This window comes from Notolepis coatsorum, assembly GCF_963971535.1.
Source record: "Notolepis coatsorum genome assembly, chromosome: 12".
In the NCBI taxonomy this organism is placed as follows: Eukaryota; Metazoa; Chordata; class Actinopteri; order Aulopiformes; family Paralepididae; genus Notolepis; species Notolepis coatsorum.
Window position 1 is genome coordinate 97,701,713 of NC_140176.1, and position 72,089 is coordinate 97,773,801.

Below are 72,089 nucleotides of genomic sequence, written 5' to 3' on the forward strand. Positions count from 1 at the left end.
TAAGATATCAATCGTGCATTGCAACGTTAGAATAGTTAGGATATCAATTGTGCATGAAAGGACTATATTTATATTGTTTGATTAGTATTGATGAGATTCCCTGGCAGATTCGTAGTCAAAATACGTTGATCAACTTGAGTTTCCATTCATTTACATTCACATCACTGCACTCACCAGTGTCTGTCGCGATGTAACGTTAGTCCAGCAGCCCCTCAAACATTTTCTTTATCTCATTTCCATGTTGTACTGTATATTCTCTCTCCAAGTAGTTGGAAAAAGTTTTCCGTCCCATTTGCTGTGTGTCGCCTGGTATCATTCTACGCGGGTGGCGAGTGGCTTTGGATGAGTCCTGGTAGTTAACGTTAGACTCCAGTATCTTTGAGCCAAAACACAAATGACATAACTAAAACGTTATTTTCTTTTCGCTCGACAAAAGAGAAATACGCGAGTAGCTGGGCGCTGCCATTATCAGTCAGGAATAGTAAACAAAACACGCCCCCAGCACAGCATTTCCCCGCAGGCAGACAGGATAATAATAATAATCACTACCGCTCGCTATCAATCTACGCAGTATATAACGCAAATAACGCAGTAACGAACCATTCAGTAACGCTAACGGCGTTACTGAATTTCAAAAGTAATGCGTTAGAGTACTAGTTATCGCCAAAAGTAACTTCGTTACTGTAACACGTTACTTTGTAACGCGTTAGTCCCAACACTGTTGATTACCAATAGCAGTGTTCGTCTAACTAGCCACATACGCCGATCGGCTGGTTGCGTATCATAGCAAGCTCTGATCCGGCTGTAATTTACGTGAAAAAGATCTTACCATGAGCCGGTGGGATACCCCCGAGCATTTCCCCGTTATCGATCGGCATCTGGTAGATCGATATGTCCATTGGCTGATGATAAATCCCCTTATTCCATGGTGAAATCTGCGATTCGAAAAATGTAATGCACGGTACAGGATGCTGAATCAGAATCCGGGTACTAAAAATCTCCATTGAAAGAGGGGAAAAAAAGTGATCCATTCGCCCACAGGGCATACTGCAGTGGAGCGATGGCGCCCCTAAGAGGATCTGGCCGGTATTGCACATCCTCGAATTCACAGACTAGGGAATATATGCAGTGCCGCTCCGCAACCTTGACCCGGTTATTAAAATGATATAAAAGCAATAACAACTTGCCGCGGCTTTATACGTGATTCTGTCCACAACGCATGGATTCGAAACCCGTATTAACCCGTGGTTGGGCGGCAAAGTGTTAAAGAGACACACACACATAGCTGGTCAGAGTGAACCAGGCAAGCTGTCTATAATGACATGATAATATATTCCACCACACTCCACCCCGTTCGATAATATAGATTACACAATCACCTATTATCTAAAATGACAACTAGAAAAAACATTATCACCCCTAAAAAAACAACACAAATTCATCTACAACTGGGCCATGGCTGGCCTCATTGTCACTCAGGAGACTAACAATTACAGAATCATCTGCAAATTTTGACGATGTGACTATTTGCCTGTTGACTTCTACAGTCATTAGTATACAGGATATACAAGAGTGGGGAAAGAACACAACCTTGGGGTGAGCCAGTTGATGATGTTAGTTCACCAGACAATTCCCCATTCACTCGTACTCTCTGGGTTCTATTTGTGAGGAAATCAAGAACCCAACCAATAATACCTGAGTCTAAGCCAAAGTTGTTTACTAGTTTTTCAACTAGTATGTGACAGACAGACAGACAGACAGACAGACAGACAGACAGACAGACAGACAGACAGACAGACAGACAGACAGACAGACAGACAGACAGACAGACAGACAGACAGAGACAGACAGACAGACAGACAGCTGTAGCCAATGAGAGCTGAGTTGGTAGGTGACCTGAGTGTTTGTGTGTGTGTGTGTGTGTGTGTGTGTGTGTGTGTGTGTGTGTGTGTGTGTGTGTGTGTGTGTGTGTGTGTGTGTGTGCGTGTTTTGTTTGTTTTTACAGTATGGTTTAATTAGTAAATGACATACATTATAATTAACCATGGATGTGTGGTGCTGTTTATATCTACTTAACAAATACCCATTTCATCAAATATTGTGGGTTTTTCTTATATGAAATATGTACAGTTTACTGTAATAATAAATATAACATTAGTTAATAAATGATAGATTATTAACTGCTTTGTTGTAATAATCTACAGCACAATGTAAATGTACAGTTGCTATTGCATGCACTCATCTGTGTTTCACCACACACATGAGAGTGCATGCTTACCAACTGTCCGTCTGCAACACTACTATCACCAACATCTAAGAAGGGAGATCCCCCCTTGAACGGCCCTTCTAAGGTTCTCTCTCCTCCACACTGCCTGTGGAGCTTTTTTCCCTATTGTTAGGTTTTAGTGAGTTTTTCCTTACCTTCGCGTGGGGTATGTCTGGGAGTGCTTGCATTCTTTCATTTATTTGCATTCATCTAAAAAATGTTTGGACCCTATGGTGTTCTTGTTCTGTTCTTGACTTATTGTTATGTTGTCTTCTTGACCTGTTTAAAGAAGACCTGTACGGCCCATGGGGACATTAACGTGTGTTGTCGGGCCCTATAAATAAATTTGATTTGATTTGATTTGATCACAAAGTCTCTCACGATACAATACGATACGATTAGATTCAGGTGCCTGCAATCGATATGAGATGATATCATATGCCCATTTAACACAATCAGTAACATTTAGATCAACCAAAAAAAGGTAATGAAAATATCATTTGACATTTGTATTTTTGAGCTCTTCCAGACATTTAAAGGAAAATCAATATTGTTTTTTAATACAAATAGACCTCTCGTTCACTGTAAAGTGCCACGTTTTGATATATTGAGCTTTAAACTTTAAGCAAAATTTTTGCTTACCTCCCTCTCCCAAACCGTTCCTACAACAATTTGTTGATGTTGCATGATCATGTATAGGCCTACATTTATTATGTATTATATTGTTTATGTTTAAATAACATTTAAACATCAAACTCCTCTGACCTCATCTGGTCTTTCCAAAGACGCGCGCACACACACACAGAAAGGGAGAATGCTATGCTGTAACATCTACACACACGGAGCTACTGCTGTTGTTCTTGGGCGGATATGAGACTCGCCACAGGATTTTCAAAATAAGAGTATCGATATGGATCGATCTTATTACATCGCATCGATCCGATTCGATCATTGATAATTACATCGATGTATCGATCTGGATCGATGTATCGTCCCACCCCACGTCACTCTGTAGCAGCTTTTCCAGTTGCCGTGAGGACGCGGTTATTTTTTTAAACCACCCGTGTATACGGAGGAATATATTTTTTAAAAACCTCTGTGTCAAAAATACCTGTGATCGTGTGGACTGGGCCACAGACACACATGTTAACACACCTGCATTAACACTTAGTGAGGCAGGGACACGCCCACACACACACATACATACACACATCAGGCGGAAAGGGGAGAAGGTGATCGGTGACCCTTCTCACCCTGCTTACTTTGATTTACTACCTCTTTAACCCCCTTCCCTCTGGTAGAAGTCTCAGGTGTAGGACATCTCGTTTTAAAAATAGCACATATCCTGAGGTTGTCCGTCACCTGAACTCAAGCCTTAATTAATGCACAGGCACTTTGTACCACAAGGGCTGGCACCAGCCGACGGGCACTTTGTACCACAAGGGCTGGCACCAGCCGACGGGCACTTTGTACCACAAGGGCTGGCACCAGCCAACAGGCACTTTGTACCACAAGGGCTGGCACCAGCCGACAGGCACTTTGTACCACAAGGGCTGGCACCAGCCAACAGGCACTTTGTACCACAAGGGCTGGCACCAGCCGACGGGCACTTTGTACCACAAGGGCTGGCACCAGCCGACGGGCACTTTGTACCACAAGGGCTGGCACCAGCCGACGGGCACTTTGTACCACAAGGGCTGGCACCAGCCAACAGGCACTTTGTACCACAAGGGCTGGCACCAGCCGACGGGCACTTTGTACCACAAGGGCTGGCACCAGCCGACAGGCACTTTGTACCACCAGGGCTGGCACCAGCCGACGGGCACTTTGTACCACAAGGGCTGGCACCAGCCGACAGGCACTTTGTACCACAAGGGCTGGCACCAGCCGACAGGCACTTTGTACCACCAGGGCTGGCACCAGCCAACGGGCACTTTGTACCACAAGGGCTGGCACCAGCCGACAGGCACTTTAAGGCAATATGCACTTTAAACTGGAACACTGAGCTCCTTTAGGCACTGTAGCATTTTTTTTTTATTGTTTGTGAAATACGTCTACTTTAGGGATTGCATTGCATGTATTCTTGTATGTTTTTATATTGTATGTTTTTATACTGTATGTACTGTGTGTTTGGCACCGAGACAAATCCCAATCAACCATGTGTTGAAATGGCAATAGAGTTTTCTATCTATCCATCTATCTACACACACACACGCTCCCACACACACACACACACACGCTCCCACACACACACACGCTCCCACACACACACGCTCCCACACACACACACGCTCCCACACACACACACGCTCCCACACACACACACACAATGTGACCCTCTGCGTGAGTGAGTGAGTGAGTGAGTGAGTGAGTGAGTGTCTGAGTGAGTGAGTGAGTGAGTGAGTGAGTGAGTGTCTGAGTGAGTGAGTGAGTGAGTGAGTGAGTGTCTGAGTGAGTGAGTGAGTGAGTGAGTGTCTGAGTGAGTGAGTGAGTGTCTGAGTGAGTGAGTGAGTGAGTGTCTGAGTGAGTGAGTGAGTGAGTGAGTGAGTGAGTGAGTGTCTGAGTGAGTGAGTGGGTGTCTGAGTGAGTGAGTGAGTGTCTGAGTGAGTGAGTGAGTGAGTGAGTGAGTGAGTGAGTGTCTGAGTGAATGAGTGAGTGTCTGAGTGAGTGAGTGAGTGAGTGAATGAGTGAGTGAGTGTCTGAGTGTCTGAGTGTCTGAGTGAGTGAGTGTCTGAGTGAGTGAGTGAGTGTCTGAGTGAGTGAGTAAGTGAGTGAGTGAGTGTCTGAGTGAGTGAGTGTCTGAGTGAGTGAGTGAAAGCCAAATTGGATTTATACCAAAACACCGCACAACCGATCATATTTACACCCTACATAGTACATACCCTAATTGATAAACATATAAACCAAAATAAAACCAAAATATATGCCTGTTTTATCGACTTCCAAAAGGCTTTTGATTCTATTTGGCATACAGGACTGTTCTATAAAGTTATAGAGAGTGGTGTAGGGGGTAAAACATATGATATTATTAAATCAATGTACTCTGGTAATATGTGCAGCGTAAAAATTGGCAAAAAAAGAACAGAATTCTTTACCCAAGGGCGAGGCGTTCGTCAGGGCTGCAACCTCAGCCCGGCACTCTTCAATATCTATATTAATTAATTGGCTAATATACTAGAAAAGTCCTCTGCCCCCGGTGTAAGTCTCCACAATCGGGAAGTGAAATGCCTGCTCTTTGCAGATGACCTGGTTGTGTTGTCCCCCACAGCAGACGGCCTACAGCAGAGCCTGGACCTGCTAGAGCATTACTGTCAGACCTGGGCCCTGGCAGTAAACCCCAAAAAGACCAAAATAATGATATTCCAAAAAAGATCCAGGTCTCAGGACGTCCTACCAAAGTTCTCAATTGGTACAAAACATGTAGAGTACTGCACACATTACACCTATTTAGGCCTAAAACTAAGTTCAACTGGACATTTTAAGGAAGCAGTCAATGAGCTGAGAGGGAAAGCATGCCGGGCTTTCTATGCCATAAAAAGAAATATACAAACAGAAATACCAATTCGAATCTGGTTAAAATGAATTGAATGGGTTATTGAACCAATTGCACTCTATGGCAGTGAGGTGTGGGGTCCACTTACAAAACAAGACTTTACCCAATGGGACAAACACCCCATTGAGACCCTGCATGCAGAGTTCTGTAAGATTATCCTACATGTCCAGAGGAAAACTACAAACAATGCATGCAGGGCAGAATTAGGCCGTTACCCACTAATACTAAAAATACAAAAAAGAGCAATTAACTTTTGGACACACCTAAAACGAAGTGACCCCCTCTCGTACCATTATCAAGCCCTGCAGTGCCAAGAGCTGAGGAGCATCAGGAACCCCCTTAGCCAGCTGGTCCTGAGGCTGAGTCCACAAACCTGCTCTCTTAACACACCTCAGGACAGAACACGTCACCAATCAGAATCAATCAAATTACTACACAGCTAAAACAAAACTACATCACCTATTGGAAAACACAAACAAAAGCACAGAGCAAAATGCAGTGCTATAATCTGGCTCTAAATCGACAGTACACCATAGCAGATTATTTGAGCATGGTGACTGATCAACAACTAAAAAGAACCTTGACAAAATACAGACTGAGTGAGCACAGCCTCGCTGTTGAAAAGGGGAGGCACAGGAAAACCTGGCTTCCTGCAGACCAAAGGATGTGCTGTCATTGCACCCTCAGTGAGCCTGAAACTGAGTGGCACTTCCTCACCAAATGTGAAAAATATAAATATATTAGAGAAACGCATTTTAAAAAATTTGAATTAATAAAAAAAGGCTTTCTCGCACTACCAGATACAGAAAAACTACCAGTCCTACTAGGGGAGGACTCAACAAGCTGTGAGCTAGCAGCAGCATATGTTGCTGCCTGCCACAAACTGAGGGACAGTGAGTGACAGTCACCTGACATGTTTACGCCGTAATACTTGATGTTTTATTTTACGATGATATTTTGTATCATCGTATCATCTGTTTGTAATCCATGTTTATGTTTAATATTGCTTTGGCAACATGTAGAAGTACGTCATGCCAATAAAGCCATTTGAATTGAATTGAATTGAATTGAATTGAGTGAGTGAGTGAGTGTCTGAGTGAGTGAGTGTCTGTGTGAGTGAGTGTCTGCGTGAGTGAGTGAGTGAGTGAGTGAGTGAGTGGGTGAGTGAGTGAGTGTCTGAGTGAGTGAGTGAGTGTCTGAGTGAGTGAGTGAGTGTCTGAGTGAGTGAGTGAGTGAGTGAGTGAGTGAGCGAGTGAGTGTCTGAGTGAGTGAGTGTCTGCGTGAGTGCGTGAGTGAGTGTCTGAGTGAGTGAGTGAGTGAGTGAGTGAGTGAGTGAGTGAGTGAGTGAGTGAGTGAGTGAGTGAGTGAGTGAGTGAGTGAGTGAGTGAGTGAGTGAGTGAGTGAGTGAGTGAGCGAGCGAGCGAGTGAGTGAGTGAGTGAGTGAGTGAGTGAGTGAGTGAGTGAGTGTCTGAGTGAGTGAGTGAGTGAGTGAGTGTGTGAGTGAGTGAGTGAGTGAGTGTCTGAGTGAGTGAGTGAGTGAGTGTCTGAGTGAGTGAGTGAGTGAGTGAGTGTCTGAGTGAGTGAGTGTCTGCGTGAGTGAGTGAGTGAGTGAGTGAGTGTCTGAGTGAGTGAGTGAGTGAGTGAGTGAGTGAGTGAGTGTCTGAGTGTCTGAGTGAGTGAGTGTCTGAGTGAGTGAGTGTCTGAGTGAGTGAGTGAGTGAGTGAGTGAGTGAGTGAGTGAGTGACTGAGTGAGTGAGTGAGTGTCTGAGTGAGTGAGTGAGTGTCTGAGTGAGTGAGTGAGTGAGTGTCTGAGTGAGTGAATGAGTGAGTGAGTGAGAGAGTGAATGAGTGAGTGAGTGTCTGAGTGAGTGAGTGAGTGAGTGAGTGAGTGAGTGAGTGAGTGAGTGAGTGAGTGAGTGAGTGAGTGAGTGAGTGAGTGAGTGAGTGAGTGCGTGAGTGAGTAGGTGAGTGAGTGAGTGAGTGAGTGAGTGAGTGAGTGAGTGAGTGAGTGTCTGAGTGAGTGAGTGAGTGAGTGAGTGAGTGAGTGAGTGAGTGAGTGAGTGAGTGAGTGAGTGAGTGAGTGAGTGAGTGAGTGAGTGAGTGAGTGAGTGAGTGAGTGAGTGAGCGAGTGAGTGAGTGAGTGAGTGAGTGAGTGAGTGAGTGAGTGTCTGAGTGAGTGTCTGAGTGAGTGAGTGAGTGAGTGTGAGTGAGTGAGTGAGTGAGTGAGTGAGTGAGTGAGTGAGTGAGTGAGTGTCTGAGTGAGTGAGTGAGTGAGTGAGTGAGTGAGTGAGTGAGTGAGTGAGTGAGTGAGTGAGTGAGTGAGGGGAAGCAGCTGGCAGACAGAACCCAAATGGACTTCAGCGTTCGTTCGTTCGTTCGTGTGTGTGTGTGTGTGTGTGTGTGTGTGTGTGTGTGTCTGTGTGTGTGTGTGTGTGTGTGTGTGTGTGTGTCCGTCCTGGTGATTGGGGAGCGATAAACAAATGCAGCGAGCGCTGACAGCTTTGACTGCGTGTGCGCACGCACACACACGCACACACACACACGCACACGCACACACACACACACACCCAGAGAGAGACCAACAGAAACATCGTTAAGGAGGTGAAAACAGGAGGGAGTCTGGTTCCCGGCTCGACTCCTGGCCCAGAAAGACAACAATGCCGCTCTGTGAGCTGAAGTGGAAGCTGCAACGAGTTCAACATGATTTCGAGGTCAATAACTCGAGCGAAATGTTTTCTTCTCCACTCCCGAGCTCGTGGCATTCCCGTCGCCGTGCGTGGCGGTGTGAGTGGCGCGCAGGCTGTTTTGAGTTTTTCCTTCGGTCATGGCGTGCTTTATCGGGGGGGGGGTGCGTCTAGGATGGGGATGTGTGGTAGGGATTGATGTGTGGGGTGTTTTGGGGGGACTGACTGTTTGGGGGGGGGGGGGGGGGGGGGAATTCACATGCCTTCGGGCGACATTGTACTTTTGTACTTATTTTATGCCCTTATTAAGTCTGCACGTTTACATTGCACAAACTGTTATCGTCTTTTATACTTATTCTTATGTCTGCAATTTATGCATATTTTTTTTTATTCCGTCAATCTGTGTGCTGATTTTATGCTCATGTTCATTTTATATAGTTATTAGTGCTGTCAGGCGATTAAATTTTTTTATCTAATTAATTACAGGATTTGTAATTAATTAATCTAATTAATCGCATTTTAATCGCATATCCATTTTATGCCTGATCATATTTCAAATTGCATGTGTCCGGATGGCAGAATTCAGTACTGTATCTACAAAACCTTCTGTTTAATCATCTTCCATCTATTAATTTGCTTAGATTTTTCAGGTCTGGTCAATTTGAGCATAGTGTTATTCACAGTCAAAGATAAAAAAAAAATTTATTGATATTCTCATTTGGTTCATTACAATTTACTCAAGCCTAGTAACAGACACAGTATTTCTGACACTGGGAATACATTCCCTGAGATCCATAGATGTCCCTAGAATCAGATACCAAGAACATGCAAATGGACCATATAGAAAAAAGTCTGTTAACGTGTATTCTACGTTCTTATGGAATGAATGAGATAAAAAAAAATTATTAAAAAAAATAAAAATAAAAAATGTGGTAATTAATTTTGAGTTAATTTTCATAACGCGATAATTTGCTGTGTAATTAATTAATCTAATTAACGCGATAAACTGACAGCCCTAATAGTTATTAATATTTATCGTTATATTGTAGAAATGTGTGCATTGAAATGTCTGTAAAGTCTCGACGACATTGAAAATGAGGGTGACCGACCGGCTCAATCGTCTTTTCGAGAATAAAAACAAAGGTTGATGATGAAGTATGCCGTGTGCGCTCCCGGACGCTGTGAGGTGCAGGCCCGTCTCCAGCTGCTAGAGGGCGCTGTGTGAGATGCAGGCCCGTCTCCAGCTGCCCCGCGACCGGCCTGGTTCCACTGACCCCCCCCCCCCCGGGGGATTCAGACATCATCAGTCCCTGATGGTCAAAAGCCAAACTACTTTGCGACTGTGAGCGAGGGACGCTTGTGTGCGACGCGGTCGTCTCGGATATCAAGGCCCGGGGCGCCTGATTGATTGGCTCTCTCTCCCCGAGAGAGAGAGATAGAGGTAATGAGAAGCAGCTTCCCCCTGAAAGCCTCGTTTGTGCCCCCCCCCCTCGCACAGCACACTTGGACCGGTCCAAAAGCCACCCTGTTAAGTTTAGCCGTTGTGTAATACGACAGCAGACGACGGGCAGATGACAAACAATCGGGTTTAGTAGGTTTAGAAATCTCATTTGATCAACCGGCATATTGAAACCTTCCCAACGAACCACTTCACGGAGCAGAACCACTTCACGGAGCTCTCCAGAACCGGCACGTTTGACCCAAGTGAACGGTTCCGACACAAGCGAGCGCAGTGCCCTTTGAAAACGACTAGCGCTCAGTCCAACACAAAATAGTCTCCTTTCCAGCCCTGGTATTAAACAGACGCTGCCAGAGACGGAGTGGTCGCTTTTCCTGAAATTACGACGTGATTTATGCGCAAGGGGCCGAGGGAGGGAGGGGGGGGGGTGGATGGGGGGGGACTGGCACGTCGAACACCCACTGTGGTCCATGAAAGAACTAAGCTACACACTGGGATCTCGCAAGCAGGACGTTTATTACGGCTTGACATGGGTTGCTCAGCCAATCAGAACACTGTTCTAATGCTCCGGAGGTCATTAATTATCCTACTACCACAGGGCAGAGGGAGCCTGCTGGGGGACACAGCTTCCCAGAAGAGTGAGAGAGGAGTGAGAGAGGAGAGGAGTGAGAGAGCAGAAGAGTGAGAGAGGAGAGGAGTGAGAGAGGAGTGAGAGATGAGTGAGAGAGGAGAGGAGTGAGAGAGGAGAGGAGTGAGAGAGCAGAGGAGTGAGAGAGCAGAGGAGTGAGAGGAGTGAGATAGGAGTGAGAGAGGAGTGAGAGAGCAGAGGAGTGAGAGAGGAGTGAGAGAGGAGTGAGAGAGGAGAGGAGTGAGAGGGCAGAGGAGTGAGAGGGCAGAGGAGTGAGAGAGAGAGGAGTGAGAGGGCAGAGGAGTGAGAGAGGAGTGAGAGGGCAGAGGAGTGAGAGAGGAGTGAGAGAGCAGATGAGTGAGAGAGGAGTGAGATAGGAGTGAGAGATGAGTGAGAGGGCAGAGGAGTGAGAGAGGAGTGAGAGAGGAGTGAGAGGGCAGAGGAGTGAGAGAGGAGTGAGAGAGGAGTGAGAGGGCAGAGGAGTGAGAGGGCAGAGGAGTGAGAGAGGAGTGAGAGAGGAGAGGAGTGAGATAGCAGAGGAGTGAGAGAGGAGTGAGAGGGCAGAGGAGTGAGAGAGGAGTGAGAGAGGAGTGAGAGGGCAGAGGAGTGAGAGGGCAGAGGAGTGAGAGAGGAGTGAGAGAGGAGAGGAGTGAGATAGCAGAGGAGTGAGAGAGAAGTGAGAGAGGAGTGAGAGGGCAGAGGAGTGAGAGAGGAGTGAGAGGGCAGAGGAGTGAGAGAGGAGTGAGAGGGCAGAGGAGTGAGAGGGCAGAGGAGTGAGAGGGCAGAGGAGTGAGAGAGGAGTGAGAGAGGAGAGGAGTGAGAGGGCAGAGGAGTGAGAGGGCAGAGGAGTGAGAGAGGAGTGAGAGAGGAGTGAGAGGGCAGAGGAGTGAGAGAGGAGTGAGAGAGGAGTGAGAGGGCAGAGGAGTGAGAGAGGAGTGAGATGGCAGATGAGTGAGAGAGGAGTGAGAGGGCAGATGAGTGAGAGATGAGTGAGAGGGCAGAGGAGTGAGAGGGCAGAGGAGTGAGAGAGGAGTGAGAGAGGAGTGAGAGGGCAGAGGAGTGAGAGGGCAGATGAGTGAGAGAGGAGTGAGAGAGGAGTGAGAGGGCAGAGGAGTGAGAGAGGAGTGAGAGAGGAGTGAGAGGGCAGAGGAGTGAGATGGCAGAGGAGTGAGAGGGCAGAGGAGTGAGAGATGAGTGAGAGGGCAGATGAGTGAGAGGGCAGAGGAGTGAGAGGGCAGAGGAGTGAGAGGGCAGAGGAGTGAGAGGAGTGAGAGGGCAGAGGAGTGAGAGGGCAGAGGAGTGAGAGAGGAGTGAGAGGGCAGAGGAGTGAGAGGGCAGAGGAGTGAGAGGGCAGAGGAGTGAGAGAGGAGTGAGAGGGCAGAGGAGTGAGAGGGCAGAGGAGTGAGAGAGGAGTGAGAGGGCAGAGGAGTGAGAGGGCAGAGGAGTGAGAGGGCAGATGAGTGAGAGATGAGTGATAGATGAGTGAGAGATGAGTGAGAGAGGAGTGAGAGATGAGTGAGATATGAGTGAGAGATGAGTGAGATGAGTGAGAGAGGAGTGAGAGAGGAGTGAGAGAGGAGAGAGAGGAGTGAGAGAGGAGTGAGAGAGGAGTGAGAGAGGAGTGAGAGATGAGTGAGATGAGTGAGAGAGGAGTGAGAGAGGAGTGAGAGGGCAGAGGAGTGAGAGATGAGTGATAGATGAGTGAGAGATGAGTGAGAGAGGAGTGAGAGAGGAGAGAGAGGAGTGAGAGAGGAGTGAGAGAGGAGTGAGAGAGGAGTGAGAGATGAGTGAGAGAGGAGAGAGAGGAGTGAGAGAGGAGTGAGAGGGCAGAGGAGTGAGAGATGAGTGAGAGAGGAGTGAGAGAGGAGTGAGAGAGGAGTGAGAGAGGAGTGAGATGAGTGAGAGAGGAGTGAGAGAGGAGAGAGAGGAGTGAGAGAGGAGTGAGAGAGGAGTGAGATGAGTGAGAGAGGAGTGAGAGAGGAGTGAGAGAGGAGTGAGAGGGCAGAGGAGTGAGAGATGAGTGAGAGAGGAGTGAGAGATGAGTGAGAGATGAGTGAGAGAGGAGTGAGAGAGGAGTGAGAGAGGAGTGAGATGAGTGAGAGAGGAGTGAGAGAGGAGAGAGAGGAGTGAGAGAGGAGTGAGAGAGGAGTGAGATGGGTGAGAGAGGAGTGAGAGAGGAGAGAGAGGAGTGAGAGAGGAGTGAGAGAGGAGTGAGATAGGAGTGAGAGAGGAGTGAGATGAGTGAGAGAGGAGTGAGAGAGGAGAGAGAGGAGTGAGAGAGGAGTGAGAGATGAGTGAGAGAGGAGTGAGAGATGAGTGAGAGATGAGTGAGAGAGGAGTGAGAGAGGAGTGAGAGAGGAGTGAGATGAGTGAGAGAGGAGTGAGAGGAGTGAGAGAGGAGTGAGAGAGGAGTGAGATGAGTGAGAGAGGAGTGAGAGAGGAGAGAGAGGAGTGAGAGAGGAGTGAGAGAGGAGAGAGAGGAGTGAGAGAGGAGTGAGAGAGGAGTGAGAGGGCAGAGGAGTGAGAGATGAGTGAGAGAGGAGTGAGAGAGGAGTGAGAGGGCAGAGGAGTGAGAGATGAGTGAGAAGAGGAGTGAGAGAGGAGTGAGAGAGGAGTGAGAGAGGAGAGGAGTGAGAGAGGAGTGAGAGAGGAGAGGAGTGAGAGAGCAGCAGACTGGCCGGGGCTCCAGTTCCACTCCTGAATGACTCGCCCGGTCCGATCCATCGTGAGCTCAGTTTGCAGAATCAACCCGGTCGGGGTCAGAGATCCTCCCGCGTCGAGAGTGAGAGGAGTGAGAGGGGCAACAGAGGCACCGATCTGACCTTTTCAGTCCCGATACCGATACCTGGGTTTGGGTATCGGCCAATACCGATACCGATCCGATACCCATTGTCCAAATTTGTTTTCCAAAAAAGTTTCAAAATATATTTTTAATCCATGTTTTTTTTTTTTAAATATATATTTTTTTAAGAATTGTAAAGGATCACAAGTGTGTTTTTGATTTGTTGTAAACAAAGACAGAAAATAAACTTCATTCATTCAATTAATAAACTGTATGCCTCACTGTGTGGAAGAGACTGGGATCATTCTTTTGTGCAAGGCAACATCAGGCTTGACTTAAAACATTACTTTCCTAACTTAGTGAAACTAAATGTAACAAATTAACACATAGATATAAATGTACTGAATGGTTATTTCTTTTTATTTATTATTATAAACATTTAAAAAAAGAATCCAATATATATATTTTTTTTTTTGATACCCGATCCAGCAATTTTACTGATATCGGCGGCCGATACCGATACCAATATCGGATCGGTGCATCCCTAGATTTAGAAGGGAATCAAGAAAGAGGGTGGGGGGGTGGGGGACTAGTACCCGAACAAATGCTTTATTCTGATTTAATTGCGCGAGGGGTTAGCTTTAGAGAAGACAAGAGAGAGAGAGGAGCGAGGGGTTAGCTTTAGAGAAGACAAGAGAGAGGGGAGCGAGGGGTTAGCTTTAGAGAAGACAAGAGAGAGAGGAGCGAGGGGTTAGCTTTAGAGAAGACAAGAGAGAGAGGGGAGCGAGGGGTTAGCTTTAGAGAAGACAAGAGAGAGAGGGGAGCGAGGGGTTAGCTTTAGAGAAGACAAGAGAGAGAGGAGAGAGAGGGGTTAGCTTTAGAGAAGACAAGAGAGAGAGGGGAGCGAGGGGTTAGCTTTAGAGAAGACAAGAGAGAGAGGGGAGCGAGGGGTTAGCTTTAGAGAAGACAAGAGAGAGAGGAGCGAGGGGTTAGCTTTAGAGAAGACAAGAGAGAGAGGGGAGCGAGGGGTTAGCTTTAGAGAAGACAAGAGAGAGAGGGGAGCGAGGGGTTAGCTTTAGAGAAGACAAGAGAGAGAGAGGGGAGCGAGGGGTTAGCTTTAGAGAAGACAAGAGAGAGGGGAGCGAGGGGTTAGCTTTAGAGAAGACAAGAGAGAGGGGAGCGAGGGGTTAGCTTTAGAGAAGACAAGAGAGAGAGGGGAGCGAGGGGTTAGCTTTAGAGAAGACAAGAGAGAGGGAGGAGCGAGGGGTTAGCTTTAGAGAAGACAAGAGAGAGGGGAGCGAGGGGTTAGCTTTAGAGAAGACAAGAGAGAGAGGAGCGAGGGGTTAGCTTTAGAGAAGACAAGAGAGAGAGGGGAGCGAGGGGGTTAGCTTTAGAGAAGACAAGAGAGAGAGGGGAGCGAGGGGTTAGCTTTAGAGAAGACAAGAGAGAGAGGAGCGAGGGGTTAGCTTTAGAGAAGACAAGAGAGAGAGGGGAGCGAGGGGTTAGCTTTAGAGAAGACAAGAGAGAGAGGAGAGAGAGGGGTTAGCTTTAGAGAAGACAAGAGAGAGAGGGGAGCGAGGGGTTAGCTTTAGAGAAGACAAGAGAGAGGGGGGAGCGAGGGGTTAGCTTTAGAGAAGACAAGAGAGAGGGGAGCGAGGGGTTAGCTTTAGAGAAGACAAGAGAGAGGGGGGAGCGAGGGGTTAGCTTTAGAGAAGACAAGAGAGAGAGGGGAGCGAGGGGTTAGCTTTAGAGAAGACAAGAGAGAGAGGGGAGCGAGGGGTTAGCTTTAGAGAAGACAAGAGAGAGAGGAGCGAGGGGTTAGCTTTAGAGAAGACAAGAGAGAGAGGGGAGCGAGGGGTTAGCTTTAGAGAAGACAAGAGAGAGAGGAGAGAGAGGGGTTAGCTTTAGAGAAGACAAGAGAGAGAGGGGAGCGAGGGGTTAGCTTTAGAGAAGACAAGAGAGAGAGGGGAGCGAGGGGTTAGCTTTAGAGAAGACAAGAGAGAGAGGAGAGAGAGGGGAGCGAGGGGTTAGCTTTAGAGAAGACAAGAGAGAGAGGGGAGCGAGGGGTTAGCTTTAGAGAAGACAAGAGAGAGAGGAGAGAGAGGGGAGCGAGGGGTTAGCTTTAGAGAAGACAAGAGAGAGAGGGGAGCGAGGGGTTAGCTTTAGAGAAGACAAGAGAGAGAGGGGAGCGAGGGGTTAGCTTTAGAGAAGACAAGAGAGAGAGGAGAGCGAGGGGTTAGCTTTAGAGAAGACAAGAGAGAGAGGGGAGCGAGGGGTTAGCTTTAGAGAAGACAAGAGAGAGAGGGGAGCGAGGGGTTAGCTTTAGAGAAGACAAGAGAGAGAGGAGAGAGAGGGAGCGAGGGGTTAGCTTTAGAGAAGACAAGAGAGAGAGGAGAGAGAGGGGAGCGAGGGGTTAGCTTTAGAGAAGACAAGAGAGAGAGGAGAGCGAGGGGTTAGCTTTAGAGAAGACAAGAGAGAGAGGGGAGCGAGGGGTTAGCTTTAGAGAAGACAAGAGAGAGAGGGGAGCGAGGGGTTAGCTTTAGAGAAGACAAGAGAGAGAGGGGAGCGAGGGGTTAGCTTTAGAGAAGACAAGAGGAGAGAGGAGCGAGGGGTTAGCTTTAGAGAAGACAAGAGAGAGAGAGGAGAGAGGGGTTAGCTTTAGAGAAGACAAGAGAGAGAGGGGAGCGAGGGGTTAGCTTTAGAGAAGACAAGAGAGAGAGGGGAGCGAGGGGTTAGCTTTAGAGAAGACAAGAGAGAGGGGAGCGAGGGGTTAGCTTTAGAGAAGACAAGAGAGAGAGGGGAGTGAGGGGTTAGCTTTAGAGAAGACAAGAGAGAGAGGGGAGTGAGGGGTTAGCTTTAGAGAAGACAAGAGAGAGAGGGGAGTGAGGGGTTAGCTTTAGAGAAGACAAGAGAGAGGAGCGAGGGGTTAGCTTTAGAGAAGACAAGAGAGAGAGGGGAGCGAGGGGTTAGCTTTAGAGAAGACAAGAGAGAGAGGGGAGTGAGGGGTTAGCTTTAGAGAAGACAAGAGAGAGAGGGGAGCGAGGGGTTAGCTTTAGAGAAGACAAGAGAGAGAGGGGAGTGAGGGGTTAGCTTTAGAGAAGACAAGAGAGAGGAGCGAGGGGTTAGCTTTAGAGAAGACAAGAGAGAGGAGCGAGGGGTTAGCTTTAGAGAAGACAAGAGAGAGAGGGGAGTGAGGGGTTAGCTTTAGAGAAGACAAGAGAGAGGAGCGAGGGGTTAGCTTTAGAGAAGACAAGAGAGAGAGGAGCGAGGGGTTAGCTTTAGAGAAGACAAGAGAGAGAGGGGAGCGAGGGGTTAGCTTTAGAGAAGACAAGAGAGAGAGGGGAGCGAGGGGTTAGCTTTAGAGAAGACAAGAGAGAGAGGGGAGCGAGGGGTTAGCTTTAGAGAAGACAAGAGAGAGAGGAGCGAGGGGTTAGCTTTAGAGAAGACAAGAGAGAGAGGGGAGCGAGGGGTTAGCTTTAGAGAAGACAAGAGAGAGAGGAGCGAGGGGTTAGCTTTAGAGAAGACAAGAGAGAGAGAGGAGAGAGGGGTTAGCTTTAGAGAAGACAAGAGAGAGAGGGGAGCGAGGGGTTAGCTTTAGAGAAGACAAGAGAGAGAGGGGAGCGAGGGGTTAGCTTTAGAGAAGACAAGAGAGAGGGGAGCGAGGGGTTAGCTTTAGAGAAGACAAGAGAGAGAGGGGAGTGAGGGGTTAGCTTTAGAGAAGACAAGAGAGAGAGGGGAGTGAGGGGTTAGCTTTAGAGAAGACAAGAGAGAGAGGGGAGTGAGGGGTTAGCTTTAGAGAAGACAAGAGAGAGGAGCGAGGGGTTAGCTTTAGAGAAGACAAGAGAGAGAGGGGAGCGAGGGGTTAGCTTTAGAGAAGACAAGAGAGAGAGGGGAGTGAGGGGTTAGCTTTAGAGAAGACAAGAGAGAGAGGGGAGCGAGGGGTTAGCTTTAGAGAAGACAAGAGAGAGAGGGGAGTGAGGGGTTAGCTTTAGAGAAGACAAGAGAGAGGAGCGAGGGGTTAGCTTTAGAGAAGACAAGAGAGAGGAGCGAGGGGTTAGCTTTAGAGAAGACAAGAGAGAGAGGGGAGTGAGGGGTTAGCTTTAGAGAAGACAAGAGAGAGGAGCGAGGGGTTAGCTTTAGAGAAGACAAGAGAGAGAGGAGCGAGGGGTTAGCTTTAGAGAAGACAAGAGAGAGAGGGGAGCGAGGGGTTAGCTTTAGAGAAGACAAGAGAGAGAGGGGAGCGAGGGGTTAGCTTTAGAGAAGACAAGAGCGAGGGGTTAGCTTTAGAGAAGACAAGAGAGAGAGGAGAGAGAGGGGTTAGCTTTAGAGAAGACAAGAGAGAGAGGGGAGCGAGGGGTTAGCTTTAGAGAAGACAAGAGAGAGGGGGGAGCGAGGGGTTAGCTTTAGAGAAGACAAGAGAGAGGGGAGCGAGGGGTTAGCTTTAGAGAAGACAAGAGAGAGGGGGGAGCGAGGGGTTAGCTTTAGAGAAGACAAGAGAGAGAGGGGAGCGAGGGGTTAGCTTTAGAGAAGACAAGAGAGAGAGGGGAGCGAGGGGTTAGCTTTAGAGAAGACAAGAGAGAGAGGAGCGAGGGGTTAGCTTTAGAGAAGACAAGAGAGAGAGGGGAGCGAGGGGTTAGCTTTAGAGAAGACAAGAGAGAGAGGAGAGAGAGGGGTTAGCTTTAGAGAAGACAAGAGAGAGAGGGGAGCGAGGGGTTAGCTTTAGAGAAGACAAGAGAGAGAGGGGAGCGAGGGGTTAGCTTTAGAGAAGACAAGAGAGAGAGGAGAGAGAGGGGAGCGAGGGGTTAGCTTTAGAGAAGACAAGAGAGAGAGGGGAGCGAGGGGTTAGCTTTAGAGAAGACAATAGAGAGAGGAGAGAGAGGGGAGCGAGGGGTTAGCTTTAGAGAAGACAAGAGAGAGAGGGGAGCGAGGGGTTAGCTTTAGAGAAGACAAGAGAGAGAGGGGAGCGAGGGGTTAGCTTTAGAGAAGACAAGAGAGAGAGGAGAGCGAGGGGTTAGCTTTAGAGAAGACAAGAGAGAGAGGGGAGCGAGGGGTTAGCTTTAGAGAAGACAAGAGAGAGAGGGGAGCGAGGGGTTAGCTTTAGAGAAGACAAGAGAGAGAGGAGAGAGAGGGGAGCGAGGGGTTAGCTTTAGAGAAGACAAGAGAGAGAGGAGAGAGAGGGGAGCGAGGGGTTAGCTTTAGAGAAGACAAGAGAGAGAGGAGAGCGAGGGGTTAGCTTTAGAGAAGACAAGAGAGAGAGGGGAGCGTGGGGTTAGCTTTAGAGAAGACAAGAGAGAGAGGGGAGCGAGGGGTTAGCTTTAGAGAAGACAAGAGAGAGAGGGGAGCGAGGGGTTAGCTTTAGAGAAGACAAGAGAGAGAGGAGCGAGGGGTTAGCTTTAGAGAAGACAAGAGAGAGAGAGGAGAGAGGGGTTAGCTTTAGAGAAGACAAGAGAGAGAGGGGAGCGAGGGGTTAGCTTTAGTGAAGACAAGAGAGAGGAGAGCGAGGGGTTAGCTTTAGAGAAGACAAGAGAGAGAGGGGAGTGAGGGGTTAGCTTTAGAGAAGACAAGAGAGAGAGGGGAGTGAGGGGTTAGCTTTAGAGAAGACAAGAGAGAGAGGGGAGCGAGGGGTTAGCTTTAGAGAAGACAAGAGAGAGAGGAGCGAGGGGTTAGCTTTAGAGAAGACAAGAGAGAGAGGGGAGCGAGGGGTTAGCTTTAGAGAAGACAAGAGAGAGAGGAGAGAGAGGGGTTAGCTTTAGAGAAGACAAGAGAGAGAGGGGAGCGAGGGGTTAGCTTTAGAGAAGACAAGAGAGAGGGGGGAGCGAGGGGTTAGCTTTAGAGAAGACAAGAGAGAGGGGAGCGAGGGGTTAGCTTTAGAGAAGACAAGAGAGAGGGGGGAGCGAGGGGTTAGCTTTAGAGAAGACAAGAGAGAGAGGGGAGCGAGGGGTTAGCTTTAGAGAAGACAAGAGAGAGAGGGGAGCGAGGGGTTAGCTTTAGAGAAGACAAGAGAGAGAGGAGCGAGGGGTTAGCTTTAGAGAAGACAAGAGAGAGAGGGGAGCGAGGGGTTAGCTTTAGAGAAGACAAGAGAGAGAGGAGAGAGAGGGGTTAGCTTTAGAGAAGACAAGAGAGAGAGGGGAGCGAGGGGTTAGCTTTAGAGAAGACAAGAGAGAGAGGGGAGCGAGGGGTTAGCTTTAGAGAAGACAAGAGAGAGAGGAGAGAGAGGGGAGCGAGGGGTTAGCTTTAGAGAAGACAAGAGAGAGAGGGGAGCGAGGGGTTAGCTTTAGAGAAGACAAGAGAGAGAGGAGAGAGAGGGGAGCGAGGGGTTAGCTTTAGAGAAGACAAGAGAGAGAGGGGAGCGAGGGGTTAGCTTTAGAGAAGACAAGAGAGAGAGGGGAGCGAGGGGTTAGCTTTAGAGAAGACAAGAGAGAGAGGAGAGCGAGGGGTTAGCTTTAGAGAAGACAAGAGAGAGAGAGGAGAGAGGGGTTAGCTTTAGAGAAGACAAGAGAGAGAGGGGAGCGAGGGGTTAGCTTTAGAGAAGACAAGAGAGAGAGGGGAGCGAGGGGTTAGCTTTAGAGAAGACAAGAGAGAGAGGAGAGAGAGGGGAGCGAGGGGTTAGCTTTAGAGAAGACAAGAGAGAGAGGAGAGAGAGGGGAGCGAGGGGTTAGCTTTAGAGAAGACAAGAGAGAGAGGAGAGCGAGGGGTTAGCTTTAGAGAAGACAAGAGAGAGAGGGGAGCGAGGGGTTAGCTTTAGAGAAGACAAGAGAGAGAGGGGAGCGAGGGGTTAGCTTTAGAGAAGACAAGAGAGAGAGGGGAGCGAGGGGTTAGCTTTAGAGAAGACAAGAGAGAGAGGAGCGAGGGGTTAGCTTTAGAGAAGACAAGAGAGAGAGAGGAGAGAGGGGTTAGCTTTAGAGAAGACAAGAGAGAGAGGGGAGCGAGGGGTTAGCTTTAGAGAAGACAAGAGAGAGAGGGGAGCGAGGGGTTAGCTTTAGAGAAGACAAGAGAGAGGGGAGCGAGGGGTTAGCTTTAGAGAAGACAAGAGAGAGAGGGGAGTGAGGGGTTAGCTTTAGAGAAGACAAGAGAGAGAGGGGAGTGAGGGGTTAGCTTTAGAGAAGACAAGAGAGAGAGGGGAGTGAGGGGTTAGCTTTAGAGAAGACAAGAGAGAGGAGCGAGGGGTTAGCTTTAGAGAAGACAAGAGAGAGGAGCGAGGGGTTAGCTTTAGAGAAGACAAGAGAGAGAGGGGAGTGAGGGGTTAGCTTTAGAGAAGACAAGAGAGAGGAGCGAGGGGTTAGCTTTAGAGAAGACAAGAGAGAGAGGAGCGAGGGGTTAGCTTTAGAGAAGACAAGAGAGAGAGGGGAGCGAGGGGTTAGCTTTAGAGAAGACAAGAGAGAGAGGGGAGCGAGGGGTTAGCTTTAGAGAAGACAAGAGAGAGGGGGAGCGAGGGGTTAGCTTTAGAGAAGACAAGAGAGAGGGGAGCGAGGGGTTAGCTTTAGAGAAGACAAGAGAGAGGAGCGAGGGGTTAGCTTTAGAGAAGACAAGAGAGAGAGGGGAGTGAGGGGTTAGCTTTAGAGAAGACAAGAGAGAGGAGCGAGGGGTTAGCTTTAGAGAAGACAAGAGAGAGAGGAGCGAGGGGTTAGCTTTAGAGAAGACAAGAGAGAGAGGGGAGCGAGGGGTTAGCTTTAGAGAAGACAAGAGAGAGAGGGGAGCGAGGGGTTAGCTTTAGAGAAGACAAGAGAGAGGGGGGAGCGAGGGGTTAGCTTTAGAGAAGACAAGAGAGAGGGGAGCGAGGGGTTAGCTTTAGAGAAGACAAGAGAGAGAGGGGAGCGAGGGGTTAGCTTTAAAGAAGACAAGAGAGAGGGGAGCGAGGGGTTAGCTTTAGAGAAGACAAGAGAGAGGGGAGAGAGGGGTTAGCTTTAGAGAAGACAAGAGAGAGAGGGGAGTGAGGGGTTAGCTTTAGAGAAGACAAGAGAGAGAGGAGAGAGAGGGGTTAGCTTTAGAGAAGACAAGAGAGAGAGGGGAGCGAGGGGTTAGCTTTAGAGAAGACAAGAGAGAGAGGGGAGCGAGGGGTTAGCTTTAAAGAAGACAAGAGAGAGAGGGGAGCGAGGGGTTAGCTTTAGAGAAGACAAGAGAGAGAGGGGGGAGCGAGGGGTTAGCTTTAGAGAAGACAAGAGAGAGAGGGGAGCGAGGGGTTAGCTTTAGAGAAGACAAGAGAGAGAGGGGAGCGAGGGGTTAGCTTTAGAGAAGACAAGAGAGAGGGGAGCGAGGGGTTAGCTTTAGAGAAGACAAGAGAGAGGGGGGAGCGAGGGGTTAGCTTTAGAGAAGACAAGAGAGAGAGGGGAGCGAGGGGTTAGCTTTAGAGAAGACAAGAGAGAGGGGCTCCGGTCACCGCAGGGCTCCTCAGAGGGGGAAACGTAATCTCGACCCCCCAGCGGCCCCCGACCATTCAACTGAAGAATCAAACCGGGACGCTCTCTCTCTCTTCCGAGAGACAAGAGAGAAGCGCGAGAAACGCGAGAGCGAGAGATAGCGGAGGCGGACGAGGAAGAAGAGGCCACGGCAGCAGCAGTTGGTCCTCCGGGAGGCATTAGGGGCTGAGAGACCGTCTTTCTGGGGACACTGTCCTCCGTCACGCCAGCGTAAGGTGAACTGCCGCTCCTCAAGTGGAGGTAAGGAAGCCTGTCTATTAGTCAATTTGTCCGCCTGACGGTTAAACTGCTGTGCGAGGAGATAAGCTAGCTTTGTAAGTGCAGCTCGTGCGGCTGTGTGTGGTTGCGCGTGCGGCTGTGTGTGCACGTGCAACAATGGTAGGGGGGGGGGGGGGGGGTGGGATGGTAGGGCGGGTGGCGGGGGAACGTAGCTTACAAGACTGAGACTTACAAGGCAGCCAAATATGAACTTAGAGCTGCCATTAGGAAGGCAAAAACATCCTATGCCATTAAACTGGAGGATACATTTGATTCAAGCAACACCAGGGCAGTTTGGAAAACTCTTAATAAACGAACTAATTACAAAAATAAATCCCCCCCCCCCCCCCGACACAGACCCCCACTTCCCAGACAGGCTGAACACCTTCTTTGCCAGGTATGAGAAGCCTCTAAAAGACAGCTGGCCCATCCCACCTCCTCACCTATCCACCCCACTCACCATTGACAGACACAGTGAGGAACTTGTTCCGGAGGCTGGAAAAAGGTAGAGCAGTTGGCCCGGGTAACATCACACCTGCCTGCCTCAGCTACTGTTCTGACCAGCTAGCACCAGTCTACACGGGCATCTTCACCACCTCACTCCAGCAAATGCAGATCCCAGCCCTCTTAAAAAAATCCATCATCATCCCCATACCCAAGAAAGGCAAAACAACTAGCCTCAATGACTACAGACCTGTGGCCTTGACAGCAGTAGCCATGAAAGTGCTGGAGCGTATAGTCCTGTCATTTCTCAAAACACTCACATCCCCCCTGATGGACCCCCTACAATTCGCCTATCGCTCAAACCGGTCTACTCACGATGCAGTCAACCTGGCACTGCACTGCACCCTCCAGCATTTGGAGACCAAAAACAGTTACGCACGGGTACTTTTCATCGACTTTAGCAGCGCCTTCAACACCATCGACCCCCTCAAACTGTTCCAAACCCTGGCCAACATGAACATTGCCCCCTCCCTCTGTTTCTGGCTGCTGGACACACTGAAGGGCCGCAACCAAGTAGTCCACTACAACAACCTCACCTCTCCCCCTCTGACCACCAACATCGGGGTACCACAGGGGTGTGTTCTATCCCTGTGGCTTTTCTCCCTTTACACCAACAACCTCCGATCAGCATCCCCCTCAGTCAAGACGCTGAAATACGTGGACGACACCACCATCATAGGGCTGATCTCCAACAACAAGGAGGATGACTACCGGTCAGAGGTGGAGCAGACATTAACGTGGTGCAGAGAACATAATCTCATACTTAATGAAAGCAAGACAGTTGAACTAATCATTGATTTCAGGAAAAACATACCCACTAAAACACCCATGCACATTAACAACCAACCCATTTCAGCCAGACACATTCAAATACCTAGGAACACACATAAACAATAAACTGGGACCATCACACCACCCACCTACTCAAAACAGCCAATCAGAGACTATTTCACCTCAGACAACTCAGGAAATACAAGGTCAGGAAGAATTTAATGGTCCACTTTTACACAGCCATAATATAATACAAAACATTCTGTCCTTATCCATCACCATAGGGTACGGCAACACACCCAAACACACACTACATAGACTGGATAGGGTCATAAAAAGGGCATCCAAAATCATCAACTGTAAACTCCCCACTCTGGACTCCATACACAAACACCCTACCATCACACGCGCAAACAAAATCATCAGTGACCACCTGCACCCAGCTCACCACCTCTTCCAACGCCTCCCCTCTGGTAGGAGGTTCAGGTCACTGGGCAGTCCAACTGTGAGTGAGGTTCAACCACAGTTTCTTCCCCAAGGCCATACAGCTGCTCAACTCCTCCTAATCTTCACCCCATGCTTGTTATGTTCTCTGGTTTTTTGCTACGTTGCACCTGATGTTTGTATTTTTTCGTACTGTACTGTTCCGTCGTGTATATATATATTTTATTAGATGGTGTATTCTGTACTCTACTGTTCCGTTGTGTATTTTATTAAATTTGTATCCACCTTTTCTCCTCATATTTTTCTTGTATTTTCCTCCCATCCCATCGTCGTTAGTCGCCAATTCTCCCCTCCCCTCCTGGTCGTTGCGCGCATTTGCCCCCTACTTGCCGGTCTAGGGAGCCCTGAAGTCTATCACATGCTTCCTCCGATACATAGGAGACAGCCAGCAGCCTCTTTTCACCTGGCAGCGAGGACTCTCATTGGGTGAGTCAGTGTAACGCGTGGAAGGGCACACTACCTCACCCAGTTCCCTCCCTCGCTGTGCAGGCGCCCTGACCGACCTGTAGGAGTCGCTGTTTACCACGACCAGGATACCACCCACCGGCTTCCCTCCCGCTGACTCTGCCAATTGTGTCAGTATGACGACCGGCCAAGCCGGAGGCACCGCTGACAGCTGGATTCAATACCAGTGTCTCTGCGGTGGTAGACAGACGCTTAGTCGGCTGCGCTACCCGGCCGCCCCCATTGTGTCTTTTATGTGGTGTATTGTCGCAGCTACCACCGGCACCGGGCTTGAATTCCACCGGCCTGGCCGTGTGGCAATAAAAGGAGCGTGTCTTACCTTCAGTGGTGGGCGCAGCCCCGCTCTGGGCCTCAGCCAGCCCCTCCGACTCCACCGCCAGGCCTGGATCAGCTGCAGGAACAGGAAGAGAGAAGAAGAAGAGGTGACAATTAGAAACGTTTTGGTTCCCAACCGCTTTCTCTCCAGGACGCCCCCCCTCACTGACCCCTAAAATGTCATTCAAGGAACGTAACCGCCGGGCGATGGGAGACGTTTCCACGTGTGTTTCGCAAAAACCATGCAGGCAAAACGTTTCCCTCGAGAGTACGATGGTCTTATAGTGAATAGAAGCTCTTTGGGGGCGACTTCATGAAGACGTTGTGCATTTTATGAAGACAAAGCACTGGACTCCGGTGATTCAGGTGCTGTGTACGTCAATAATAAAGTAGCATTTAAGACGTGCGTTTCATTTGGGTTAAGTCTTAAGAGAAATGATCCAAAGACCTTCACCAACATATTGCTCGTAAAGGTCAGTGATAAGAGTGATGTGTTGACATTTCCTTTAATTGTCCTGCTAGCGATAACAACTATTGATGGTATTGCAGTTAACAAACCGTTTTCTTGAGTCTCTTTTCTAAAATGATTCCTTTCGCTTCAGATGCTTGAAGGCCTCACATCCCCTCTGACGTCTGTGGAGCTCCATCCAGGGTTCCCGCAGACATTGCAAAATGAAATTCAAGGACTTGTTTCAAGTACTTTCCTAAGCACTATTTATCATTTTAAAAGGGCAAAGGATACAATTCACTTTTAAATGCCCTTTTTATAGAAAGAAATCTGATCCAATATTTATGGCTTAAAAGAAACTATGTCCATCAATTAGTTACACTTTAAATAAAAAAAAATCTATTTCTTGATTCAGAACAATTTGATCATAGATGAAAAAACTTTCAATGTGAATGGTTGATTTGAATTTCAAGGACTTTTTAAGCACCTTGTTAAAAAATGGGCTGTTTTCAAGGAATACCAGGCCTGGACTTTTTTGGGTCAAAAATCAAGCACTTTAAGCACTTCAAGGACCTTGTGCGAACCCTGTCCATCTCCATCCTCCGTCTATTCTATTTTACCAACTGTATTGTTGCACTATTGCACTATTTTGCTGCTCTGTTTTATTTATTTTGTTATCTATTTTGAAAGTGTCTATATTATGTGTGACGATTGAGCCGTAAACAAAGAGGCCCGTCGGGATGTTAGATCCTGATATGAAGAACTGTGATTTGGTGTTCTATGTCCTACCTTGACTTTGTCTATTTTGTGCCTGTCTTTTTTATTTATTTTTTTACTGCTTGAATCACTTTGTATAGCACCTTTCATACAAGAATTGCAGCTCAAATACAGTTTATTATTATTATCATTATCATTATCATTATCATTATCATTATTATTATTATTATTATTATTATTATTATGATTATTATCCACCTCAACAAGGTCTCAACCCACAAAGGTCCCTCGACTCAGGGAACCTCCCCCTACATAACATTCTCAATACTAGAAAACAGAAATATTTTGGTTCACATCACATATTTGAAAGCCCTTTTTTGCGATGGCTATCTTCGTGTTCCTTTGCGACGTCATCACATGTCAAAACAGCACAGCGGACGACAATGGGGGGGGGGGGGGACAGTGGGAGGTCTGCACTGTAGTGTTTTTGTCACTCGATCTCCACAATCATCGTTTGCCACAGAGAGCGAGTCTTCAACAAAACAAGTGCATCCTCCCAAAAACCAAATGCAACACAGCTGTGCTGGAAAACGTTCCGGGCTTTTTTCCCGCTCCGGGATACACAATTCTATAAAGATCGGCATCGCCAAGGGCAGAACGACAATAACGGGGCTTAAGATGAAACTAATTATATTTCATTCCAGCGCCGGGAACATCTGCGTCGGTATGTTGTTGTCGTCTGAGGTCACGGTGAGGTCACGGTGAGGTCACGGGACCAGGAAACGCTGACCAGGCATGGCCTTCACCGGTGCTGCACAAATCAACCCTGCCTATGGATCTTGCCGTGGAAGATGAAAGACGGAACGCTGCGCAGATGTTATATATAAATGGCGGCACATTGTCGAGATCACGCGGACGCACAATTATTCCCTAATTATTTACTTTTCGGAGAACAGAGAGAAGAAATTGCAACGAGCGACGGCGAGAGAAAGCTATGGCAGATGTGCCGGGCGAGGCGTGCTTTACATTGGGGAGGTCAAATATCACAACAACAGGTTTTCTTTTTCAAACACGCATTGGAAAAAACCCAGAGCAACGCTAGTTTCCGCACTTCATGTCTGATCCGGAGGGAATCGCAAAAAGGTTTACAGAATTACAGAACGGCATATTTCTGATGATGATAGATGATGATGATGATGATCATATACTAACTATTGCATACTGTTCCTTTGACTGAAGTGTTGAGTAAAGACCTCCTAAATTGCTTGGTTATAAAGTGTTGGGTAAAGACTCCAGAAGAAAGCAGAGAAACGGACAACATCTGGGCCTGTTGTGGTCTATATTTATACGGCTAATCTGTTTCCTCCCCTGCAGCTCTGGTTCACGGAATGTGCAGCAGTGGAAGCCAATTAGTGACGAGGGGTTTAATAGGGGCACGTCATTAAGTACTGCTTCAGCTCCGTCCAATCCACACCTCCCAGCAGTGGTGGAAGAAGTACACAGTTCCTTTACTTAAAAAAGGATTTTTTTGGGGAAATTAGCTCATTTGCCATCCTGGAGTTAGACAAGCAGATGCTGCATACCCTTTTCTTCTCTGGGCAAAAAAACTAAATCGAATAACCGTGAATGTGTTAAGCACTTCAAGGACCTTGTGCGGACCCTGTTATTAAACGCACTGACAACTCCCGCCCTGACGAGCTCAATAATGGCCATGCCTGCTTTGACAGGGAAAACCAGGAGGCGCCCGTCAAGGCTGCTCTCCCTGCTGACCACCATCCCCTCACTCACTCTCTCTCTCTCTCTCTCCCCCACCGACAGGTGTAGTACAGCACTGAGCGGCACGCGAGACTGCTGGTCCTGATGGCATCCCTGGTCATGTGCTGAGAGAGGGGCGTGCAGGGTTAGCGTTGAAGAAGGTGAAGTCGCGCTGAAACAAATCCGAGATCTGTGATCCGAGGAGGAAACGGCCTCGACAAGACGTCCCTGTCATCATCACATTAACCCTTTTCACTACCACACTACAGAAGGTTAACCCTGTCACTGCCACACGACAGAGGGTTAACCCTTTCACAACCGCACTACAGAAGGTTAACCCTTTCACTGCCACACGACAGAGGGTTAACCCTTTCACAACCGCACTACAGAAGGTTAACCCTTTCACTGCCACACGACAAAGGGTTAACCCTTTCACAACCACACTACAGAATGTTAACCCTTTCACTACCACATAGTGAAAGGGTTAACCTTCTGTAGTGTGGTAGTGAAAGGGTTAACCCGGCTGACGGCTCTCTTTCCCCCCCCCCCCCCCCCCCCCCCCGAGTCAATCACTTAAAATGACCGTCGGTTTGAAATAATAAATATATTCCCCGTGATCATCTTCCTGCGACTTCAAAAAGAGAGAGAGAGAGACTTCCAAACGCCACGGCGTGAAGCGGTATGACTCACTCCACACTTCTCCGTTAACGCCGGGCGTTTCTCACCGTGCCGTGTGTGTACTCACTGGCGTCACGCTCGTCCCGATTCAAACTCAACGGTCATGTAGCGAGCGGAACAGCTTGTGTTATATAAAGAGCAACTAATCATACTAAACGTATGAAAGAATGTTATTTCTGGAATGAAGCTACCACTTGGGGCTGCTGTGTGAGTGTGTGAGTGAGTGAGTGAATGAGTGTATGCCTATACTAGTACACCTACTTACTGAAAATGGAGGTTTTCAATTTAGCACACTATAGTAAAATTGTAGCAGTACCGATGCGTGTGTGTGTGTGTGTTTGTTTTCCATGTGTGTGTGTGTGTGCGTGTGCATGTGCGTGTGTGTGTGTGTGTGTGTGTGTTGTCCTGTCCCAGTATCAATCTATTGGTCTTGAGGGACGTCCTGTGCTAAAGGTATCCCTTATCCATGTGTAGTCGAGGGGGATGAGTTAGAGCTGTTATCTCAGCCAAGTAAAACACAGTGGGGGGGGGGGGGGGGGGGGGGGTAGCCATGTCAAATTAGCCCTCCGTTGTGAAGATAATACACCTGGGGTTTGCTTTACAGCGTGTTCGTGCCCTTTCGTTTTACACCAAGGAACCATGTCAGCCATTTCCTGAGGAGGAAGAAATAATAAGCGCAAGCTAAACTTCGCAGAATGTCCTGTCCTGTATATCTCGTAAACGTTAGCATGGCTAACAACACACGCCCGTCTCTTAGCCCTGATGAATGACTGTAGGCACAGAGTGTGAGAATCTGAAAGTTGACCTCTCACCAGTGGGTTCTCTGGGGTCCTGGGAGGGGGGTTGATAGATGAAGGTGTGATGCGCCGAGGGCTGTTGAGCTAATTCGCGTTACCCCGGCCCGAGTAACAAACGACGACGAGAGACGATCATTATTTCCAGAATTAAAAGGCCGTGTGAGACGAAAACACCTCCGCTTCCCCCGCCAGACCAAGTAATGAGTCGAGGATGGCTGAAACACTCAAGTCTTCCATCCAGGGGGACGTGGCAAACGTCTTGTCTTGGAAAATATTATCTACAGTGTATGTCTATATAAGCTCTGTGTTTTAAATCCATATTATCTGTACAGCCTTGACTAGTTAACAATGGTCTACTAGTATAACAGCTAAAGACACTAGGCGACAGTCTGACAGTGTTTCTTATAACAACGGCCAAGGTTTAGGAGATGTGACATTTGGCCTGTTCTCCAGTTCTTGTGTGAAGACATAACAAAGCGCCTAGACAGAGCCCATCTTTTGTTTTCATTTTCTCACTAGGGCATTTTTGTTTACCTTGTCAGATCTGTTATTAATAATTTGTGTAACATCACGTCAATTATGTATATATTGTAAGTCTGACCAACAGCTCGCTGTCACTTTCTGGTCGGACGCTCGCGTGTCTCTGATGATAAATGGATAATTTTCTTTCTATGGCCATGGAAACGGATAAATAAACTATGTTCTTTTTTTACACAAATTGACTCATTCTGAATTTCTACAGCTTCACTGTTTGGCTCATTTAAAATATCGCACATCAATCTCAATGTCCTGCCGCTCGGCTGTGGGCTGCTACCCGTCCGCTAGAAACACACCCGGTTGTGGCCAATATACACAGTCAGTCAGTGGAGCTCCGTCTCTCCAGTCCATCCCCCGGAGTCTCTCTGGAGACACAGGACGTCACTGCGACGAGGAGATAAGGCCTAAAAAAAATAATGGTTTGGTTCCAGTTGCCGACCGACCCTGCCGATTTAGGGGCAACCCAATTTATTTTATGAGTTAAAAAAAAATATATATAAATAAAAAAATTAAAAAAAAATTAACAATAAAGTGTCATAAAAATCTTAGTCAAACCTTTAGTATTATGGATATTAAACATGCTGGCAGAGTACATGCATCCATGTTGTTGTGAACATTTTAATTAAATAAAGAAATTCCCTATCCATAGTCGCCGTGGGAAAGAATAAAATAAAAAATAAAATAAAATAAATTCCCTACCTACCCATGGCCTTAACTGACAACCAACAGGAAACAAACAATATTTTCTTTTATGCCTAATAAATATAACTAATAAGGAGATGAGCCAACGGGGCCGAGAACCTGAGATCATTTCACTTGTTGCGATACAAATAATAAGACCACGTCAAGGACACTCTCCAAAACAAGCCACGTTATCTGGAATATAAGGAGTGATCTGCGCCGCGCACACATCCAACACATATCCAATTAATTTATTGGAACAAGCTCACGTTTTTTCTTTTTTTTTTTAAATCATCTCCATCCAATTTACAGACATTTTCTAACCGTTATAAATGTATATATATATAACCCCGATATCTAATGGCCTTTACAATGAGTCCTGGCTACCAGGGGGGGCCTCCCTTAACCCTTTCACTGCCACACGACAGAAGGTTAACCCTTTACTATCACACAACCGACGGCGATGCTCCATCATTAGCATCGTTAGCTCCGCATGAAAGGGTTAACCGGCTGTCGTGTGGCAGTGAACGGGTTAATAGTACGCCCTTTGTATCAATCAACCACAGAGTAAGCACAGCACTTGTACGCCCAGAGAGAGAGAGAGAGAGAGGTCTGAGAGCGAGGGAGAGCGAGTGAAAGAGAGAGAGAGGTCTGAGAGCGAGGGAGAGAGAGAGAAAGAGAGAGAGAGGTCTGAGAGCGAGGGAGAGAGAGTGAAAGAGAGAGAGAGGTCTGAGAGCGAGGGAGAGAGAGTGAAAGAGAGAGAGAGGTCTGAGAGCGAGGGAGAGAGAGTGAAAGAGAGAGAGAGGTCTGAGAGCGAGGGAGAGAGAGTGAAAGAGAGAGAGAGGTCTGAGAGCGAGGGAGAGCGAGTGAAAGAGAGAGAGAGGTCTGAGAGCGAGGGAGAGAGAGAGAAAGAGAGAGAGAGGTCTGAGAGCGAGGGAGAGAGAGTGAAAGAGAGAGAGAGGTCTGAGAGCGAGGGAGAGAGAGTGAAAGAGAGAGAGGTCAGAGCGAGGGAGAGCGAGGGAGAGCGAGTGAAAGAGAGAGAGAGAGAGAGAGGTCTGAGAGCGAGGGAGAGCGAGTGAAAGAGAGAGAGAGAGAGAGAGGTCTGAGAGCGAGGGAGAGAGAGTGAAAGAGAGAGAGAGGTCTGAGAGCGAGGGAGAGCGAGTGAAAGAGAGAGAGAGGTCTGAGAGCGAGGGAGAGAGAGTGAAAGAGAGAGAGAGAGAGAGAGGTCTGAGAGCGAGTGAAAGAGAGAGAGAGAGAGAGAGGTCTGAGAGCGAGGGAGAGCGAGTGAAAGAGAGAGAGAGAGAGAGAGGTCTGAGAGCGAGGGAGAGCGAGTGAAAGAGAGAGAGAGAGAGAGGTCTGAGAGCGAGGGAGAGAGAGTGAAAGAGAGAGAGAGGTCTGAGAGCGAGGGAGAGAGAGAGAAAGAGAGAGAGAGAGAGAGAGAGAGAGAGGTCTGAGAGCGAGGGAGAGCGAGTGAAAGAGAGAGAGAGAGAGAGAGGTCTGAGAGCGAGGGAGAGCGAGTGAAAGAGAGAGAGAGGTCTGAGAGCGAGGGAGAGCGAGTAAAAGAGAGAGAGGTCTGAGAGCGAGGGAGAGAGAGAGAAAGAGAGAGAGAGGTCTGAGAGCGAGGGAGAGAGAGAGAAAGAGAGAGAGAGGTCTGAGAGCGAGGGAGAGCGAGTGAAAGAGAGAGAGGTCTGAGAGCGAGGGAGAGCGAGTGAAAGAGAGAGAGAGAGAGAGAGAGAGGTCTGAGAGCGAGGGAGAGCGAGTGAAAGAGAGAGAGAGAGAGAGAGGTCTGAGAGCGAGGGAGAGCGAGTGAAAGAGAGAGAGAGGTCTGAGAGCGAGGGAGAGAGAGTAAAAGAGAGAGAGGTCTGAGAGCGAGGGAGAGAGAGAGAAAGAGAGAGAGAGGTCTGAGAGCGAGGGAGAGAGAGAGAAAGAGAGAGAGAGGTCTGAGAGCGAGGGAGAGCGAGTGAAAGAGAGAGAGGTCTGAGAGCGAGGGAGAGCGAGTGAAAGAGAGAGAGAGGTCTGAGAACGAGGGAGAGCGAGTGAAAGAGAGAGAGAGGTCTGAGAACGAGGGAGAGCGAGTGAAAGAGAGAGAGAGGTCTGAGAGCGAGTGAAAGAGAGAGAGAGGTCTGAGAACGAGGGAGAGCGAGTGAAAGAGAGAGAGAGGTCTGAGAAGAACGAGGGAGCAAGTGAAAGAGAGAGAGAGGTCTGAGAGCGAGGGAGAGCGAGTGAAAGAGAGAGAGAGGTCTGAGAGCGAGGGAGAGCGAGTGAAAGAGAGAGAGAGGTCTGAGAGCGAGGGAGAGCGAGTGAAAGAGAGAGAGAGGTCTGAGAGCGAGGGAGAGCGAGTGAAAGAGAGAGAGAGGTCTGAGAGCGAGGGAGAGAGAGAGAGAGAGAGAGAGGTCTGAGAGTGAGGCAGAGCGAGTGAGAGAGAGAGAGGGCTCTCTCCAGTGATCCAACAAAAGAGCCAGTGTGGAGAGAGAGAGAGAGAGAGAGAGAGAGAGAGAGAGAGAGAGAGAGAGAGAGAGAGAGAGAGAGAGAGAGACCCCCGAGCAGCGAGGTGAGCTGATCTGATTATTTGGCTCCGGCGATGGACGGAGGATCCCTGCAGTGGCCCTGGAGCTTCCAGAATCACAGACCCCTTTCACCGAGGATTCTCAACCCTCAACCCCCCCCCCCCTCCGGCACCGGCGAGCAACAACGGCCCCCGGCCACTCGTAAAGAACTCGGAGCTTCTATCCCTCAGGATGCTCAACGACAGACAATGACACTATGTAATAACAGCCCATCATCTACACTCACAGCACACACATCCACACGTACACACTCACTTTAAACAAACACTCACCCTACCACTCACTTTATTCACTTTTACACACACTTTATATTTATTAGTCAAGAGATTTGCACTACAATTCATACCTCATTGCACCTTACCCTAAGTTGTACCTGATCCCATTGCTGCATTGTACCTCACTGTTACTCTTTTTTACTCTGTATTGTATATTATGTATATTGACTGAACACCTTTTGTTTACGTACTATTGACTTTTTCCATTTGATACTTTTTTTTTTAATCTACTTTTTCTCCCATTTTCTATTTTTCTCCCATCCCAATTTCGTATCGTCCAATTCTTCCCTCCCCTGTCTCGAACGCTGTTAGGCCATGCCTCCCACAGGCCGGCTGCAATGTAGACCAAGCCTTGCATCACGTGTCCCCTCCGGTACACGAGGAGGCAGCCGTCGCATCTTTTCACCTGCACAGTGCGATCTCTCAGCGGCGAGGGTCTGCGTGGGAGGGACACGCCGCCCTCGTCGCTTCCTCATTCTGCTGCGCAGGCGCACCAACCGACCTGTAGGAGTCGCTGTCCACAACGTCCGATCCCCACCCACCAGCTTCCCACCCCCTAACACTGCCAATTGTATTAGTATGAACGACCAGCCAAGCTGGTAGCAACGCCGAGAGCTGGGCTCGAACCCAGCATCTCCTGCATTAGTGGTGAGCGCCTTGCCCCCCTCCATTTGATACTTTTTATCTATTTTTATCTAGCACACTCACAGGGGCTCATACAGAAAAAATAATTTCATGGAAAAGTATTCTGTATTTTACTATGACAACTAATAAACAAACTTGAAACTTGAAGACGGGAGGAGGAGGAGGACAAACCCCCCGCGGGGCGAGCCAGACTCCGGCATGCGGCCGAACAGCGGACCCCTTGGCCCGGGCCTGAAAATGTAGGAGCTTGTTAACACTCCGCGTGCCCCTCTGGAGAGCCGTTCTGACGGGCCTGTTTTCAGCCAGAGTCGTAAAATGAATAGAAGTGTGGCGAGTAAAATGGAATGAATTTGAGCAGCTGGAAGAGTGTTTGTCGAGGTCCGGCAGAGAGCCGGACACGTTGCGTCAAAATGAGACGTTTTTTCGTTTGATTTCCGAGAGCGTTCGCTAGGGTTGACCCGATACCGGTACCCAGCGGTACCTTTTTCTGTACTTTTTAGTCTCTAAAAAATGTAATCTACCTACCTCAGTTGTAAAAAAAAAAATCCAAACTTCAAATGATTTATTATCATTATTATTTATTTAGAACAATTTGTTCATATATAATAATAATATATAATATTGCAGCGAGCGGCGTCTGCATCTAGCTTTGTAAATTGTAACCACACTTGCGACCGTTTTCGGTTTGCCATTGCCACTTTTTTTTTTATTATTATTATTATTATTATTATTATTATTATTATTAAATCTTTTGCATCACCTAAATGTGGCACCGGTGGATCTCACGTGAATCGGTATACTATTCGGTAGTACAGACGAGATTCGGTCGATACCCTTAAAAGTACCCATCCCTAGCGTTTGCCCCATCAGCGTTTCCTGCAAGCCAACTGCGATCCGTAGGTTGTGTGTGTGTGGTGAGGTGGTTCGTGTTCTCACTAGGGTCGAGTACCGGTCACATTTGAACCGATACCGGTACCAGTTCCTGGAATTCGGTATCAGTACCCAACGGTACCTTTTTTATTTTATTTTGTATCCACTTTTTTCTCAGATTTTCTCCCATCCCAACTTCGTCGTTATGCCAATTCCCCCCTCCCCTTCCTGGTCGTTGCTCGCATGTGCCCCCCACTGGTCGGTCTAGGGAGTCCTGAAGTCTATCAGATGCTTCCTCCGTCACATAGGAGACAGCCAGCAACCTCTTTTCACCTGCCAGCGCGGACTCTCATTGGTGAAGTGTAACGCGTGGGAGGTCACACTACCTTCAACATATCCCTTCTTTGCTGTGCAGGCGCCCTGACCGACCTGTAGGAGTCACTGTTTACAACGACCAGAATACCACCCACCGGCTTCCCTCCCGCTGACTCTGCCAATTGAGCCAGTATGACGGCCGGCCAAACCGGAGGCAACGCTGACAGCCGGATTCGGTACCGGTGTCTCTTGCGCCGCCCCCCAACGGTACCTTTTTTCTGTACTTAACTCCACACTTCTCAATTTTCAACATTGTTATTTATTGTTGTAACACACCACGCAAAATAAATCGCATGATCATGTATTATGTTTTTAAATGTGTGAATATCAACATGATCTGGCCGTCCTCAGTAAATTCATCAAACTCGTCTGACCTTGTCTATGGTCTTTCCAAAGACCCAAGATACGGGACAGTAATATATACGTATACATTTGTGGAAAATACTCCCTCTTGTCTAGTATATTACACTCATATACTAAACATGTAAAGGTACTGACATGGTAGCTATTGATCTAGTGTGAATCGGTACTCTGTAGTACCGATGTAATTCGGTCAGTACCCTTGAAAATACATAGTTCGGTACCCAACCCTAGCTTTCACACTTGGATAAAGGATCATCAATAGGTTCAACTGGAAGTGTCCTTTCCCACTAGGGGTGGGAATCACCAGTTTCATCATGATACGATACGATATCGATTCTTTGGACAACGATACGATATTTGCCGATATCACAAAGTCTCTCACGATACAATACGATACAATTAGATTCAGGTGCCTGCGATCGATATGAGATGATATCATATGCCCATTTAACACAATGAGTAACATTTAGATCAACAAAAAAAAGGTAATGAAAATATCATTTGACATTTGTATTTTTGAGCTCTTCCAGACATTTAAAGGAAAATCAATCTATTGTTTTTAATACAAATAGACCTCCTGTTCACTGTAAAGTGCCACGTTTTTATATATTGAGCTTTAAACTTTAAGCTACATTTTTTGGAACTCAAAACTCACAACCTCCCTCTCCCAAACCGTTCCTACAACAATTTGTTGATGTTGCATGATCATGTATAGGCCTACATTTATTATGTATTATATTGTTTATGTTTAAATAACATTTAAACATCAAACTCCTCTGACCTCATCTGGTCTTTCCAAAGACGCGCGCACACACACACACACAGAAAGGGAGAATGCTATGCTGTAACATCTACACACACGGAGCTACTGCTGTTGTTCTTGGGCGGATATGAGACTCGCCACAGGATTTTCAAAATAAGAGTATCGATATGAATCGATCTTATTACATCGCATCGATCCGATTCAATTGTTGATAATTACATCGATGTATCGATCTGGATCGATGTATCGTCCCACCCCTATTTCCCACCCACTTCAACTTCAAACTACTTTATTTTCCTCTCGGAACTTCATTTGTGCAGTGGTTAAAAGACAAGCATTACAGACACAATACATAGACACTCACCACCACTATAAAAAACACTAACTACATTAAAACTACAGTAAGAAAAAAGACCACTATAAAAACTACAGTACTTAAAATCATGATGTATTAAAATCCATATGGAGCAATTCCATATGTATATAAATAATAAATAATAACAATACAGATGATATGCGTCCATCAGGTGGAAGGGGAGTCTATTGTTAGGTAATTGTACCTATCATCTATTGTGGTACATCTTTCCCATAACCAATCAAAATCCATCAAGGAGCTCTCCTGCCCTGGGTTCTCTGCAACAACTGCCAAACCCCAGATGTCCGCAGTGCCTGCTCAAGCACTTAACCCTTTCACTGCCACACTACAGAAGGTTAACCCTTTACTATCACACTACCGACGGTGACCGTCGGTAGTGTGATAGTAAAGGGTTAACCTTCTGTAGTGTGGCAGTGAAAGGGTTAACGTGTGTCAGATCAGCTCCTAGAGGTTGCGTGACATTCACTTCAAGTGGCAGATGCTGGGAACATGGGCCCTGTCCACAAACACCCCCACGCCCCCCCCCCCCTCCCCTTAGGCCCTTACTTGCACACATTGGAAGTCAATCAGATAAGAGAAGAGAAGATGACTGATAGATGAAAGGGAACCCTTTTGCTGGTGAGTTCAAACGTTCAGAGAGAAAACTCCTAGTCCTCTGACCGACCAAAGTAAAGAAAACCATCACAACACGATTAGTTAGTAAGAGAGAGAGCACGGAGAGTTTATCATAAGATCTTAATAAAAGTTTCACTCTCTGGACAGTCTTGCATGTGTCACGAGGGAGCCAGTAAGCTAATGACATCGCACACCGCATCTGAAATTGGGAGCCCATTTCCGTCTGTGCAATACTGATGAGTGAGCAGCAATGCTCAATAATAGTGTAGAATGATGTTCGGACTCTCGGGAACTTTAGGTCCATCTTCAAAAGCCATTTGAGACGGAGGTTCTTGAGGGCTGCTCTTGATAAAACAATGCACATCCCTGCTTTGTTTTAGCAGAAGATGCAGAATGATGTTCTGTTTTTTCCCCAGACGTAAGCGTTTTGACGTTGTAAATCACATTTTGACTGTAAAGGGTCCCTGCATACCTTAAAGGGGACATATTAAGATAAGATAAGATCAGATCAGATATTCCTTTATTATTGATCCCCTTGGGGAAATCCGGGCACCATAGCACCATGGGGGACCTTAACATCCCTTGTCACATAACGCCCTCATCCATCAACCCCCCCCCCCCCAGGGCACCAGAGTTGAACTGTCAGAGGTCAACTTTCTCACCCAGTGCCTACAGTCATTCATCAGGGCTAAACGCAGGGGAGGTAGAGGTATGGACATGGTGATAGCAGAAAGACATAAATATAGGCAATTATAGGAAGATAAAAATAAACGGTGTAAACAATATAATTAACTTTGAAGGTAAACAGTGTAATCAATCATATTATGCATCTTTTCAACAATCCTAAAATTGGATACTTCCTTGATTCTGCGGAACTGTCGATTGTATTTGCGGAGACACTCGCTCTGATTTTTATTTAATCTATTTTGCAGGACCGTCTTCCCTTTGTACCGAGCACACTGTGAGTTGGTGGGGTGTAGCAACACTCACGAGTTCTAAATTGATTTATCTCCCTCCCGGTCTGGCTACCCACATAGTAAAATACTTTTACAAACCTTCCAGTACATTAGGTAGGCAGAGTACCACTTCTACCTGGCTCCGCAAATTACAGCTAATTCATTAACAAAACAATATTTAGTTTCACATCATTGCTTGACATCACAAAAAGCAATAATTCAGATTTGATTTTTTTACTTAATAAAGAAATGTAAAACGTAATAAATGAATTGAGTTAAGTTTATCTGAGGACTTCAAACCCTGGTCAGGAGTGTACACCATTTCCCCCTGTGCCTAGATAACATTTCAGAATCCACTCCATACAAAGACTACGCTAGAGAAGCAAGTTTATTGCATAAGTCAGTCTGCACGGGTCCTCTCATCTCTAGACATTGTAAATCACACGGTCTTCATTAACTGGCTCAAAAACCACGATAAGCATCAACTGCACAGGGTTCAAAAGGTTGGTCGTTGTTGTTACTAGTTAGCTTGTAACACCATTATTACCTGCACAAATACCAGTAAGTCATTTTCAATTATTAAAAGACCTTCGAGGACATTGGTACAGTACGACAGGCTGAGGTCACATGAACACACTGGAAGTCAATCAGATAAGAGAAGAGAAGATGACTGGATAGATGAAAGGGAAAAACCCTTTGCTGGTGAGTTCAAACGTTCAGGGAGAAAGCTCCTTGTCCCCTGCCCGGCCAAAGTAAAAGAATAAAAATAAAAACAGTACAGTTGGGTTGTTGATGGACGTGAATCTAGTATTGACAACTGTTGATGCTATCAATCATTTTCCCTTCGTCGTTTTTCCAAACCAACTGCTGTATGCGTGTACTACCCACGGAAAGCCACATTTACACAAATACGAATCCTGATTTCCAAAGTTATAAAAAGCACACTGTGGTTGGACCGCGAGGAGGTAAAGTCCGGTATTTGCAACAATCTTGTTTATCCATTTTCGAATCACCAGATGTAATGGTGCATTGCGTGGGATGGGAACTGGAATCATACAACGTTTACTGCAAATAGTCCCATTTCGAAAAATCAACTCTTGGTGGGAAAAATCTCTGCCCATGAATAAAAAGAGAAACAAACTGTACGTGCCCCAAAGATGGGAACAATGACGGGCGGCGCCCGAGCACTGCATTTTTATAAAAATATCAGATTAATGATATTTTGAAAGTGGACTCCATTAGTGCTGCTAGGGGTTTGCAACAGACCGCGCCCAACAGACCGCGCCCAACAAGCCAGGACCAACAGACCAGGACCAACAGACCAGGACCAACAGACCAGGCCAGGACCAACAGACCAGGCCAGGGCCAACAGACCAGGACCAACAGGCCAGGCCCAACAGACCAGGACCAACAGACCAGGACCAACAGGCCATGCTAACAGACAAGGCCCAACAGACCAGGCTAACAGGCCATGCTAACAGACCAGGACCAACAGGCCATGCTAACAGACCAGGACCAACAGGCCATGCTAACAGACAAGGCCCAACAGACCAGGCTAACAGGCCAGGCCCAACAGACCAGGCTAACAGACCATGCTAACAGGCCATGCTAACAGACCAGGCTAACAGACCAGGCCCAACAGGCCATGCTAACAGACCAGGCTAACAGACCAGGCTAACAGACCATGCTAACAGGCCATGCTAACAGACCAGGCTAACAGACCAGGCCCAACAGGCCATGCTAACAGACCAGGCTAACAGACCATGCTAACAGGCCATGCTAACAGACCAGGCTAACAGACCAGGCCCAACATGCCATGCTAACAGGCCATGCTAACAGACCAGGCTAACAGACCAGGCCCAACAGGCCATGCTAACAGACCAGGCTAACAGACCAGGCTAACAGACCAGGCCCAACAGGCCATGCTAACAGACCAGGCCCAACAGGCCATGCTAACAGGCCATGCTAACAGACCATGCTAACAGGCCATGCTAACAGACCATGCTAACAGACCAGGCTAACAGACCAGGCTAACAGACCATGCTAACAGACCATGCTAACAGGCCATGCTAACAGGCCATGCTAACAGACCATGCTAACAGACCAGGCTAACAGACCAGGCCCAACAGGCCATGCTAACAGACCATGCTAACAGACCAGGCTAACAGACCAGGCTAACAGGCCAGGACCAACAGACCAGGCTAACAGTCAACAGACCAGGCCCAACAGGCCATGCTAACAGACCAGGCTAACAGACCAGGCTAACAGACCAGGCTAACAGACCAGGCCCAACAGGCCATGCTAACAGGCCATGCTAACAGACAAGGCCCAACAGACCAGGCTAACAGGCCATGCTAACAGACCAGGCTAACAGACCAGGCCCAACAGACCAGGCTAACAGACCAGGCTAACAGGCCAGGACCAACAGACCAGGCTAACAGTCAACAGACCAGGCTAACAGACCAGGCCCAACAGGCCATGCTAACAGACCAGGCCCAACAGACCAGGCCCAACAGATTGATTGATTGATTGATTGAAAACTTTATTAACAGATTGCAGAATGGGTACAGTACAGTACAGCTCAATACATACAATTGTTAAGGGGATGCAGACCAGAGAAAGACTTTCGTCTTGTTTACATCAGGGTCCCCCATTTTCAATTCATCATAACATATATGACACACACAACATACAGATAGACAGTAGCCTACTGCTACATCTATACATTTATGACATACCAGATTTGCAAATACAGTATTGTTTGTGATACAAAAAGTGTCCAGACCAGGCTAACAGACCAGGCTAACAGACCAGGCTAACAGACCAGGCTAACAGACCATGCTAACAGGCCATGCTAACAGACCAGGCTAACAGACCAGGCCCAACAGACCATGCTAACAGACCATGCTAACAGACCAGGCTAACAGACCAGGCTAACAGGCCAGGACCAACAGACCAGGCTAACAGTCAACAGACCAGGCTAACAGGCCAGGACCAACAGACCAGGCTAACAGTCAACAGACCAGGCTAACAGACCAGGCCCAACAGGCCATGCTAACAGGCCATGCTAACAGACAAGGCCCAACAGACCAGGCTAACAGGCCATGCTAACAGACCAGGCTAACAGACCATGCTAACAGACCAGGCTAACAGACCAGGCTAACAGACCAGGCTAACAGACCAGGCTAACAGACCAGGCTAACAGACCATGCTAACAGGCCATGCTAACAGACCAGGCTAACAGACCAGGCCCAACAGGCCATGCTAACAGACCAGGCCCAACAGACCATGCTAACAGACCAGGCCCAACAGACCAGGCTAACAGACCAGGCTAACAGACCAGGCCCAACAGACAAGGCCCAACAGACCATGCTAACAGGCCATGCTAACAGGCCATGCTAACAGACCAGGCCCAACAGGCCATGCTAACAGACCAGGCCCAACAGACCATGCTAACAGACCAGGCTAACAGACCATGCTAACAGACCATGCTAACAGACCAGGCCCAACAGGCCATGCTAACAGACCAGGCTAACAGACCAGGCTAACAGACCAGGCTAACAGACCAGGCCCGACAGGCCATGCTAACAGACCATGCTAACAGGCCATGCTAACAGACCAGGCTAACAGGCCATGCTAACAGACCAGGCTAACAGACCAGGCTAACAGACCATGCCCAACAGGCCATGCTAACAGGCCATGCTAACAGACCAGGCTAACAGACCAGGCCCAACAGGCCATGCTAACAGACCAGGCTAACAGACCAGGCTAACAGACCAGGCCCAACAGGCCATGCTAACAGACCAGGCTAACAGGCCATGCTAACAGACCAGGCTAACAGGCCATGCTAACAGGCCATGCTAACAGGCCATGCTAACAGGTCATGCTAACAGGCCATGCTAACAGGCCATGCTAACAGACCAGGCCCAACAGGCCATGCTAACAGGCCATGCTAACAGGTCATGCTAACAGACCAGGCCCAACAGGCCATGCTAACAGACCAGGCCCAACAGGGGTGTGGGAACAATGCAAGGTGTTTCCACTAATGCACAAAACTCCGACAGGCTTGTGTAAAAATGTGCACCGGAACCAATCAATTGTGAGATTGCTGCCAGAGCCCTGAGAGACCACCCTCGCTGAGGCCAGGTACGCTCAACACGAGCCCCGAGGCTGGGGCAGGATGGAGAGAGAGAGCATGTGTGGTCATTCGTACGGTTGTTTACCGTTCAGGGACGGCCTTTTCCATACCTCCAAGCCCTCGCATTTCTGGCTGCTAATGCCTGTCGTTCCGGATAATAAACTTCACAGTTCGTTCAAAGTTTTCAAGAGACATCTTGAGGAGCACAGCAATGCCAGGAGGTATCACTCTTCATCATTATAATCAAGGATCAAGAATGAATACGGCATGTTAAAAAGGAACACGTCAACATTATGGGAAATGTGCTTTGATTTGAATAGACTTTGATTTATTAATTTTGCAAACTCAAATATCCATGTGTTACTACTATCCAATCAGGAGTGGTTATTAGTAGGTATTCCGTCTCATTCCATTAATGGTTGAGACAGCCAAATCAACAGAGAGCTCACTCAAACTAGTTGCAACAACTGGTGGCAAAACGGATATGAATAAGCCATACTACTACGGTCGATCTGAAATGTGTAGTGTGAAATCTCGAGACAACGGTTACATCCATTGGTAGTAGAATCCATGCCATGTTTTCTGCCCATAAAAAAAAGATCTTCACTTTATTATTTGTCTAAACAAAACAAAGTTAGAGCCCCGGCCTGCTCCTGAGACCAGACGTACTTCCTGGAGTCCAGGAGATGACGAGAGCTCTGGCCCCCCGAGGCCCCACATACTTCCACCACCAGAGTCTTGCGTGGTGTGTCAATAAAAACAAGTCTTCCTGCGTTAGTACAGCGTTAGTCACCGCAGAGGGCGCCCGGAGCAAAACCCTCCCGCCTCAGATGTGGGCGAGTCGACTCGAGGAGCCCTCGGAAGTGTTCTGCGTGTAACATGTCATGATTGCCGTGGTGCTAAAAATACAGGCTCCCCGCGAGCCCTTTGATTTATCCAACGGAGCGGTGGTGGCGGGTTCCTCTTTAATGCCAAACGTAATTATATGCCAGCGGAGCGGCATGGATCCCATCCTCAGATCTTCCATACAAATTGCTCTCTCCTCACAGATACTGTATAAACTGTGCTCCGCAGTCCTCCCGGAAGGCTCTGTGTTTGGAAAGGGCATTCTGGTCGTCATAACAACGGCCTTGCGACGTCAAATATACAGAGTCATTTATTATAGACCCAACGCGGAGAACATGGAAAAGATGTGCACTTCTCCCTGCGCTGTGGCAGCTAGTATGCGCAGTGCAGTCACGTTCTGGTAGTGATGCACTGATGTGAAAATTGTGGCCGATACCGATGACCGATATTAATATTGCTGTTCTGGCCGATACCGATATTTACCGATGTCGATATCTCTGTATAGAAAAAACGTTATGATAATCAAATAAAGAGCTATTTTCCAAAACGCATTTCTTTTTACTTTTGTAATTTATTTTCAGAAATTACTGATATTTTGAAACAATTTAAGACCAAAACATGTTAAATAATAATAAAAAAAATTATAAAAAGAAAATGTATTTATAATCTTTTTTTTATATCGGTAAAAAAGGACCATATCGGCCGATATATCGTGCACCACTATATTCTGGTAAAGCCCTAATTACGGCAATGACATTGTGTGTGTGTGTGTGTGTGTGTGTGTGTGTGTGTGTGTGTGTGTGTGTGTGTGTGTGTGTGTGTGTGTGTGTGTGTGTGTGTGTAGTGGTGGTGAGACGATCCCAAACACAGGGTAATGGTTTCAGCCTCATAGCTGGTACAGATGTAACGGATGAGATCGAGTATCAAGGCCATGATGGTGATCCAAGCAAAAAAAAAAGGGGGGGGGGGGGGCGAATAATCTCTTCTCCAAATGCTTATTTTGGGTTCTGGCGGTTGGGGGGGGGGGGGGGGGTGGGGGGGGGGGGCGACCTGAACTCTGTTTCATTTGAACTCTGTGCTCGTTCGTTCGTGCAGGTAGAGTAAATCAAATGGCGTAGCTGGCGAGAGAGCGGTACCGGACCGTCCCACACGGTGCCACAGAGAAGAACAGACGCCCAGATACATCGGCGCTACTGAAAACGCAAGGATGATACGGTTATAATAGTCGCGTAGCGGGCCGATTAGCGACGGTGACAAATTTAAGGAATCCGCGATGACATGGAGGAAGTTATAGTGTACATCTGGCAGATCTGGAGTTACAACAGAGTTATGTTCGGGGGGTTAGTTCAGGACGACAGCCGTCTGGTTGGAACTGTGAGCGGTTCCAGTTCACAGGGACTGAATAGTCATTGTTTGGTCCACTGCTTCATAAACCCTCTCGCCGGTCCCCCCGGCTGCACTGTGTAACTCGACGCTACGCTACATATCACAGCAGATCCCGGTCAGCATAACATAGATTAATTATTCTATATGCAGGGTTCCCACAGACATTGCAAAATGAAATTCAAGGACTTTCAAGTACTTTTCCAAGCACTATTTTCCATTTTAAAAGGATACATTTAAATGCTTTTTTTTAATAGAAAAATTATCTGATCCAATATTCACGGTTTAAAACCAATTTCCAACAATTAGTTACACTTTAGATTAAAACAATGTATTTCTTGATTCAGAACAATTTGATCATGGATGAACAAAACTTTCAATGCGAATGGTTGATTTGAATTTCAAGGACTTTTTAAGCACCTTGTTAATTTTTTTTGCTGTTTTCAAGGAATTCCAGGCCTTGACTTTATTTTTTACAAAAAATCAAGCACCTTCCTTAAGCACTTCAAGGACCTTGTGTGAACCCCGTGTAAACGGTGAAACGCAACACAGGGACGGTTTGGAGGGAGACAGCAGGGAGGTTGGTGGGGGCTGCTAGTCTTTGGAACACGGCCCCTTGGAACCAGACTAAGTCATGCATGCTCATCGAGAGAGAGGGGGAGGCTGCACTGCTGCCCAGGGGCTAAGAAACGGTTCCCCGAAGCCTGGAAAACATCCCAACCATGTCCTACCACTGACCAGAGACCGCCAGGGCTTCTGGAAATCAGCTCAAGTTCACAGATCCGTCAGTCTTTACACAGCCAGTCATTCACCCAGGCCCCTTGAGGCCGTGACACAGCAGGCGCAGTTGGATTACACGCCCGTCATCCCGTAAGAAACGTGACGCAGGCCGTGAAACGTTGTGAATTTGAGACAACTTCGCAAGATTTACGGTTTGTTACGGATTTATGAAAATGTCGGACGAATGTGATTCAGAAGCTCTGTTATTGTTATTATGAATGTATTCAGAGCACTGAGGATAGATTAATGTACGCAGTTTTTCCTAACAGAAAACCCACCATGTACTGTAAACACAAGTAAGGCTGTAATAGTCATGTTTGGTCCACTAACTGAGATAAGAACAGGGGCGAAGGAAGTATTGGGCCTAGCACTGGCCCCGCCCACAATTTGCACCGGGCCCGGCCAATCAGAAAGCTTGTGGCATCAAAGCTAAATCATCCAATGAACAGCCGTCAATGAATACTGCTTCAATTATATATCTCTTGACTATGTGACCTAATGAAAGTAAAACTATTCTCGTTTCTCGCTTACCATTATGATGAGCGGCAGTGCATTTAGCAAATTTAGGAAATTAGCTTATTTGCCATCTACCCTGGAGTTAGACAAGCAAGAAGATACATAACTATTTTTTGCCCAACCACTGCTGCCTGGGCGCAGTGATTTCATCACCTCAAAAGCCCTGTTTTTCTAAACTGATTTACATTATAAAGGGCTCACTTGATTGTTAAGTTATTCCAGTTTATTTGTTTGGTCTACATTTTGTCCTTTTTGTAAGCCTACTGAAAGCATCGTGTACGTCTCATTCTAATGTGTACTGTAAGCCAATATAAGCGGAGGGAAAAAAACACATTTATTTAAAAATGTATTTCTGCCTACGCGCAGATAAAGAAGAGGCAACATTATTCATGTAGTGTGTAAACTACTGAAGAATTACATTCAATATATAGTTATGATCAGCATCCCTCTACGAGTCTACGGTGTCTTCGCGTTGGTGAAGCGGGGAAGAAGCCTCCAGCACCTCTCGCCAGTGAAAACATTTACAAGACGATGATTTATACTTCGCGGCTGTGCTCAGATCAGCCTGGAACGCTCTCTTGAGGAACACCATCTATGGCGGGACAAAGGCCGTCGGTGCCACATCGAAGCCCACAAGGTCCGTTTAGATTCTCAAGAGTCTCAGCGTGAGCCATCAACACAAAGCCTGCGCTATAAACGCACAGAGGAAAGCGTGTGTGGGGGAGGACAAACCACTCTCCGACAAGAGGACAAACCACTCTCCAACAAGAGGACAAACCACTCTCCAACAAGAGGACAAACCCCTCTCCAACAAGAGGACAAACCACTCTCCAACAAGAGGACAAACCCCTCTCCAACAAGAGGACAAACCACTCTCCGACAAGAGGACAAACCCCTCTCCAACAAGAGGACAAACCCCTCTCCAACAAGAGGACAAACCACTCTCCGACAAGAGGACAAACCCCTCTCCAACAAGAGGACAAACCCCTCTCCAACAAGAGGACAAACCCCTCTCCAACAAGAGGACAAACCACTCTCCAACAAGAGGACAAACCACTCTCCAAGAAGAGGACAAACCACTCTCCAACAAGAGGACAAACCACTCTCCGACAAGAGGACAAACCCCTCTCCAACAAGAGGACAAACCACTCTCCAACAAGAGGACAAACCCCTCTCCAACAAGAGGACAAACCCCTCTCCAACAAGAGGACAAACCACTCTCCAACAAGAGGACAAACCACTCTCCAACAAGAGGACAAACCACTCTCCAACAAGAGGACAAACCACTCTCCGACAAGAGGACAAACCCCTCTCCAACAAGAGGACAAACCCCTCTCCAACAAGAGGACAAACCACTCTCCAACAAGAGGACAAACCCCTCTCCAACAAGAGGACAAACCACTCTCCAACAAGAGGACAAACCCCTCTCCAACAAGAGGACAAACCCCTCTCCAACAAGAGGACAAACCACTCTCCGACAAGAGGACAAACCACTCTCCGACAAGAGGACAAACCACTCTCCAACAAGAGGACAAACCCCTCTCCAACAAGAGGACAAACCACTCTCTGACAAGAGGACAAACCCCTCTCCAACAAGAGGACAAACCACTCTCCAACAAGAGGACAAACCCCTCTCCAACAAGAGGACAAACCACTCTCCAACAAGAGGACAAACCACTCTCCAACAAGAGGACAAACCACTCTCCAACAAGAGGACAACAAGCACGATATCTACAGTTCCCATCGGATGTAAGAAATCGTCAAAGGACTCTAGTTTTGTGATTTAATACGTCTAGGAGCCTAATAATAGTGGGCCGTACTGGCAGCTGAAGGTGGTTAAGCTAAGTAGTATTTCCAGGCTTGCTCCTATCCCCCCAGCTGCCCATATATGGTCACAAGAAAGGCCAATGAAACAAAGCTGGAAATAACTTGATCCTTTTGTCTAAGATGCCAGCATGAAGAGGAAAGCGGTGGGTCCTCGACCCGTGTCCGCTAACGTTGCACTGCTGTCTGCCGTGCTTCTATTTGCAGTTTGCTAAGCAACAAATCCTCTGGTTTCAAGGTGTTAAGCCGTTTTAATGTAATATAGCTTTAGGACTTTCCCTGCGAAGACGGTGGCTGTGAGCTGTAAATAACTCACCGTTTGCGGCCTGTATAGCTGCCTGTACTCAGTACTTTGACAGCACTGTTAAGCTTTCTCCTCCATTGTTAAAACTGAGGAAACACGTTTAGTAACTTGCAGCCATTTTGCTCCCATTTAAATGATGCTCATGGCTTCTTTCTTTCTTCAGGAGAGCAGGAAACCAGAGCTTTATTCTTTGTGGAAATTACAGATAAATGAATACTTTAGGAGAAAGGTTGTCCAACGTCATTTTAATTTGTGTAAAAGCAACAGTCCAGGCTGCATGTTTTATTAAATATCCTCCGGACAAATCAAAGAGTTCATTAAATGTCTTTCTTGTACTTGTGTGTTCAGAGAAGGATCTGGAAGCAGTAGCTCCTCACTGTTGGTCTAAATAATTCTCCTTTGGTGCACTACCCTGTTTAGTTACCTTGATATGACAACAGGGTTTGTTCTTGTGTGTGTGTGTTCAAACAATATCTAAAATAATAGCTGAAGAAACATTTAAATACCGTCTTTCTTTGTACTATTATGTACCCCAATACGATGCTACTATTCTTAAACTACTACCCATATTGCTATTGTGTCTATACTACTATTCCTATACTACTACCTATCTTACTAATATGTCTATACTACTATGTTACTATTCCTATACTACTACCTATCTTACTAATATGTCTATACTACTATGTTACTATTCCTATACTACTACCTATCTTGCTAATATGTCTATACTACTATGCTACTATTCTTATACTACTACCTATCTTACTAATATGTCTATACTACTATGCACTCAGAGTGTAACACTCGAGCTCAACATTCTCTGATGAACAACGCCACAGACCCTTAGCTGCCAGAGATGTACCCTCCTGCTGACTTGTTGATACAAAGTGCAGTGGTGGGTGCGAGAGCCTGCACCCGTTACAAAACGTATAGCAGCATGGTACGCAGAATCCAGCTTTTTAAGCAGGGAGGAAGGAGCATGCATATAAATCACATCGCCATAGAGTCTAATACAGACAGAAAGGAACTCTGCACAATTCTCTTCCTGGCTTCAGATGGGAAACACATGTACATCAAAGGCCATCTTTTCATCAATCCATATGCCCAGATATTTGTAGGATGCTACTTTGTCAAGGCATGTCCCTTCCAGTGTCAGAATCGGAGGGACAGCTGTATTAGCTCAAGTCTCTTTGGATAAAAGACTAAATAGTCAATTGTGTGTCTGTCTGTCTCCTTCACATTATTATAATATATATATATATTTTTTTAAACATTTCAATTGAATGTCTGCATGACAACAGCCAGCAAGCTACCCCGTCAGTAATCAACCCACAACTGAAAACATCACCCCTATATTCCACGCGTACTACTACGTGCAACAGAGGTCTACCATGGCTACTCTGCTGCTCGCCGATGAGATGAGAGAGAGAGCCAGAGAGACAGGCAGCCATGGTGGTGGACGAACTACAGAGGGAAGAAACCGAACGACCAGCAGGACGAAAAACAAAACGTAAAGAGACTGTATTCCTTATTCCAGACCGACATGTTTTCACAAGTCAGCTGCGAAAAAAAGCCCCCCCCCCCCATTACCCTCTTAATGACCTACTTTCACCTCCAATTACATACCAACCAGAGCTGGGACGTCTCCAGTAGTGTAATGTCGGCTCTTACCGTTGCATTGTGGTGAGTTGATTACAACAGCCGAACGAGACCGCCGTTGATGTGCAAGAAATGCAGCATAATGCATAATGCATCCACTACACACAGACTTGGCTGACAGAAGGAGCACGTTCAGTGCCAGACTAAGACTCCCAAGATGCAGCACTGAACGGCACAGGAAGTCCTTCATTCCGACAGCCATCAGACTTTATAACACATCTCTGTGCCTCACTGCATCACTGAGCACAGGGTGACAGTACTACCCTACAGTTCTACCTTCCTGGACTTTTACATTTACAAATGTACACTTACTGTATATTTCTGTATATTTTTTCCTGTATATTTTATATTAGAATGTGACATAGGAAATGTATATCTCGGACCGTATTTTATTCTTAGGCTTATTTTTATTCTTATTCGTGACTTTTGTTTTTGTCTATCCAAATGTCTACTGTGAGCGATTTGTAGTGCCAAATTTCCCTCGGGATGAATAAAGTATTTCTATTCTATTCATAGGAATGAAAACTAGATGCATCAACACAGTGAGTCACGGGAGCCGTTCCAATCGATCTGGCGACAGGAAGCAGGAAAGCCCACTTTCAGACACACTGTAATTTAGGGATTTGCGTTTTTCTATCGAGATTCGGCTCCGTTTTAATGTTCCGTGGGGTTTCGGTTCTTTGGCGACGGCTTGAAACCCGACGTACGCTTCCTTCCTCTCACCGAGGCCAACGTATTGGGAGGCCAGGTCACCCGTGAGCCACGCCCACTCAGGAGACAGGGGTTACGGCACATGCTCAGATCGCACCAGTGTTTTGAATAGACCGGATTGAATGGAAAAACGCAGACGAATCGTAATGTGTTGCACCTAGGGGTGTAACGGTACACAAAAACCACGGTATGGTACGTACATCGGTTTTGAAGTCAAGGTTCGGTACGGGTTTTCGGTACAGTGGGGGGAAGTTTGGCTTTCCATGTTCCACTCAGGGGTGATGTAGTGCAGTAACTAATTGTACTTGTAGGGCTGTCAACGACTATTCTATATTGAAATGAATAATCGACTTGTAAAACATTTTAAATATAATAATTATATTAGATTGCGGAAAAAACAGCCCCGGTGGGCGGTCGTTAGTGGTTGTATTGGTTCGGTACACAGCCGTTCGGTACGGTACACATTGAAGCGGTTCGGTGCGGATACGTGTACCTTTACACCCCTACTATGCAGTGAAAAAGCTGCATTTCACTCCCGGTCCTGCTCAATCACGTGATTCAAAGTGAAATCGACTCCCATCCCGTGGGAATCCCCGAAAATATGTCATCCTCTAATTCACACCGTTTGACGTGCCTCTCTTCCAAACACCCCTCCCCCGAGACACAACACCCCTTCCACGAGACGCCCCACTACTGTGGCGAGAACAAGAACGCGTTCTTCAACACGACTTAATAACGGAAACCACTCACAAATGCGGTGGGAAGACGGACGACCAGGAAGAGATGTTTCTTGACCTAACGTGGTGGTGAACTCTGTGGTGAAGGAGGGATATAAAAAAAAAACACTATACTTTCTAAAGCGGTCGACAGCATTCTCCCACAAATAATAGTTGGCTAGTAAATAAAATAAATCTTTGGGTTTGAGATTATTATGGTGGAATCTTGGCCTCAAAGTGATGAGAGAGTAGAGAGTGGAGCGTAGAGACTAGAGCAGGGGTGGCCAACCCGTGGCTCGCGAGCCGCATGCGGCTCTTTGCCCGTCAATGTGCGGCTCTTCCACCCATAAATTTTTTTTTTTTTTTTTTTATTAAAAAAAAAAAAAATGTTTTTATGTCACTCATTCCATAAGGACGTAGAATAAACATTTACAATTTTTTTTTAAATGGTCCATTTGCATGTTCTTGGTATCTGAATCTAGGGACATATATGGATCAGTGTCAGAAATAGTGTGTTACTAGGCTTGAGTAAATTGTAATGAACCAAAGGAGAATATCAATTCTATTTTAATTTTTTTTTTATCTTTGACTGTAAATAACACCATGCTAAAATTGACCAGACCTGAAAAATCTAAGCAAATGAATAAAGGGAAGATGATTAAACAGAAGGTTTTGTAGATACAGTACTGAATTCTGCCATCTTTTTTATAATGTAAATTTCTCCACCATTTTTCATCATATTGCAACACCGTTTTTTGCAAGACGTTCACAGAAAGGTAGAGAAACTAACTGCGTTCTGTTTTATGGCAATAACGTTCAGGTCTGTGGGAGATAATCCCAAAAAATAAGAGAAATTAAAAAGTAAATCCAGAAGTCAGATGATTGACAGGGGCTGGTGTGAGCTGGGTAGGGTAGTTTTTCGAAATTTGAAAGCCCTGAGTCTCTTCCTTCAAAAGACTACACTCACTTTTGGCTGTGCCACTTCCTCCTGTCAATATGCGCCGGTTTCCGACTCAATGCCCTGAGATTTCTATAATCTTATATTTCACTAATAACAATTAAAATAATTGGTAAACAAACGTAATGCTGAAAATATACACTTTTACTGTATATCTCGGGCTTAAGAGGTTAACCCTGTGAGGCCCAAATTAAAAAGAAATTAGCAACTTCAGAGGCCAGAGGGTGGGACATATAAACACATTTACTATCAAATAGCATTGTGAGGCTGAACAACAGGACCAATTGACTATACATGTGCTTAAAGGGGAACTATCTTATAAATGGCTTTTTTCAGTGTTTACCATTGTTTCTTAGCTATGTGGACTTATATTAATAGGATATATGTCTCTAATTCTCATATTGGCGCATTCTTCCAATTCTCCTCTCACAATATTCACCCTCACTGAACTGAGTCATCTGGAAATGTGCATATCTGTGATGTCAGAGATTTCTCAGCTGCATAATAATGTGGCAGTTGATGTGGCAGTTGGCACCAGGCCACACAGTGGTTGGAGCCCAGCCTCAAAACGGCTTAAGATCTTGAGGTAGAAAAATGCGATTTTTAGTACTTGATTAGAAATACAAAACAATGCATTTAAAAAAAAAAAAAAAAACCTAGGTGTTCCATAGACTCACAGGAATTGTGTAAAAGTGCCCAAATAGTGAAAGAAATAGTAAAATAGTTCCCCTTTAACATTTTTTAAATAAACATTATTTTTTTAAATGGCTAAAAGTGATTTTGTAATTTTGCAACCGTGGGTCTCACAGGGTACTTTTAACCCTGTGAGGCCCAAATAAAAAAGACATTAGCAACTTCAGAGGCCAGAGGGTGAGACCTATAAACACATGAAGGGTGCCGTGACTGAAAAAAAAGGTTGAGAAACGCTGGTATATGGTGTGGCTCTTTGTGGTACCACAGTAATTTTTGTGGCTCTTAGTCTCTGACTGGTTGGCCACCCCTGGACTAGAGAGTACAGAGGTTGAGAGAACACGGTCACCAAAGCACTTTACAATTTGTTACTCACATTTGACCTATGGCTGGGCGATATGGCAAAAAATCATATCGCGATAACGATATGATAATGTTATCATATCACTCGATATCGATAATTATCGAAATTGTTATAAGTAATAAAAAAAAAATATATATATATATATATATATTTTTTTTTAAACAACAGATGTATGTTTATTTTGCAGCAATTCTTTGTCATTGCCGCCATCTTTAGTGTTACATCCCCTCACACTCCAGTTCTCAGGCTGCAGCTGGTTTGAAAGTGAAAGTAAACCAGCTTCTCTGCTGGCTGTGGCTCCAGGGGAGTTGAACAGTTCTGGCTCTGCTAGTTTATTTTCTATCTTTTGGCGCTTTTTTGGTGGACAAACCACCGCACGCACATGTGCACCGTGACTCATAACTGGAGACTAGCTCTGCTAGCAGCACACATAGCCTACTGTGTACAGACGGTTTCAAACTGTATTTTAAATTAGAAAGCAAACAAAATAAATGGACAAGAGAAAAATAAATCTGAATTTGGTCAGTATTGTCATTTGGACAAGCAAAGCCATTACTTTAAGTTGCAGGCAAGCAAGACAAGTCTGTCCACTGTCTCTGGTTTTAAAACTGCCCTGTTGCAGGTCACACAAAAAAAAAAAAAAAAAAATTTATATATATTTTTTTCGATATCGATTATTAAAATATATCGCGATATTTATCATTATTGTTATATCGCCCAGCCCTAATTTGACCCATTCACTCACACATTCACACACCGACGGCAGAGGCAACCATCATATGCAAGGTGCCAACCTGCTCATCGGGAGCAATTAAGTTAAGTGTCTTGCTCAAGGACACATCGACACGCTGCCCCGGGAATCGAACCGGGAACCTCCGAATTGCCAGACGACTGCTCTACCTCCCGAGCCACTGATGAGAGGGTGAGACAACATCATGTCACTAGTGAGCAGAGAGGGTGAGACAACATCATGTCACTAGTGAGCAGAGAGGGTGAGACAACATCATGTCACTAGTGAGCAGAGAGGGTGAGACAACATCATGTCACTAGTGAGCAGAGAGGGTGAGACAACATCATGTCACTAGTGAGCAGAGAGGGTGAGACAACATCATGTCACTAACTGTGCTCAGTGGGCGACTAGGTGTCGAACGGAGCCAGACGCCACACCTCTCTGCTCGGTGCCGTCAGCCTCCTAAAGAGGCTTTCCGTTTGATATGGTGCCGTTTGACGCGCGACGACCTCCCCGCGCTGGTGTTCAGTCAGTAACTACCTACACACGCAGAGATCACCATCAAAGGCAGCGCTGATTGGACTACAGAGCCCAATAAGCAAAGGTCTCGCGCCATATTAACCGAAACCGAAGACTTGATGTGTGGCACTGCATTAGAGCCTGTGCCTCACGACCTGACGAACACCTACATTTGTACCAAATAATCGCATTTATTTGTTCAGAAACGTGGCTATAACTTTGAACTGGGTGAATAATACAGAGAGTATCACAAGTAACCAAAGATTATGCTCGTCCGAGCGTCCGTGAGTTACGCAGTGGTGTGGCTATCGCGAAAAGTAACCGGCTATGTTTTGTGTAGGAAACCATAACTTCATCGTCGTTTCCATGGAGACGGTAAATAACAAGCGAGGCTGCACAGACACCGTGACGTTTCATTCGTTAACCCTTTCACTACCACACTACCAAACGGTTAACGCTTTCACTGCGACAATACACATAAGGTTAACCCTTTCACTGCCACACAACAGCAGGTTAACCCTTTCACTGCCACACTACAGAAGGTTAACCCTTTACTATCACACTACAGACGGTTAACCGTCTGTAGTGTGATAGTAAAGGGTTAACCTTCTGTAGTGTGGCAGTGAAAGGGTTAACTCATTTTCAGTTCTTATTTATAAAAAGAGACTTAAAAAATATGGTGGGGGAACAATAATATAATACTATTTATTCAATATGTGGAAAAATTATAATAATAATAATAATGACAATATGAGTACTGGGTAGCACTGGTTAGTTTACTTCCTCTGTGGACAACAGAGATGTTTGACGGTGGAACCGCAAGTGGAATGCAGTCCAACTCTCTGCGTAGGAGAACGAGGTGGTTCCTGGAGGAACACAGCACGGACCTCCTCACGTGGTTTATTTTAGACAGAGGACTAGGAGGGCGCTTGGAAGTGTGACTCTCGTCTCATCATTAAGACTCCGTTAAGACCGATTCCAAGACCGGATTTATCTCCGTCGAGAGGACGTTTAAAAATCGCTTATCCACGTCTGGCGTCGCAAGCCAGTAAAAACACCCGTCAAATTCTCATTATAATACACTACTACACACTGTACACACGGACTTGGCTGACAGAAGGAGCACGTTCAGTGCTAGACTAAGACTCCCAAGATGCAACACTGAACGGCACAGGAAGCCCTTCATTCCGACAGCCATCAGACTTTATAACGCATCACTGTGCCTCACTGCCTCACTGAGCACAGGGTGACAGTACAAACTCTGGCATAATCTTCCTGGACTTTTACTTTTTTTAAATCGACATTTTACAATTTTGACACTTACTACTGTACATTTTACTGTATATTTTCAGCTGTATATTTTAGAATGTATAATTTATACATATCTCAGAATGTATATCCCCGACTGTATTTTAATCTTATTTTTGACTACCTAAATGTTTACTGTGAGCGAGCTGTAGTGCCGAATTTCACTCTGGAAATTCTATTCTATTGTATTCATTCTAACAGGCAACTTATCTCCTTTCCTTTCCTTTTCTTTGATGGACCGTTTTCAACATCCTGCTTTACTCTTTCCCGAAAGCCCGTGTTCAGGATTTCTTCTTTTTTTCACAGCAGACACATAACTCACAGATCCGGGATCGTCACGATGAAGGGGTTGAAAAGCTTTAAATGACAGGATTCCGCCTCATATTCCTGGGCAAAACATGTGGCAACGTTTAATGCAATATTCTAAAAAAAACACCATCGGGCGGCCGTCCTCTTGAACTCTCAATTCATCACCGCCGCCTGACGTCTGACGGCTAAATCACTCGGATGTCCCGCAGAAGAAGAAAACAGCCGTTCTCATCCCCCTCTTCACAGGGATGATGGTGTTGAAGGAGGTACAACGAGTCTTTTCCCGCTTGTTGTTCTGGCTCTTGTAGTACTCCGGGCACAGTGGGTCTGAAGTGGAACGAAGACTACGAGGTCAAAGGTCAGACTTTCAAGCTTTAATCCGAGTGTGTTTACGTTTACATATCCACTGTATTTTTATTGTAATTTAGTGTATATACTCTACTACATCCTGCACAATTGTACACCCCGGTCCTATATTATATTCTATTGTACTTTTATTTAAATTTAGTTTAGAGGGTGGGAAAGCCGGTGGGTGGGGATCGGACGTTGTGGACAGCGACTCCTACAGGTCGGTTGGTGCGCCTGTACAGCAGAATCAGGAAGCAACGGGGGCAGCGTGAGCCTCCCACGCGTTACTCCTCGCCGCTGAGAGATTGCGCTGTGCAGGTGAAAAAATGCGACAGCTGCCTCCTCGTGTACCGGAGGGGACACGTGATGCAAGGCTTGGTCCACATTGCAGCCGACCAGTGGGAGGCATGGTCTAGCAACGTTCGAGACAGGGGAGGGGAGAATTGGATAATACGAAATTGGGATGGGAGAAAAAAAATTAAATGGGGAGAAAAAGTAGATCAAAAAAATAAAAATACCCTTTCTGATTCTTTCCGATTCTACGCAACAGTATGTAAAGGGAAGGGAGATAGATACACATTATCTTACTGAGCTCAACACCACACGCTGGGCACAGCCACACACACAGATGTACAGACACAAGGCTTTTAGGACCGAAAAATTCAAAACACTCGCTCACGCTGGAAGCTCGACAAAGCACACATTTACCAAACGTCAGCTTCGCCGTGGGCCGTCTCGCTTAGCGCTTGTCGAGTCGTAGAGGCTATAAATTACAACCCGCTGACACTTGCATAACCTAAACTTTCCACCCTGGAGAGAGAACAGGCGCCTCCAGTAGTGTCATTCATGACTGTGTGTCGAGCTTTTCATGTGTGTGTGATGATGTGATGTTTGTAATATCGCTCCCGAGCGCAGTAGTGTGGAGAAAGGGGGCGAGCAGAGAGCTGGGTGGGACAGTCAAAAAAGTGAGCGATCCCAGAACACACGCTCACGCTGAGATCCTGACACCCGTTTGTCCTCCCTGGGCGTTTTCCCCCGTTTGCCTTTCCCCGTCTCGGGCTCGGGAGGAATATCTCTAAAGCGACTCCGGTGTGACGTGGAGTTTACACTGCGTGGTCCTCTGCAGCTCGTCTGGCTTCCTGGAGCCTGTGTGGGCTACTGATCCCACCTAAGTGTGCTCCGCGCTGTCCCTCGAGAGATACGAACCCACGCAGAGAAGCAACACATATCTCCGACTAGGGCTGGACAATAACTCAGCCTACCAGCCTCTTCATCACTACCACACAGACAGTGTTGATGAGTCACAGAACAGCCTACCGTCTTCATCACTACCACACAGACAGTGTTGATGAGTCACAGAACAGAATACCGTCTTCATCACTACCACACAGACAGTGTTGATGAGTCACAGAACAGCCTACCGTCTTCATCACTACCACACAGACAGTGTTGATGAGTCACAGAACAGCCTACCGTCTTCATCACTACCACACAGACAGTGTTGATGAGTCACAGAACAGCCTAACCGTCTTCATCACTACCACACAGACAGTGTTGATGAGTCACAGAACAGCCTACCGTCTTCATCACTACCACACAGTGTTGATGAGTCACAGAACAGCCTACCGTCTTCATCACTACCACACAGTGTTGATGAGTCACAGAACAGCCTAACCGTCTTCATCACTACCACACAGACAGTGTTGATGAGTCACAGAACAGCCTACCGTCTTCATCACTACCACACAGACAGTGTTGATGAGTCACAGAACAGCCTACCGTCTTCATCACTACCACACAGTGTTGATGAGTCACAGAACAGCCTAACCGTCTTCATCACTACCACACAGTGTTGATGAGTCACAGAACAGCCTACCGTCTTCATCACTACCACACAGTGTTGATGAGTCACAGAACAGCCTACCGTCTTCATCACTACCACACAGTGTTGATGAGTCACAGAACAGCCTAACCGTCTGCATCACTACCACACAGTGTTGATGAGTCACAGAACAACCTAACCGTCTTCATCACTACCACACAGTGTTGATGAGTCACAGAACAGCCTAACCGTCTTCATCACTACCACACAGTGTTGATGAGTCACAGAACAGCCTAACCGTCTTCATCACTACCACACAGTGTTGATGAGTCACAGAACAACCTAACCGTCTTCATCACTACCACACAGTGTTGATGAGTCACAGAACAGCCTAACCGTCTTCATCACTACCACACAGTGTTGATGGGTCACAGGCTAAGCAGCAATGCATGTTTCTGTGAATGGTTACACTGGGGTTTTTGTTTTTGTTGCTGAATGATTACGTTTGCATGTCCAAGTTAAAAAGAAACGCCGTTTTTGGCAGGAAAACGCGTTCCCCTAGCGGGAACGCTCAAAAGGTGTTTTCGCTTTGGAAACTCGCCGACAATGGTGCCATGTAATCTGCGCGAGCCGGATACGGAGCCGTTCTGCCCAATGCCCATGTGCAGTAGAGACCCGCGCGGTTATTTCCAGTGTTTACAGCAGAGCTGTCCCAAGTAGCTGCGGCTACCATGTGTTGTCAAGTTATTGTTATAAGGAGCCCAGTCCAAGCTACAACAGTCTGCATTCCCTTAACAATTGTTTGTATTGAGCCGTATCGTATTGTACCCATTCTGCAATCTGTTAAATAAAGTTTACATCCATTCATTCTGCTAGCATTAACGTTACCAAGCTGCTAGCCACAATGCTATACTGTTATAATGGCATATCCCAATCACGTTAGCACGTAAGCTAACAAACTTCGCTGCTAGCCACAATGCTATACTGTTATACTGGCATATCCCAATCACGTTAGCACGTAAGCTAACAAAATCGGCGACGATCTTTTTGTGAGACTAAACTCCGCTCTTAGTGGTCAATTGTGTTGATGTTAGTATTGTTTCATCAACAAATCATCAACAAATGAGGCAGAACACACAGTAAATGTATCCGTTTTTGTTTATTGCACTTTATTTCTTGCTGAAAAATAAATGCTATGTGGCTAAATGGCTCATGCGAGGTATAAAGATGGTGGCTTTTGAGATTGAGCAGGATGTGGAGCATTATTTTTTTTCGTAGCCGCAGTATGCAGAGACGCTCTCCGATTGGCCACTGACGTTTCTGGTCATGTGACATGTGCGCCCAATCGCGTGACGCCTGTGTCTTTGCCCATTTCCGCCTCGAACAGCATGCAAACTACCTAACGCCTAGTTATATCACTGGTTAAGCTTAGGCGACTCTTTCGAAGTTGGTTAAGGTTAGAGTTTGGAATCAGGGCTGGTGTTCTATCGCCCTGCTCTAAGACAAACTCTAACCTTAACCAACTTCGAAAGAGTGCCTATTGCCTAAGCTTAACCGGTGAAAGAAACAGGCGTCAGTGGCCAATCAGAGAGCGTCTCCGCAAACTGCGGCTACAAAAAAAAATAACGCGGATGTGGAGTGTCTCATTCAACCATTCTGAATTTCTGATTGGTTGAAAATGGCCTTCATGTTTGAACTACATCGCCGCCTACTGATTTGGCATTGTACTACATGTATATAGTAGACGAGACAAAACGACGTCTAACTTAACTCTTACTTGCCTGCCAATACGCAGCGTTCTGAAAAGCGAATGAAACTAAACGAAAATGGCCCTAGTGTAACCGCAGCCTCGCCTCTTCCGCAACACACGCGCACACACACACACACACACACACACTTGTGTTACGAGTTACGACTATACTATTAGCTACATTCCATTGACTACATTCGCAGGATAGAAGTACAAGAGAGTAAATATGCACACACACACACACACACACACACACACACACACACACACACACACACACACACACACACACACACACACACACACACACACACACACACACACACACACACACACACACACACACACACACACACACACACACACACACACACACACACACACACACACACACAAAGACAGCAGGGGGCCCCAGCATGTATCTGTTTTGGCTGCTCCTCTGAACCCTGGCGCCTTCCCTTCCCAGTGCAACAACCCACCCTGTAAATCTCGTGGACAAAAATTAAAAATAATACAGCTTCGGTGGAGAAACCTGAACATGGGAATCTCCCTCCTCCCAGAATAAATAAGCATTTTGCACAACAGACAGCCTTGTTTTCAGGGGACCACTTATCTCCTCTGCTCTGGCCCTGAGGTGACTTAAATAAACTGATATGATGATGCGTCTCTGTGTTACGTGGTCTTGAGCGAGAGAGAGAGAGAGAGAGAGAGAGAGAGAGAGAGAGAGAGGGAGGGAGAGAGAGAGAGAGTATGTGAGAGAGAGAGAGAGAGAGAGAGAGAGAGTACGAGACAGAGGGGGTACGAGAGAATGTGAGAGAGAGAAGAGAGAGAGAGGATGAGAGAGAGAGAGGATGAGAGAGATAGAGGATGAGAGAGAGAGGATGTGAGAGAGAGAGAGAGAGAGAGAGAGAGAGAGAGAGAGAGAGAGAGAGGATGAGAGAGATAGAGGATGAGAGAGAGAGAATGTGAGAGAGAGAGAGAGAGAGAGAGAGAGAGAGAGAGAGGACAGGAGAGAGAGTACGAGACAGAGGGAGTACGAGAGAATGTGAGAGAGAGAGAGAGGGGGTACGAGAGAGAGAGAGAGGAGAGAGAGTGTACAGGAGAGAGAGAGAGGAGAGAGAGAGTGTACAAGAGAGAGAGGGGGTACGAGAGAGAGAGAGAGGAGAGAGAGAGTGTACAGGAGAGAGAGAGAGAGCGAGAGAGAGAGAGAGAGCGAGACAGCAAAGGATCTGGGCTTGCGGGCGGAGCCGCCAGCGTAAATGTTCCTGGTCTGCTCTCCGCAGGGTGAACACACACAGTGCTGATGTGAGGAGAGGCTGGGTGCCAAGTCATCCAGCAGGACTCATCCCACTGCAGGTTCTCCTGGAGCTCAGCTGAAGAGGCCCACCTTGAGGTGTTTAATGGGGGGACATATCTAGGGCTGTACCGAATGTCATTTTTTAACATTCAAAGCTTCGATTGAAGTATTCGAACGAAGCTTTGAATGTCTATAAAAAAAATTTACTTCATAAAAAAAATAAACAACTTTTTTTTTTTACTTTTTTTATACTAAATCCTCAATTTTAATAAAGTGATTAATCTGATTAAATGAGTCTTTTTCTTTTATTAAATAAACTTTCTTTAATGAATATAACTCATCAGTTTCGTCAACATAAATAACCCAATAAGGGCGGCACGGTTGGTATGAAAGTGATGGTGACGTCTTATAGTATAATATTATAATATTAGTGTAGCCTAATCTTTAACTGCAACTGTGAAAAAAAAACCATTGGTTTAAACAGATTGAATAGGCACAAAAGAAAGATTGTCAACATTATGATCGAAGCATTCGGTACAGCCCTAGAAATATCGGAATATGTTTGCCGGTTCGGTAGGAAAAACCAATGAAGATCAGAATGGAATTACCATCTTCTACTATCATGCACCCTTCCACTAATAAATCTTCCCGGCCTATATTACTACCTACCTACTATACTAGTATGTCTCTCTACTACTATGCACTCAACACTGCAGCACCAACATTACAGCACTGTTTGATGAACATTGTTACTCAGCTGATAGAGTTGTATCCTTCCTTCCTGATGACTTGTCGTACAGAACTCGTAAGTCGCTTTGGATAAAAGTGTTCAGCTAAATGTGAGAGCGAGCAGTTGCATTCATCGATCTTGGGATGGGTTAGGGTTTAGTTTAGTTTACTCCGTTTATTTGATCAGGGTCAGTGCATATCAATCAACAGTTTATAAATTTATAAATGAATACAAATTAAAAACTGTAAATATGCCAACATTAGCAGGGTTGCTATTAGTTTTCAGCTGTAGTCCCTGTGCCAGATGTTTAAGCCAGAAAGAAACAGAAAAATAGAAGGACATTACAGCTAATATAGAAACAGTTTAAAACATATTCTGTACATTCACTCTCTAGGCATTCATGCATCTATAAAGAAACAGTGTACAGGGACAAATCAAAGCTCCTACATGTATAAGCACTGTATAGGCAGGCACACATAAACATAATCATAATCAAGACAGTCAGGCTAGGATTAGGGGTTAGGGTCTAACCCTTAACCTTCTGTATTGTCGCAGTGAAAGGGTTAACCATTTGGTAGTGTGGTAGTGAAAGGGTTAAGACCCCATTTGCTCAGGGTCGGTGAAGCACTAAATCAGCCTGGAGATAACACGAGTGAATCATACCTCTGAGCTTAGAGCTCTTTGACTCGTGAAAATTGCTACCTATGAATAAGTTATGTTATGTCAAATCAAGAGCCTGGTATGTGACGTTAATATAATATTATCCATTTATTTACAGGATTTTTTTTTTTTTTTTTTTACCTTCTTCGGAGTTTAGCAGCGGGGATCCGGATTAGGACCGAACAATTCCGGGGGGGAAATAATATCTTAATTGCAATTATTTTGACTGGTGGTATTGCAATTGTGATATAATATGATTCACAATATTAAGAGGGAATAATAATGTTTGCGTCATTGATGTTTTCGTAGGGAAAGATAAGACGGGTCACATGAGTATGTATCCTCCAGCTGAAACTAAGTGCAGGTCTACAGGCCGGAGCACTAGGAGCCAATAGGAGTGCTGTGTCACAGACAGGAAGTCCAGGAGTCGTTTGCCTCAGACGGTGTCAACCGGGCCCTGAGGGGCTCCTGCCCACGACCTCTAGGGCCCTGGAGCAGCCTCCCTGTACAGCCGAGGGCAGGGCTGGGTACCGTTCACATAATCGATACCGGTACCCGACGCCGGTACCTTTTTCCGGTACTTTAGTGTCTAAAAATGTAATCTAAAACATTAAAACATCCCCATTTCATGTCAATTCAGTTGAATAGCAACTCTGCACCGTGCGTTCAACATGCAGTGCACTCCTCCATCACATCCAGAGACCACCGACTGTAACATGAGAAGGATCACTGTGGTGGTTTTGGAAATCTGTAACACTAAAGATGGCGGCAACAACAAAGAATTGCTGCGAAAATAAAGATACATTTGTTTTTTTATAATAATATAATAATACCAATAAAAATAAAGAGATTTATCGATAATTTTATCCCGATTTATCGATTCTTCCAAATGGTATCGTCTCAGCCTGTACCTTATTATGTGACAAATAAAACGTAAGTCGAACTGGAGGCAGGCGGGTACCGTGTGGAGCTCTCTGCAGAAGATCGCATCACGCAGGAGTGGGCAAGACGTAACCCGAAGAGAAAGCAGCCACTGAGAGCAGACCTGTTGATGCTGGGACCTCCCACCACTAGACTCTCGGGGGGTCATGTATTTCATGGGATACCTCCTAAGTGACCCCGGGTCGCTCGGGAAGCCAAAACAGTTCCAAACAAATGCCATTCCCACCGGAGGCTGGCCTAACTCCTGCGCCGCCATATACCATGTCGAGGGCCGACTCCCCTAAGACACACGGGACACGAGGGCTAGACGACGACGTTGTAATGTATACATTCCCTGACGTCTTCTGAGGTGGAGGAGGAGGCTTGCCAAGGAGAGTGCAGGGCTTCCAGAGTGTAGCGCAGACGTCTTCTGAACCGAGGAGGAGGAGAAGGCTTGCCAAGGAGTGAAGGGCTTCCAGAGTGTAGCGCAGACGTCTTCTGAACTGAGGTGGAGGAGGAGGCTTGTCAAGGAGAGTGAAGGGCTTCCAGAGTGTAGCGCAGACGTCTTCTGAACCGAGGAGGAGGAGAAGGCTTGCCAAGGAGAGTGCAGGGCTTCCAGAGAGTGTAGCGCAGACGTCTTCTGAACCGAGGTGGAGGAGGCTTGTCAAGGAGTGAAGGGCTTCCAGAGTGTAGCGGAGAAGTCTTCTGAACTGAGGTGGAGGAGAAGGAGGAGGAGGAGGAGGAGGAGGAGGAGGAGGAGGAGGAGGAGGAGGAGGCTTGCCAAGGAGAGTGCAGGGCTTCCAGAGAGTGTAGTGCAGACGTCTTCTGAACCGAGGTGGAGGAGGAGAAGGCTTGCCAAGGAGAGTGCAGGGCTTCCAGAGTGTAGCGCAGACGTCTTCTGAACCGAGGTGGAGGAGGCTTGTCAAGGAGTGAAGGGCTTCCAGAGTGTAGCGGAGAAGTCTTCTGAACTGAGGTGGAGGAGAAGGAGGAGGAGGAGGAGGAGGAGGAGGAGGAGGAGGAGGCTTGCCAAGGAGAGTGCAGGGCTTCCAGAGAGTGTAGTGCAGACGTCTTCTGAACCGAGGTGGAGGAGGAGAAGGCTTGCCAAGGAGAGTGCAGGGCTTCCAGAGTGTAGCGCAGACGTCTTCTGAACCGAGGTGGAGGAGGAGGCTTGTCAAGGAGAGTGAAGGGCTTCCAGAGAGTGTAGCGCAGACGTCTTCTGAACCGAGGTGGAGGAGGAGGCTTGTCAAGGAGTGAAGGGCTTCCAGAGTGTAGCGGAGAAGTCTTCTGAACTGAGGTGGAGGAGAAGGAGGAGGAGGAGGAGGAGGAGGAGGAGGAGGAGGAGGCTTGCCAAGGAGAGTGCAGGGCTTCCAGAGAGTGTAGTGCAGACGTCTTCTGAACCGAGGTGGAGGAGGAGAAGGCTTGCCAAGGAGAGTGCAGGGCTTCCAGAGAGTGTAGCGCAGACGTCTTCTGAACTGAGGTGGAGGATAGGGCTGAGCCCAAACGTTCAAACCTTCGTTCATTACGTTGGCATTCGAATTCTAAATCAACATTAGAATTTTTTATAAAAAAAAGAATATATATATATTTTTTTTCTTCTATTTTTCTATTCATTCTGTTACCAATGGGGTTTTTCTTCAGTTGCAGATAAAGATTAGGCTACACTAATATTATAGTATTAAAACTGACGAGTTATATTCATTAAAGAAAGTTGATTTAATAAAAAAAATTCTCATTTAATCAGATTAATCACTTTATTCAAAAAAATTTATATTTTTTTAATTAAAAAAGAAGGTTCGAACGTCCGTTCTAAAAACCCTGACGAAGTTCGAATCCCAAAAACAGGCTTCGGAGACAGTGGAGGAGGAGGCTTGCCAAGGAGAGTGCAGGGCTTCCAGAGAGTGTACGGCAGACGTCTTCTGAACCGAGGTGGAGATGGAAGAGGAGAAGGCTTGCCAAGGGGCTCGGAACAACCACAGGTCACAGTCTCCTTCTCCTGTCTGGGGAGACGGCATGCTCTTTTATGGCTTTACTTTACACTCGGGCTTCGGTAAGATATGATGGAAATTACAAAAAAGAACGCTCCACTTTTATAACGCCTTTTGATTCGCCGTGTTGCCGTTTCCCCATCCAAGTGCTATAAGACTTTGGAAGGATAAGCTGGGGTTGGGAGGGGCTACATTATCGAATGGGGTTTTGGAAGCGTTAGCGATGCCGTTTAAAAAACGAGATGTCTTTAAAAGTCTAAACGGAGACGAGTGTTTAGCGCTGTGGCTTTGGCACCGGTGGGGTGGAGTAGAGGTGGAGCAGAGACCAGCTCCCCGAACGCCATTCAATCTACAATGTTCATACTCGTCTAAGAGTATTGAAACAATCCTATTTATTGGACTACGGCATCTCCGTGTAAAACCACAAGAGCGAGAGAGATCGGAAAGGTGAGGATAAGGCGAGGATGTTTCTCGTCACACGATGACGTAGTTTTCACGTGCAAGTAGCCTACATGTTACCGCAAAAGCCAAGTTCTCTCAGGATGAAGGGTATTACATATTGAAATTGATTGAAAACTTTAATTAACAGATTGCAGAATGGGTACAGTACGTTCTCAATACACACACAATTGTTAAGGGGATGCAGACCAGAGAAAGACTTTCATCTCAGGGTCCCCCATTTTCAATTCATAATGACATTTGACATACGCAACATAAAAATCTAATCTAATCATCTAATCATGACATACAGATATACAGTACTGTTACATTTGTGACATACAAGATATGTAAATATACAGTACCGTTACTGAAAACCATAGGAGGTGACAGCAGGCCTCGACATGGGACCATAGTGACTATATATATATATATATATATATACTCTTGTACTGTAAGTGAGGGATTGATAGAAAATGCTAAAATAGCAGCACATGTCGGTGTAAACCAAAATCAACATGGGCTAAACCATCTGCAAACAGAACCTCAAGTACCACAACATCCAAGGAGACGGGGAGACGGCAAGACACGCCTCCCTCCCTGCCGCCGCCGGCCACCGGGATGGCAAGCCTCTAGATGCAAGTTGCCGCGGTAACCAGAGACCACCGCAGCGTTCCCCCGCCGCTGTATAACGTGACGCGAGACCCAAACAAAAAGACGGCGTCCTGAATCGTTATAATAATTCATCCCGGGTCGGAGTTACACCTAGTGTGGACCAGCTTCAGGCACTTTCACTGTGTGCGGTCTGTCTGTGGCGATTATGATGACGGAGGAGGCGAGGGTTAAGATTTAGTCATTCAGCTGAACGCTTTTATCCAAAGCTACTTATACTTAAAGTTCTGCACGACGGGTCGGCGGGAAGAGTAACGATGTTCATCGAGCGGCGTTGAGACTCGGGTGCTGCCGTGTTGAGTGCAGAGTAGTGAAGACATATTTTAGCATAGTAGGTACTAGGTAGTAATATAGGCACGGAAGATTAATTAGTGGAAAAGTGCATGATAGTAGAAGACAGTACAGACTACAGAGTTTGAACAAACAGACCCTACTGTGAAGAATCGAACATCTATAACCCGATACCCTGCGTGCTGAGAGTGTGGCCTCACCAGGGCTGACCTCGACTAGTCCAACAGTCTACTGATCGATCGAAAGGAGCCGTAGTCGACTGCCATTCAATGTACAATGCTCTTAGTCGAATGCAAAAAAGAAAAGAAAAAAGTATAATATCATTCTTTCCAAAAGAAAAGAGGCCCAGAAGCGTGACTAACGTTAATGGTGTGCATACCAGCGAGGCTAACTGCCTAAGAAAACGGGCACAGAGGCACTGAAAAGAGGATTTCACACACTAGACAAATATCAAGATGTATCCATCAGTGGACCAATGGCATGCTTTCGCAGAGAACAAGAAGCCTTCAGTCGACTCCTTCAGACATTAAGCACCCCCCACAGCCCAAATGGAATGATCCAAAACTAATTATAATAATAATAATAATAATAATAATAATAATAATAATAATAATAATAATAATAATAATAATAATAATAATAATAATAATAATAATAATAATAATAATAATAATAATAATAATAATAATAATAATAATAATAATAGTTATAATAGTTTTTTTCCTTGCATTCGGGGGGGGGGGGGGGGGTCGATTACTAGTCGACTCACTATCGGCAAAAGTTGGCCAATCAAAGTCGACTATACAAATCCTTAGTCGCGGCCAGGCCTAGGCCTCACAGCGCTGCGAGCGAGCGAGACGGAGTAACGTTGCACCCCTGCCCCTGTACACGTGCATGCTCGCTCGCACGCACCCCACCGACCTGTCCTCTGGCTGACATGGAGGAGGCCCACATCGTCGCTGCGCTCGCTGAGACTCGAGCCCTCACCAATGTGGGTCTAATTATGCTCTCAGCAGCGCCCCTATGCTGAAGGACAAGCCGTTCCAATTTCTCACACCGGCGACTACGCGTTGGGGAGATTCGGTTTCACTAGCGCGGCGCTACTCTGGGCCGCACGCTGGTGATGAAGAGACTCCACCTCAGACGTCTTCCAGCGCGAACCCTTTTAAGCCAAACGCCCAGAAGCTCAGTCTGACAAGAGTATCGATTGCACCATTCTATGTGGTGGAATATTGAGCGTGAGAGATGAAAGTAAACCCAATCAGATGTTATGTACCGGACCCCAGTTCCTAAAAAATACATTACAATAGCTTTGACTTGGCGTATGGCAAAAACAAGACACCCCACCGGGCCACCGCCCTTTGCTAGTTTGCTTGCGATTATACAAATCGCAGACACGGGCGTTTTCAGTCTGCCCTGCGCTTACCGTCAGTTCCCCCTGGATAACAGCTCAAACTAAAATGCCTAAATTGTAATAGTAACTTGCCAACCAAAGCTGATAATATAGATGCCACACATGGGAAAGAAATCTCAGGTCAGGAGAAAATTACTATTCTACACTAAACCCAAAACACGATGCCGGCGCCTGGCATTGAGGTTATGGATCCCCTATTGGGTTATGGATCCCCTATTGGGTTCCGGATCCCCTACCTCCCTATGCAACCCTATCCAGCTGAAGGATCCGGCTCTCAGATCAAATCAACCAGAGTTTTGAGAGGTTCAAACGAAAGGAGTGAAAATCTTTCCCTCGTGCTGCACTGTGGGAACCAACTGCATGTTATGGTTTGAAATACAAGTCAGTGTGCCAGTGGAGCAGCAACCGAACGTTCCTGATCTTCAAAACATTCGGTTTGAACCACTCGTCAGAAAAACCGCATTGCTCTCCCGATCATCTCTTCTTAGGATTCTTCCGGATTTTGCTTTACTGGCCTCTGAACGCCCTCCTATTAGCCGCGCGTTGAGTCGGTCCCGATCGGCTTAAGGTGTGAAGTCGAGTTAATATGAGCCTTAAGAGAAAACACAATCATTACCAGGGGGGGGTCAGCGGGGAGCCAAGCCGGGATTACTGGCCCCGGGGCCCTTTCTGAGAGAATCACAATGTTCTTTTTGTGCAGTCGGTTGCCCCGGTCCGTCCACCATGCACATGTGTGTTCCTCGGGTGAGGAGGGGGAGCTTTGTAGGGCCTTCACATTGATGGAAAACATCTCGCAAGAGGGCAACATCAAACGGCATCCTGGGGCCACAGAGACGAGGAGGAGGAAGAGGAGGAAGAGGAGGAGGAGGAGGAGGAGGGGACTGATCAAAGTTTCAGAGGGGGGGGGGGGGCTTCTGTGCTGTGAGGGACTGTCTGCTCTCTGGTTTAATCAGATTAATCACTTTATTCAAATTGAGGATTTCATTTGAGGATATTTGGACATTTGGATTGTGTCATAAAATATGACGACAGACATTCAAAGCTTCGTTCGAATACTTCAATCGAAGCTTCGGATGTTAAAAAATGACATTCGGTACAGCCCTACCAGACACGCTATATTCTCAACCTGCACCGCATGCTAAACTGTCCCTCAAGAGCAATCAGCGTAATGACGCCCATTCACTCTGCGCTTGGCACTCTCAAAACGCTCTACCCCCTCCCCCCCCCCCCCCCACCACACGGTGCTTGCCTTTCGCTCCCTGGACTCTGGGCACAGGAGCGAAGGGAATTGTTTAAGCCACTGTGTTGCAATCTCTGTTCCGGGGGAGGCTGGTCGGAGACGGGGGAAGTGCCCTCCCTTCAGGGACACTGTTACAACCCCAGTCAGTCAAGGGGAAGAGGGGGAACCAGCGCCGTAAAAGGTGCATGTGTCGTAACCTGGGATAAATGAGGCAGAAGGGAGAAGCAAAGGGTGACGGAGAAGTGAGTTATATTGTGAAAGAAAAGTGAGTTATATTGGGAAAGAAAGTGAGTTATATTGGGAAAGAAAAGTGAGTTATATTGTGAAAGAAAAGTGAGTTATATTGTGAAAGAAAAGTGAGTTATATTGTGAAAGAAAAGTGAGTTATATTGTGAAAGAAAAGTGAGTTATATTGTGAAAGAAAGGTGAGTTATATTGTGAAAGAAAGAGTTAGAAAAGTGAGTTATATTGTGAAAGAAAGGTGAGTTAGAAAAGTGAGTTATATTGCGAAAGAAAAGTGAGTTCTATTGTGAAAGAAAAGTGAGTTATATTGTGAAAGAAAAGTGAGTTATATTGTGAAATCAAATTTACAGTACATAAACAAAAACATAAATACAATGACTAATTAACACTATTTACAAGGACATGTGACAGATGTAATGATGATGTGGAGACACAGGGGGCTTGGATGATGCTAAAGGAATGGACTGAATAAAACAAAACAAAACTAACTCAGAAGGGAAGAGATTATCTAACTATGAGTACAACCAAAGTAAAAGAAGGACTCCTGACTACCTCCTGGCTCTTGACCTAGTCGTGTCTAGACAAGATATGACTGTGTGTTGCGTATAGGAACCTTACCTGCTCCAATTCACACAATATATCGCTGCAGAGTTGGCAGCAGGGTTCCCACAGACATTGCTAAATGAAATGCAATGACTTTCAAGGACTTATTCAAGCACCATTTTTTCTTTTTAAAAGGATACAATTAACTTTTAAATGCTGTTTTTTTTGTATAGAAAAAAGATTGGATCCAATATGTATGGCTTAAAACCAATTTCCCCACAATTAGTTACACTTTAAATAAAAATTATAAAATTTCTTGATTCAGAACAATTCTATTATGGATGAACAAAACTTTCAATGCGAAATGGTTGATTTGAATTTCAAGGACTTTTAAGCACTTTGTTAAAAAAAAATTGGCCGTTTTCAAGGAATTCCAGGCCTGGACTTTTTTTGGTAAAAAATCAAGCACTTTAAGCACTTGTGTGAACGCTGTGGCAGACTGGGGCCTCGCCCACATGCACCCGCGTCATTTCTGAAAACGTAGCTTTTCCTACGCGGTTTGGCCTGTCGTCCACAACGCCAAAAAAATTCGGGAAATCTGACCTTTTTGAAAACTCCTGCCAGGGTGAAGATTGTTTCGAAACTCTTGTTTTTCAGAAAACCCTGTGTATTCGTGCGGACGGGGGAAACCCGAGCGTGCAGAAAAGGCATCGTGACTAACGTGGCCCTGTCCACGCCTACACGGATTGTTTCTCTGCAAACACAAACAGGCCCACGGAGGGCTCCCTGCAGCCTCCCACACACAGGCCATTTCATGCTAGTGTTTTGGCATTGTTGTTGTTGTTGTCGTCGTGAAGACCGAGAGGTTTTCTAAAACAGTGGTTCCCAAAGTCGGGGTCGCGACCCAAATGTGGGCCGCGAGCAGCCACGGGTGGGCCGCGAGATGATTTTAAAAAAATTTAATTTTTTTTTTAAAAAATAAAAAAATATATATTTTTTTATTTTTTTATTTTTTATTTTTTTATTTAAATTTTTTTTGTCAGGCCACTGAACTTAGAAGCAGGCCAGGACAGTGTTTCTAGTTGTATTCTAAAATTCTATTCTATTGTATTCTAAAATGTGACTATATGGTTTTATATTAACTTAATAAATAAACAAAAACGAAAAATCTACTTATTTCAACGAACATTTCAAACTAAATAACAGATTATGCACATAAAACGCTGAAAACAACCGAAGCAACAATAGTATTTTAATGAGGCTATTATTATTATCATTATTATTTTGCAACAAGTTAGCCCTCTCATAAATAGCACATATAAATGAATAACTAACTTGAACTAACTTAATAGGATTGAAGTGATATTTGGCTTAAAAAATCGGTCGCCTGGCAAAAAAAAATAAAAATAAAAGCCAGACGATGTGCATTGGGCCGCGGCTCTCTGACGCCTTATTTTCTGGGCCCCGGCCTGAAAAGTTTGGGAACCCCTGTTCTAAAACACCGTCTGTGTGGACGGGATTCTTTTTAAACGAAGGAGGAAAAACTGTAGTTTTAAACACATTTTATAAACACGTACTAGACCTGACTGACAACAACACACTAGCGAACGAGGTACACACGACAAGGTTACGGCAGGCCGACGACAAAGAAGGCGGAAAAGCAGAAAGTGCCACGTGCGGTTCTTCTGATTGGCCAACTGGTGCAGCGGTTGATTACTGGACGTCTCCTTATTGGTGGATCAATGAGTCCAATGAATCAGAACAGCTATAGGTGGGAAGAAAGACAAAAGGAGACAGGAATGTAACAGACCTGTAACTTCTGCCATATCTGCTGGGTTGCACTCATCCAGACAGGCCTGCAGAGTCTGTGGTGTTTATGGAGACAGTGTGTAACAGATACTGTGGTCCGTTGGACTGATGTCTATCTGCCTCTCCCGGGGAGCTAATCAGAGC